Source organism: Stegostoma tigrinum, chromosome 11 (genome assembly GCF_030684315.1).
Source record: "Stegostoma tigrinum isolate sSteTig4 chromosome 11, sSteTig4.hap1, whole genome shotgun sequence".
Classification (NCBI taxonomy): domain Eukaryota; kingdom Metazoa; phylum Chordata; class Chondrichthyes; order Orectolobiformes; family Stegostomatidae; genus Stegostoma; species Stegostoma tigrinum.
In genome coordinates, this window is record NC_081364.1 from 15,758,956 (window position 1) to 15,809,449 (window position 50,494).

Sequence of the window (50,494 nt, forward strand, 5' to 3'; positions counted from 1 at the left end):
TGCAGCAGACAGCGCCATCGACTGGGGAGTAGAAATAGGAGTGGATCCGCCACAGACAGCGCCATCGACTGGCGGGGGAGACCAGGAGTAGGCCGCCGCACATGGCTCCACCGACTGGAGGGAAGAGCGGGTGCGGACATTCCCGCAGACGCATCCAGTGGATCGTAGCTAAACGGAATGGATAAAGATCCAAAAGGAAGGGTCGCTGAACCCGAAACCTTAACTGTGATTACTCTCCACTGACGCTGCCAGACTGCTGAGATTTTCCGGAATCTTCTGTTTTTGTTTCTGATTGTCACGTCCCGCAGTTCCTTCGTTTTTTGTTTGAACGCAAAAAGATTTGGCTGAAAATGGATAAAAGGCACAAAGAGTGCCTGAAAATGGATAAAGATACAAAAAGAGGTGTCTGGATGAGGGGAGAGTGGTAGTTGAGCCCTGTAGAGATTAAAGAAACCGAACCTTCAGAAAAGAACCAAAATACAGGCAGCCCAAAACTTTTGAATTAGTTTAGCAATAAGTTTGGTTTAGTGGTAAAATTGGCCACCAGTATATCATGCTGTACATGGCAGGAGATGTGAAGAATAATCCAGAATCTCATAGCCTTTCCCTCCAGTGACCTTCCCTCAGAAGAGTTAACTGTGATTTCTCTCTACAGACGCTGCCAGGCCTGCTGAGCTTCTCCAGCAATTTCTGTCTTTGTTTTCGGTTTTAACATGTGCTGCCCAACAATGATGTAAGTAGATCAACCACAAATTTATTGAGTAGCAGAACAGGCTCGAGGGCCCACCAGCCTGTTTCTGCTCCCAATTTGTATATTTCTGTATAAAGCTACATGCCCCTCTCAGTTTGACGTGGCACGGCTAACTTGCCACTGCGCAGTACTATACCACACACACTAGAAATCACCAGTACATGCCTAATGTACAATCAATGGCTGTCATCTCATTATGTACACTCATGTTGTACAATGTGCTATAGTGCAGCTACATCCTGTCCATCTGCCAGGGTTCACAGTTCAAACACAAAAGGAGTTTAACAGAGATAATAGGAACTGCCGATGCTGGAGAATCTGAGATAACACGGTGTGAAGCTGGATGAACACAGCAGGCCAAGCAGCATCAGAGGAGAAGGAAGGCTTGACGTTTCGGGTCGGGACCCTTCTTCAGAAATGGAGTAGGGGAAGGGGATTCTGAAATAAATAGGGAGACAGGGGGAGGTGGATAGAAGATGGATAAAGGAGAAGATAGGGTGAGAGGAGACAGACAGGTCAAAGAGATGGGGTTAGAGCCAGTGAAGGTGAATGTAGTTGGGGAGTTGGGGGGGATAGGTCAGTCCAGGGAGGACGGACAGGTCGGTGGTGGGGGGAGCGGAGAATGAGGTTAGTGGGTAGGAGATGGGGGTGGTGCTTGAGGTGGGAGCAATAGTTAGGGAGGCGGGGACTAGCTGGGCTGGTTTTGGCACGTGGTCGAGGAAGGGGAGATTTTGAAGTTTGTGAAATCCACATTGATACCACTGGGCTGCAGGGTTCCCAAGCGGAATATTTCACAAGCTTCAAATTCTCCCCACTGCATCCCAAAACCAGCCCAGCTTGTCCCCGCCTCCCTAACCTGTTCTTCCTCTCACTTATCCCCTCCTCATCCTGCCCCCTTGACCTGTCTGTCCTACCTGGACTGACCCATCCACTACTAACCTCATCCTGCCCCCTTGACCTGTCTGTTCTACCTGGACTGACCCATCCCCTACCTAACTCCCCACCCATACTCTCCTCTCCACCTACCTTCTCCTCTATCCATCCTCGGTCTGCCTCCCCCTCTGTCCCCGTTTATTTCAGAACCCTCTCCCCATCCCCCTTTTCTGATGAAGGGCCCAGGCCTGAAACGTCAGCTTTTGTGCTCCTAAGATGCTGCTTGGCCTGCTGCGTTCATCCGGCTCCACACTTTGTTATCTCGGATTCTCCAGCATCTGTAGTTCCCATTATCTCTGATTTATAAGCACAATGTCCCTCCTAAATAACTGTGGTTATCATACACACACCATTATTCTCATTGATTTAGGATGTTTATTGAATTCGTACTCAAACACCATGTATTATAATTCAAATCTATAATTACATGGGAAGCAATGATTACTGGTTTCATATTACATTATCAATTGCTCCTCACCAAGTCTGCTTTAATTTGCTGCTGGTCAGTATACTAGAGTGCACAAACAGCAAAATCATTTGAGTTCTCTGGATTTTTGACTTCTTCTCGGACTCTGTTCAACCATTCAGTGCTGCTGTCATTTTGATAATAGCTAAGATTTTATTTGGCCTGAGCAAGATTTGGGAGATTATTTCAGCAGCTGCCTGTAAAGCGTGCCTGTAAGTATATTACCCTGTTGCCCTTCATGTGGACTCTGTGATTCCATTCTGTTGGGTCTATGTTCACCCATTTGCATCACCTGTTTAATGCTCTACCCTGACTAATACGGTGATGTCATTGGGCTAGCAATCCAGAACTCTCAGGCTAATATTCTGAGGAAAATAGATTTAAAATCCCACCATGGCAGATGTTTGAAAGTCCAGAATTAAAATTCTAGCCTAACTGATCACCGATCCACTGTCAAAGTTAGGTGCCTGGATCTGTTGGATGGTGCGCCCATCTTTGATGACATTACCTTCCAGAAAGGAGGTGGATCTAGAGGGATGTGAAGCCACTGTAGTCGATAGCACATCAACAGGAGGTGCTGTAAGTAAGACAGGAGGATTACCAGGAGGTGAGAGAGATGATGCTGAACTGTAAATGCACTCTGATGCTCAACATTCTGGCTCCCTGTATCACCCTCTGAGAAGAGGACCTCATTCCTCTCCTTTATGGTCTCTGGCGTTAGATGCAGGAGAGGATCAATGTAAGAAGGGGCAGCTCCAGCTCTCCTGGGTGCCACACCACTGGTTGCCTTGTGATGTCTCACTTCCTTCTACTAACGCAGAAGGGCTTTGGATAACCAGCAGACTTGTCCTTGAAGACAACCAATGGCATTACCCCCGTTGCCACCTACGCTGGCTTGGAAGAAACCTGTCTAATTTTTGCAGCTGTACAGAGCTTTGGTTCGGCCATATTTGGAACATTATGTACAATTCTGGTTGCCACACTATAAAAAGGATGTGAAAGCTTCAGAGAAGGTGCAGAAATGGTTTACCAGGATCTTGCTCAGTTTGGAGGATATCAGCAATGAGGAGAGATTGGACAAACTTGGTTTGCCTTAAATTGAACGTTGAAGGATGAGGAGCAACCTGATAGAAGTTCACAAAATTATGAGAGGCATGAATAGATAGAATCTTCCTCCCTGTGTAGAAATGACAATTACTAGGTGACATAAATATGACCTAAAAGGGAATAAGTTTAAAGGAGATGTGAGAGGCAAGTGTCTGGGTGCTAAGTGCCTGGAATATGCTGCCAGCGGAAGTGGTGGAGGCAGACACAATAGCAATGTTTAAGAGTGATAATGGGAACTGCAGTTGCTGTAGAATCCAAGATAACAAAGTGTGGAGCTGGATGAACACAGCAGGCCAAGCAGCATCTCAGGAGCACAAAAACTGACGTTTCGGGCCTAGACCCTTCATCAGATCACCCTCTCTGATGAAGGGTCTAGGCCCGAAACGTCAGCTTTTGTGCTCCTGAGATGCTGCTTGGCCTGCTGTTTTCATCCAGCTCCACACTTTGTTAACTTAGCAATGTTTAAGAGGCATCTTGACAGGTACAAGAATAGGCAGGAAATAGAGAGATATGGACAGCAAGGAAGCAAAAGGCTTTTAGTTTAGAAAGGCTTCATACATCTGTGTAGTCTTGGTGGGCTGTAGGGCCTGTACCTGTGCTGCGCTGTCTTTGTTCATTCCGGCATCGCAGTGATGGAAACTCACCACATTGTAGTGAGTTGAAACATGGCCATTTTTTTCCAAATGTGAATACGGGTGCAAACTCAAATCCACCAATTTCAGGTCTATAGTGTGTCCTGCAGCGCAAATAGCAGAAGTTCTTTGAGGTACAATTTTCAAGCGCTTTGTTGCCAAGGCAGAAACTGTCTTAAAAATTCAGAAATTTTACTGTAAGCCTTGCCATGAAGAGTAACATTTATACCTTAGAGATAATGGGAACTGCAGATGCTGGAGAATTCCAAGATAATACAATGTGAGGCTGGATGAACACAGCAGGCCAAGCAGCATCTCAGGAGCACAAAAGCTGACGTTTTGGGCCTAGACCCTTCATCAGAGAGGAATGAAGGGTCTGATGAAGGGTCTAGGCCCGAAACGTCAGCTTTTGTGCTCCTGAGATGCTGCTTGGCCTGCTGTGTTCATCCAGCCTCACATTGTATTAACATTTATACCTTAGCTGGTTTTCTTAAAACTGGATACTTTCTATTCGGCTGATATATATTTCTTTAAGTTTCCTTAGTAATACTTACTATTCCTACTCTGTAAGCTACTGACTCCTTCCCAAGGAACAGCCCTGTGAGCTGCCTTGCCCAAATGAATGTTATTCGGGTGTAGGTGTCCATATATAATGCTGACAGACACAAGGAACAAAGAGAATCCTGACCTTTGTGTTCAATGCTTTAAAAATGAGCAGTTCCTTTGATGTTGAGTCTGTTCAGGTAATGACAGGAATTCTTTGTTGGTGTATAGAGTAAAATAAAGCTATCTTATAAATAATAGCACCTTTCGTGGTACACAGTGAATTTGATGGTTAGCTTGACAGCTGGTTTGTGATGCAAGAATACACCAATAGCGCAGTTTCAGTTGGAGAACTGGCTGAGCTTATTATAAAAGACTCTTCTTGCCTGAGGCTTGGTGACCCTGAGGTTAAACCACCCTCCAATCCTTGCTCTCTAATGGGAGAGCGCCATCATGGCTCAGTAGGACTGTGGCGACTCTACCTTTCACCAGTAAATATCTGACTGATAGAATGGCAGTAATCCTGTAACAGGTTTCAACCCTGAAGCTGCCATTGTTGATTTGTTTAGGCTGGTACAGTTGGGATTACAACTGGAGATGGCGACAAACATCATCTATGTGTGCTGCTTTTCACTTGGGAGGCAGCTTGGATTTAACAGGATGGTTGAATGCTTGAGATAAGATTCCAATTTTAACCGTCAGGTCTCCGCATCTGGAGCTGGCCCCTGTGCCCAAAGGCAGAGATGTGATGTGTAAATTGAGGTATGAGGTGGTTCTGTAGGGGCCAGACCAATATCACACTGATACCGTTATCACTGTGCTGGAGAATCTGGTTGACTGCGTCAAGTTCTTTTTCCACACAAACTGGGGCTTGAATGGCATGGTCATAATGTTGGTTGCAGTGTTGCCGAACATATTGGCAGAATGTTCAATGAAAACTCTCCATCCATGACTTCTGGCGGCCAGGATTTGAATATATCGACTTTACTTGTGGGGTCTGACAGGAGTGCTCCTCTTGAGATCATGGAAATATTGCACAGCACTACTGACCTGTACTTGCCTATCATGGCATTGACCTCCTTTCCCCTACGAGCCCTTACCCAATGGTACCCCCATTTCCGAAGCCAAACAAGCAGCGAGATGCAACAGGATCCTATTTGACCTCTGCACTTGACCTGATAAAAACATATATGGCCAGGTCGTTTCATTCATGGAAGCCTAGAGACAGTCTTTCACTACCCAACTACCTGGTTCCTGTTCCGAACTCCTAATTCCTACTTCGTGGTTGCCTGTTGGGGACGTTATGTGTGAATTACAACCATTGATTCTGCCAATTGAAAATAGTATTTTCACTGCCTGCACGCAGCATTACCATTTAGCCGAGGACAGAAAATGTGACTCATCGCCTTCCTTGAAAGGTACAAAAATGGGGTGAAGAGCAGAAATATGAATCCCTAAGCTAAGAATCTGCTTCAGCCTTACAACTGGGCCCCAGCCCTGCCTTTAGCACTAGCATTTGAACTTATGTTGCATGTTTTTCACAGCTTTGGAAAGGATTCCTTTTCTGGATTCTTCAAGGTTATTGGAAATAACATTAAACATAATTTCCATTAAGTTATAATCAAGAAATAGGTAAGCTCTAAATTCAGGGTCCTTAAGCAAATATTGTCCATTGCTACAGCACAACAGCTTGAAGCACGGTATGGTAGCTGTTGTAGTGTTTCAAACAAATTTTCCAAGGTATTCATCAATGTGCTTCTTCAGGTTTCCTATTAGAAAAGCACAAGCACAAACTCTTGTAATGCAATTTTCTAAGGATCAATTCAGCATTTTCAATATTGAGAATGGTACATTTTTTTGAAAGATTTCGTCTTGCATTCGTCATCTAATTGGTTATGGGGACAGTCTACCAATCAAAATTTTCTTGCCAACCAGCACCCTCTTCTCATTCAGTATAAATGTTGTTTTCCATTTATTTTGTAAGGTATTGTGAATTGACCCGAAGATGCAAGACAAAAAGCTGCAATGAAGTATCTCTTTCTTTCGAAATACTCAGATTCTGTTCTACGAAACAACTACTTGCAATGTTTTTGAAAATTTAATGACTTTAACAACGGATATAGATGCACTAATAGGTTCTTGCAATGGAGCCATCAAAAGATTGGTTTCACTGATTGCAACTGCTAATGAGTTACATGCCAACCAATGATGCCTACCCATCATAATCTGCTTTTACATTCTCCATGTCAACCCACCTAGAATCTACTGTAGACAGACCTCAGGATATTAACTACAATCATGATCTGTGTATCTATTACTGCATATTACATCACCATATAAACAAAACAACTCAGCTGCTTGGGTCTGAACAACCACTGGTCACAATGTGGTATTACCCTGATTGCCACAACTAGTATGATGGATCATAGAATCCTTTCAGTGTGGAAACAGACCCTTTGGCCCAACAAATCCACACCAACCCCCAGAGTATCCTACCCAGACCCATCCCATCTACACATCCCTGAAAATTACAAGCAATTTAGCATGGCTAATCCACCGAGCCTACACATCTTTGGACTGTGGGAGGAAACTGGAGCACCCGGAGTAAACCCACGCAGACAGGGGGAGAACATACAAGCTCCACACAGATGGTCACCCGAGGCTGGAATTGAACCTGGGTCCCCAGCTCTGTAAGGCAGCAGTGCTAACCACTGAGCTACTGTGCCACCCTGGTCGCTGGATGTGGTAGCTTGTTTTCTGCCAGTCTGCAACTCAGAGTAAGAGTTGTTTGAGAGAGATCACTGCCACCAACCCTTCGTCTTTAAATTCTGAAGAACAGTCATATCAGACTTTCAAAATTAACACCAATTCTTATTGCACAGAAGCTGCCAGACCTATTGAGTCTCTCCAGCATTCTCTGCACTTGCTCTTTTGTCTGCTTTGCCTTGGACCTTTCTAATGAGTAGTGGCATAGGATACATGATGGTAGGTCATCAAGAGGAAAGATATTCTTCAGTGACAAAATGGCTTATTACACCGTAACAATTACCACAAATGCATTCTAGTCAGGCATAATAACTCGGATCTAAGGGAGCTGGTATAGATACTTATGCTGTTGTTGACAGCTGGAATAGAACTCCTTGCCTCCACCTACAGGCTGTATGACACCAATAGAATGGGTGAATCAGCAGAACACATCCAATGTAAAAAGAGCATTAACTTCTTTTGAAACATAACCTTATCCAACAGGAATATGTGATGTTTACCTCAGACAGGAATCAAGGTTTTGTCTGTATGAATATTTCGCTTAAACCAAAACAGGGTGGGCTTCACTTGATTGGCCACAGGCTGCAACATGGAATGTTTCCTTCACCCTACAGTGGGTAAACGTTGGAATGTCATTTGAGTTTGCAACGCTCTGACGAATGAAGACACTGGGATTTAGGCATTGTGATTCCAGAATCATACCAACTTATTACTTTGAATGCTGTCAGCTTTTAGGCATTGACCTGTGTAATAAGTCAATTTTTTAAAAGTAATTAAAGCAGTCTGGATATTTTAGAGGCCCCAGCAACCTCTTTGTCTCTTTGTATGCCCTAGTTTTAGTGTATCTCTCATAAAACACTTTGCAGCAGTTTCATAATTATTTATGACATTGTGGAGAATATCATGTTCAGTTAAATCAGACTGTTTGCTTCTTTCCACCTCTATTAACTTTTTCCTGTAGATAAAACCCCAGTTGCGGACCCAAGAGAGCACTGAAGCCTTGATCCATTAATCTGTTAATGTTCTCAGCTGCTACATTGAGGTGTCTGTCTAGACTGGCATTCTGGACAAGTTCACCATTCATTGGGATCCCCTTTTTTTGTATAGTGTGGATAAAGCCCCAGTTGCCTCTTGTAGAATACGATGATCTTCTTCCTAATATGGAACCCATTTTCATTTGCAACAATACAATATTTATCCAGATTCAATTTAATCCCAAAATTAGCTTTGCAATTTGCAAGTTTCAAATCACAGCAAATGGCTTATTGCAAATCTTTGGGGAGGGCAGTGTTGGTTCAGCTTCTATCCCTGGTATGGTCATTATATAGGTAGAGAGATAAACTAAGATGCATATGAGTTATGTGAGAGCTGATAATATGATTGTGGTTCTTTCCTCAGCAACTGGTCAAGTTCTCGCAGTCTTGTAAGACAAGAAAAAAAAACGCAAAAAAGTTCAATGGGAAACCAAAGACATTCCACATTAACCAACCTAGCACTTGAGATTCATTGTATAATTGTTAGTCACGCAACATTGAAGGACTAAGTGTTAGAGATAATGGGAACTGCAGATGCTGGAGATTCCAAGATAATAAAATGTGAGGCTGGATGAACACAGCAGGCCAAGCAGCATCTCAGGAGCACAAAAGCTGACGTTTCGGGCCTAGGCCCGAAACGTCAGCTTTTGTGCTCCTGAGATGCTGCTTGGCCTGCTGTGTTCATCCAGCCTCACATTTTATTATCTTGGAATCTCCAGCATCTGCAGTTCCCATTATCTCTGATAGGATGAAGGGTCTAGGCCCGAAACGTCAGCTTTTGTGCTCCTGAGATGCTGCTTGGCCTGCTGTGTTCATCCAGGACTAAGTGTTGATCTCTGCAGTGTGATAGCGGTAAAAATATGTTAAAAATATTCAATTTCCATCATCTTTTTAAACATTCATTCAAGGCATGTGGACATCGCTGAATGAGCCAGCATTTATTGCCCATCCCTAGCTTCCCTTGAGAAGATAACAATGAGCTACCCACCTTGAACCACTACAGTCCATTACATTAAGGGCAAAACAATAACTAGAGAGAAAATAGGGTTCCTCAAAGATCAACAAAGCTGTCTATGTGTGGAACCACAGGAAGTTGATGAAATACTAAACAAATATTTTGTGTCAGTATTTACTGTGGAGAGGGATATGGAAGCAAGGGGACCTGAGGAAATAAATTGTCTTGAAAAGAGTCCCTATGACAGAAGAGGAGGTGCTAGAGGTCTTAGAATGCAAAAAGGTAGATGAATACTTGGACATGATCACGTGTTTAGAAGAACTTTATAGGAAGCTAGGGGAAAGATTGCCAGGCCCCTTGCTGAGATATTTGTGTCATTAACAGCCACCAGTGAGGGTGCTGGCAAACTAATGGTTGGCTAATATTGTGTTATTATTTAAGAAAGGTTGTAAGGAGAAGCCAGGGAACTATAGACTAGTGAGCCCGATGTCAGCAGTGGGTAAATTGTTCTGAGAGACAGGATATGCATGCATTTGGAAAGGCAAGAACTGACTAGGGATAGTCAGCATGGCTTTATTTGTGGGAAATTGTGTTTCACTAAGTTGATTGAGATTTTTTGAGGAGATTACTAAGAACATTCATGAAGGCAGAGTGGTAGATGTCTCTATGGACTTTAGCAAGACATTTGACAAAGTTCTGCATGGTAAACTGTTTACTAAGGTTAGATCACATGGGATCCATCATTACAAAATTGGCTTGATGGTAGGAGACAGTGTGTGGTGTTACAGGGTTATTTTCTGGGCTGGAGGCCTGTGACCAATGGTGTGCCGTAAGGATTGGTACTAGGTTCACTGCTTTTCATCATTTATGGTAATGACTTGAATGAGGATGTAAGAGGCATGGCTGGTAAGTTTGCAGATGACATGAAAACTGGTGGGATGGCGGATAGCAAAGAAGTTTATTTCATAGTACAACAAGGTCTTGATCAGATTGGCTATTGGGCTGAGGATTGACAAATTGAGTTTAATTTAGATAAATGAAAGATGTTGCATTTTGGTGAGGCAAACGAGGGCAGGATGTACGCAGTTAATGGTAGCCCTGGGCGGTGTTGCTGGACACGGGACCTAGGATTGGAGGTGCTTAGATCCTTGAAAATTGTGTCAGAGGTAGATAGGGTAGTGAAGAAGGCATTTGAAACCCTTGCCTTCATTGGTCAGCGCACTAAATGTAGGAGTTGGGACATCATGTTGAGGTGATACAGGGCAATTGTGAGGCCATTTTTAGGATAAAATTCTGGTCGCCCTTCTATCAGAAGGATGTTGTCAAACTTGAGAGGGTGCAGAAAATAGTTACTGGGATTGGAGGGTTTAAGCAATTGGGGGGAAGCTGAATAGGCCTTGTCTTTTTTCCCTGGAATATTGGAGGCAAAGGGGTGATCTTATAGAGGTTTATAAAATCAAGAGGGGCATGGATAAGATGAATAGCCAAGGTCTTTTCCCCAGGGTAGAGTAGTAGAATCATAGAATCCCTACATTTCAGAAGCAGGCCATTTAGCCCATTGAGTCCACAGTGTCCCTCCAAAGAGCATCACATGCAGACCCACCCCCTACCCTGCCCCTGTAACACCACATTTCCCATGGCTAATCCACTTAACCTGCACACCTTTGGACTGTGGAAGTACCCAAAAGAATTCCATGCAGACACAGGGAAAACGTGCAAACTCCACACAGACAGTGAACCTGGGTCCCTAGCAGAATGAGGCAGCAGTGCCAACCACTGAGGCACAGTGGTGTCCTGCAGAGATGTCCTGGACCTGAGATGACTGACCTCCTGCAGCCACAATCATCTTTTTATGTGCTAGGTATGACTTAAGCCAGTGGAACATTTTCTTCCTGACTTCCATTGAGTCCAATTTTGCTTGGGGTCCTCGATGCCACATTTGATCAATTATAGCCTTGATGTCAAGGACTATCACTCTCCCTTCACCTCTGGATTTAGGATTTTTGTCCATGTTGGGATGTGGCCTCAAAGGAGGACTTAGAGACATCAATGTAATGCCAGTCGCCTGTAACATTGTGGCTGATTAACATTTCCTGTCATGATTCAAAACAGTGCCCACTTAATCACTATATGAATGACCTATCAAGTATATATGATTAATTCTACAACAGTATATGGAATTCTATAGCCATGGATACTGGTTTGAAGTTGGAATCCAACAATCATTCTATAGAGAGAAAGAAAATCACAACATATGCAATGAAGATTACAGGCAAAACAAACAACAATCATCATCTGTGATTTTAATTTGAGTGAGTGAGTTATTTATTGTCACGTATATCTAGAACGATACAGTAAAATGTGTTTTGTCACCACAATCCAGCATCATTTTGAGTTACCAAAAGAAATTCCATAAATAGAGGCAGGTTCTTTACGCAGAGAGTTGTGAGAGCATGGAATGCGTTGCCAGCAGCAGTTGTGGAAGCAAGGTCATTGGGGTCATTTAAGAGACTGCTGGACATGTATATGGTCACAGAAATTTGAGGGTGCATACATGAGGATCAATGGTCAGCACAACATTGTGGGCTGAAGGGCCTGTTCTGTGCTGTACTGTTCTATGTTCTATGTTCTATGTTCTATAAATAGAGTTCATCTTCTGTACAAGGAATCTTCAAACACAGCTTCAGGATTTCTGTGAAGTCTCTGCAAGGTGTCCTTGGCCTCAAGGAGTCTCTGCTCTGGGGACAGCAATGATGACCCTGCCACAAACCCATGCTTTAGGGCTGCTGCAGTCCAGACAGCTTCAGGACAGCAGCCAAAGACCCACCGAGTCCCCTAGTCTATGGCCTGGGCCTACCACAGCCAGGAGTCTCCACTCCAGGCACCATCACCACTGCAGCCAAAGATGCACTGAGACCCCGAGTCCATTCTCTGGGCCTACCGCAGCAAAGAATCCTTGCTCCAGGCACCACTGTCGCTGCAGACAACACCCTGCTGACACCGCTCTGGCTTCCCTGTGATGTCAGATGAAGAAAAGAGAAAAAAAGAAAGAAAAAGACGAAAAAAGGAGATAGAAAGGTCCAACTAGAGCAGACAGGCTCAGGAGCCTGAACACTATCTACTGTGCTGGCGCCACCATCTTAAATTCTAATAAATCGGACAAATGGAAAATGAGATTATAGAATGTTTGCAGGACAGCTTCTTGCAGCCACATACTACATAGCCAACTGGAGAGCAAATTATATTCGTTCTGGCAGGAGTGCAATGAGACAAAATTAATTAATTATTGACCTCATAGCAAAGGAGCCGATAGGTAGTAGTGATGATAATATGATTGAAGTTTGCATTCAACTTGATAGAAAGTAGTGGGGACCTGGGAACAATGTTTTAAAGTTAAGTAATCAATTGTGAGGCCATGAAGACAGAATTGAACTGTGAAATTAGGTTAAAAGGACATGTTAGCACAGATGTTGTTGCATTTATTTAAGGAGTAATTGCAAAATCATAAAAGGATACAACACAAAGAGGAGGAGACTCTCAGTGAAAGACACACCATCCATGTTTAACTCAGGAATTTAAAGCTGCCAGGAGGAACAAAGTCATTGTCCTTCTCCAATTTACTCACGTTAATACCGTTTTCTTCTCTCTGATACCAGACAACCTCTGCCATTGTACCCACTTCCCACCGAGACTCTTGCTCTACCACTGTCACTATTGTCTACAACGTCTATGACAAACTTCTTGGTCGTGTACCTGTGCTAAACAGCACAGAAATACAGCAGTAATCTGAGCATGGCATATCGGGCTCAGGGGCCACAGCTCTAAAGGTTAAGGTAAGGCAATGTGAGGCAGCGATTCTGTAACTACGCAGTTAGTCTCACAGTTAGGTAGAGGCTAGGATAGACTCAGAGTGAAGAGGTTGGACTTGCAGCCTGGTCCAGTCCATGATCTGGCTGTGTGTCCTTGAGTGCACAGTATTCTTGCTGGGGCATTACAGTCAGCTGCTGTTGGAACTGAAGTGAAGAAGCACCCTATAACTGGATCAGAGATGTGTGATAAGTGTTCTTATAGGCTATGGCCATGGGTGTATGTGGCTGGTTTCTACAGAATGTGTCTGAGATGTCTTTACCTGGTTTCCAACCTGGGTTTCATTCCAAGATAACAGTGAGGTGAGTCGACCAAGTGTTCACTCTGGTTTCCTTTCTGAGTTTTCCCAACTTTGGGCTTGTTTGACGAGTTTGCTAAGTTGAGAGGCTGGATTTGATGAGGTGAGTTTGGCTGTTAACAAGATATTTAAGAATCAATAATGGCTGTCAATTGGCAACTACAAGATGGTGTGAGTTGCTTCAGATGTCAAGGTGGCCCTCAACATATTTGTTGCCTGCTTCTGCCACAAATCTTGCAAATGCCCATGCCTCTTAGACCCCTGTAAGATTCTGCCAAATATCTATATGTATCATGTACTTTAACAGAAAAGGGCTCCCATTCTCTAAAAGAAAAAAGGATAGATGTTGTAATATTATATAGATTCCAAACCAGAGAGGCAGTGTATGTTTAAGGCAGATGACAGTATGACATGTGATGTTCCACCATAAAGGTAATCTCTTTGTCTGTAGCAACTATTGCTATAGCAGCAGCACCAGTAATCACTGTGTAGTAAACACAGAATGCTGAGTATGTATAGGTCTGAGATATTGTGATAATGTAAATAGTGTTGTTAGCAAACTTCAAGATGTCTGTCTCAACAAGAGCCCTGTCTTTGTGATATATGTCACATGGGTTAACATATTGGAAAATGCTCAGGAGAGGTGTTTTAACCAAGAAACCATATCAGGTAGAATGATTTAACATTTTAATTAATCTTGTCCCTATTGACCCCTGACTGGTAAGAGTTAGACCAGTTGAAGTCAGTCACCACCGGTGAGGCTGACAGTTTACTTCAGTGGGACAGCAGTCCACTCATTGCTTTGAATAACAATGCCCCTCAATTCATGAGTGAATAATTCAGTTGTTTCACAAAAAACTGAGAAACCTAGCACCACACATCACCGCCATACAAATGTAAATGGTTAGGTAGTAGTGAAAATCCCCACAGTTATCATATAAAAATATGAAGCAAATCCAGCAGAGACTTGTGTAATGCAATCCTAGAGTAGCAAAATATCTGTACTTAAGGCATGGAAAGTTGCCCAGTCTAACAACTAATGTCATTACTATACCCAACAAAGACTTCCAGTAACAACAAAACTACTGATGCTGGAAGTAATAGTAGGAGTGAATGACAAAATCAAAGTGAAATGACATAAAGCTAAAATTTGCAGGTAAGACAGCTAAATCATTGCCAAAGGTGAGCATTTGAGAGCCAGAGTACAAACATTCAACACTCTCAACAAGAGTCAGCCAATATAGTACCTTGCAATGTGTGGAGAGTAGTTTCCACCTCACCATTACATGGTGAACTTGAAAGACTAAGTTTTGTCTGCTCCTTCACTGCAGGCAGTTGACAAGGAAGATATGATTTCATCAACTACACAGAGTTATGAATAACCATTCAGACTGAGACATCCAGCATTCACCAATAAGGGCAATGGAAAAATAGTAACAGTTACCACAGTAACAGCATTACCGCAGGAATTTCACTCCCCAGTGATAGAATATTACTCCAGGAATGGCCAGATACCAGATGAACAGCCAAATGACACGTGCATGTCTACCCTTGGAAGAGCTGCACTATTTAAACATGATGTATGCAATGCAAATAATTTAAGTCACTGACTAGAATTAACAAACTGGCATGTACTGAAATTATAATTTAAATTATTTTCCACATACATTGAGTAAATTTTAATTGCAAATGAAAGTGCACCCAAATTCTTATTATAAAAAAGACGTTTAGAGAAATGTATTTGTATAATTGTGGAGTGTCATAGTCAAGTGATCTCTGCTCTACCTTGCTTCCACTTGATGAGTTACTGCAACACATCTTGCACAGATTGGTGTTTATGCCCTTATACACTTTGTACGGTATCATCTACCTGTGTTGCACACGGAGCAAATCTTTTCACTGTACCTAGGTCCATGTGACAATAATAAATCAAATCATTCACTGTGTCCCCACCCTGTTTTTCCCTTCTCTGGATGGGGCTCCAGCTCAGGCCCAGTGTTATATTGCTTTTCCAGAATGCTCACCCTGTGGATTGGTAATTAAATAAAATGGGAGTAAAAGGTTACTGAGGGTGGCTGGGAATGAGGAATTGAGGCCACATGAGATCAGCTGTGATCTAATTGAATGATCATGCAATCTAGGAGAGACTGGTGACAAACTCCTGCCACTAATTAATATAGTTGTATATTCATTTGGTGAAGGGGTTGAACGTCAGAAATGGTGAATAGGGTGCAAATCAGGCAGGTTATTTTGTTCTAGATGCTGTTGAGCTTCCTGAGCATTGATGGAACAGCACTCATCCAGGCAAATGGAGAGTGTTCCATCATAGTCCTGACTAGCATCGTGTATATGGTGGACAGGTTTTGGGAAGACAGGCAATGTATGACCTGCCATAGAATTCCTAGCCTATAATCTGCTCTTATAACCATTGAATTTATGGCCAGTCTTGTTCAGCTTCTGGTCAGTGATAAACTCCAGAAAGTTGTTAGTGGGGGTTTCAACAAAGGTCATGCAATTTTGCCCACTTGTTTAACCTGTCGATATCCCTCTGCAGACTCTTTGTCACCACTTACCTTCCAAAAAATTCCCTCCAGTCCACCTTGTATGCAGTCTGACCAGCCAATTAGAGCATTCTGGTGAAATGGCTGATGTGGGACACAGACACCTGTCCCATTGACCATCGTTCTGGAAAAGCAATTTATCACTGGGCCTGAGCTACAGCCCCATCCACAGCAGGGAAAAAGAGGGTGGGGACACTGAGTCAATGATTTGATTTATTATTGTCACATGGACCTAGGTAGGGCAAAAAGTTTTGTTTTGCATGCAGCACAAATATGATACCATACAAAGTGTATAAGGGTAATAGAACAGAGCAATGAATACAATGTTGAGGCTACAGAGAAGGTGCATAAGGAGCGAGGTCAATATTAAATTTGAAATTTGAGAAGTCATTTAGAAATCTAATAAGTGTGTGGAAGAAGTTGTTTTTGAATTTGTTGGCATGTGTGTTTAAGATTTTGTATTTTCTGCCTGGTGGAAGAAATTGGAAGAGATTATAACCTGGTTGGGAGGGGGTCTTTGATAATGTTGACTGCCTTTCTGAGGCAGCAAGAAGTATGGAGGGAGTGAATGGATGGAAGGCTAACTTGCATGATGGACTTTGCTGTGTTCACAACTCTATAGTTACCTGGGCAAAGCAGTTGTCATACAAAGCTGTAATGCATCCAGATAGAATGCTGTCTATGGCACATATATAAAAATTGGTAAGAGTCTTTATGGACATGCTGAATTTCCTTAGCCTCCTGAGGAAGTAGAGATGTTGTTGTGCTTTATTGCCTGTTGCATCATAGTGGGTGGACCAGGAGGGGACAGCAGAGCAATGGGAGAGAAGGGCAGCGTTTGACTACCCCAGAAAGCACTAATGGCTGTACGGAAGAAAGGAATGCAGAGGCTTCTGATTATGGACAGTATTTTAATGTTCTGACACAGCTCTGAAACAAATGGAATTTACACCTGGCCTTTGATGGTACGGGGTAAGTACATTATCACTGTACCATGAGACCTGCTTTGATCATGACTATGCTCTTTTACCAAAGGCATAATCAACACACAATTTACTCAAATTGAGCAAGCAAGACTGGAAAATGTAGATGAGGAAACAAAGGGATGTACAGAGAGATCTTGGGGTTCAATAGCTCCCTGAAAGTGGCCAAGCAAGTAGATAGGGTGGTAAAGAAGCTGTTTGGCATACGTGCCTTTATTGGTCAGAGAACTGAGTATAAGAGTTAGGATATCATGTGTACCATAGGCTGAATTAATACCTGAGGGTAATTTACCAAAGTGGCCATCTTTAATGTAGGCCTGGAGCACAACTGTTTATCAGACTATTGAGCAGAGGACCTCATTCTGTTTGCAGCTATTAAGCTTCTCAATACATTTACCATGTGGTCAGTTATAGCCCTCAGGCATTCCAGCTGATTCATCTTCAGGCTCAATTACTGAAGAAAGCTACAGATGTGGTTGAGATCCGGTAACAAGAAATAGGAACTGAATCTAGAGGTGAATTAACTTACTCTTTCGTTTAAAAAAATGCATGATACAGGGAGGATGAGGTAACAATGGCTGACTAAGGAAGTCAGGGATAGCGTAAAAGCAAAAGAAAAAGCATATAATGTGGCAAAGGGCCATGGGAAAGCAGAGGACTGGGAAGCTCTCAAAGACCAACAGAGGGCAGCATAAAAAGAAATAAGGAGGGAGAAGTTTAAATATGAGAGTAAGCTATCCAGTCATATAACTGAAGACTGTAAGAGTTTCTTAAGGTATATAAAGGGCAAAAGAGAGGCAAAAGTGGACGTTGGACCACTGAAAAATGACAGTGGAGAGATAGTAGTGGGGAGCAAGGAAATGACTGAGGAACTGAATAATTACTTTGTGTCAGTCTTCACTGTGGAAGACATGAGTAATATCTGAACAATTCAAGAGTGTCGGGGCGGAGATGAGTATGGTGGCCATCACCAAGGAAAAAATGCTATAAAACTGATTGGCCTGAAGGTGGACAAATCACCTGGACCAGATTGCCTACCCCTAGAGTTCTAAAAGAGATAGCTGAAGAGATAGTGGAAGTGTTAGTGGTGATCTTTCAGGAATCGCTACAGTCAGGCACGGGCCCAGAGGACTGGAAAATCACTAACATGACACCCCTGTTTAAAAAGGGAGTAAGGCAAAAGATGGAAAATTACAGACCGATTAGCCTAAACTCGGTCGTGGGTAAGATTTTGGACTTCATTGTAAAGGATGAGATTTCCAAATACTTGGAGATGTATAGTAAAATAGGGCAAAGTCAGCATGGTTTCATCAAAGGGAGGTCATGGCTAACAAATCTGCTAGGATTATTTGTGGAAGTAACGAGCAGGGTAGACCAAGGAGAGCCAATGGATGTTATCTACCTGGACTTCAAGAAAGCCTTATGATAAGGTGCCATAAAGGAGGCTGCTGAGTAGGATAAAGATCCACGGTGTTAGAGGCAAGGTGCTATCATGGATAGAAGATTGGCTGTCTGGATGAAAACAGAATGTGGGGATAAAGGGGTCTTTCTCAGGATGGCAGCCGGTGAAATGTCATGTTCTGCAAGGGTCAGTGCTGGGACCACAACTTTTCATTTTGTACATTAATAATCTAGATGAAGGAACTATTGGCATTATGGCTAAGTTTGCTGATGATATATAGATAGGTGGAAGGACAGGTAGTATTGAGGATGTGGCGACGCTGCAGAAGGACTTGGACAGGTTAGGAAAGTGGGCAAAGAAGTGGCAGATGGAGTACAATGTGGGAAAGTGTGAAGTCATGCACTTTGGTAAGAAGAATAAAAGCATGGACTATTTTCTAAATGGGGAGAAAATTCAGAAATCTGAAGTGCAAAGAGACTTGGGAGTTCTGGTCCAGGATTCTTTCAAGGTAAACTTGCAGGTTGGGTCAGTAATCCAGAAGGCAAATGCAATGTTGGCATTTACTTTGAGAGGACTTGAATATAAAAGCAGGATCTACTACTGATGCTTTATAAGGCTCTGGCCAGGCCACATTTGGAGTATTAAATGCAGTTTTGGGCCCCATGTCTCGGGAAGGATGTACTGGCCCTGGAGCCAGGTCAGAGGAGATTCACGAGAATGGTTTCCAGAATGGAAATCTTAACATATGAGGAATGTTTGAGGACTATGGGACTGTATTCATTCGAGTTCAGAAGGATGGGGTATCTAATCGAAACTTTCAGAATACAGAATGGCCAGGACAGAGTGGACGTTGGGAAGATGCTTTCATCTTCATAATTGTCGTAAATCCAAGAGAATAGGATCATCTATTTTTTCAATCTGGAAAAATATTGAAAACAACATCAGTGGTCACCATGTATAATACTATTTAGTGTGCTAATGTAAAGTGAGCATTAACAAACTTTACATAAGTACATACAAGGGATGGTAAGGTCCTGAAGCAGGGCAGTACACAAAATGTTGACTGCTGCTTTCCTCCAGATGTTGCCTGGCCTGCTGCAGTCTTCCAGCCTCCTGCTTGTCTACCTTGGATTCCAGCATCTACAGTTTTTTTTTTGTCTGAAGCAATGCACTTGTCTGCTGCTATAGTCATTGAACTATAGTCATTCCTGTCTTAATGTACCAGTTAAAAAACAAAATTGAAAATCAAAATTAAAGATTAAATCTTTTGTGACTCTTCCCTTTGTTGGCAAATGTTCAGTCTACAATTATCAAACATTGATGCATAAGTATATTAAAATTCCTCCTTTAAATGTTAATTGATTTTCAATAAGCCGTCTGTACTGTACAGAACACAATGTCTTTCCTCTATCAGTTATGATACATGTCATGCTAACAGAGAATGTCAATAAAACCTCTGCTGATTATCCAAAGACAATTGACTGATTTCTACTGACGCCAACTTATCTTTTCCACAGACTCCTACAAAATAAACAATACCACTGACAGCATGTTCACCTTGTCCTTGATTCTGAACCATATTACCCTTGGAATTTGAGGTCACCCGTCTCCACATTAGTGATGCTGCCCTAGAGATAGTACTTGAAGCACAAGGGCAATATTTGATTTCTTCACCTTCAAGAGCCTTTTAATTATGGCTTATCCAGCACAAATGTAGCCCCACAACCATGGCCACTTCCATTAATTGTGTTGTTTTCCAGGCAAGGAATTTAATTTGATTGTCACTTCATACACCAACTTAAAGCAGCCATTTCAAACTCCTCAGTAAAATGGTTCACTTCAATGAGACAAACCATTCCATAGCACGGGTGAAGTGATGTTTTGTCTGAAAACATCTTTTTAGCAAACTTGGTACCATTGCAGAATTTGTCAACTTCACCCTGCAGATGAGACATTCAATTAGCATGCAAGTGGCACCTCCTTCCCATAAAAGTCCAAAGACCATAAAGCTCTCATTATACTGTTTCTGAACAGTTCTTTAGTAGAGAAATCTCCTTCTTTGACAACAAAATTACCCATTTCTTCTTTGAACAGGGAAATAACACAGAACTTGCAAATAAGTATGTATGTAATCAGTTTCGCTACATATGCTAACAGATTGTTTTGTCTCATTTTGCAATCAACAAAAAAGCATGTAACACTCTGCTTGGTTTTTCCAGTCACTGGTTAAAAACGATCGCTTCACCTCAATTTTGCCCTTTGGTCACCTAGAGTCATAGAAGTCATACAGCGTGGAAATAGACCCTTCAGTCCAACCAGTCCACGCCAACCATAATCGCAAACTGAAATAGTCCCACCTGCCTGCACTGGACTCATATCCCTCCAAACATTTCTTATTCATGTACTTATTGAAATGTCTATCAAACATTGTAACCGTATCCTTATCCACCAATTCCTTTGGAACTTTATTCCATCCACGTTCCTCCTTCTGTGTAAAAATAAATTGCCCCCATGTCTTCTTAAAATCTTTCTCTTCTCACCTTAAAAATAGGACCCCTACTCATGAAATACCCATCCTAGGGAAAGTTATCTGCCATTCGCCTTGTCTTTATCCCTCATGATTTTATAAACCACTACATGGTCAGCCTTCAACCTCCTACTCTCCAGTGTCCCAACCTATGCAGCCTGGCCCCATAACTCAAACCTTCCATTCCCAGCAACATCCTAATAAATCTCTTCTGAACTCTCTCCAACTTGATAGTATTCTTCTTATAACAGGCCAACCAGACTGGACACAGTACTCCAGAAGAGGCCTCAGCAACACACTGTACAACCTCAACAAATCATCCCAATTCTTATACTCAAAGATGTGAGCAATGAAGGAAAACATGCTAAATGCCTTCTTACCCATCCTATCTGTATGTGATGGAAATTTCAAAGAATTATGTACTTGACCCCCAGGGCTCTCTGTTCTATAACACTGCCCTAAGCTCTACTTTTAATTGTATAAGTCCTGCCCCTTGCTTGTTTTACCAAAATGCAATACCTCACATTTATCTAAATGAAACTCCATCTACCATTCAGCCCATTAACCCAACTGATCAAGATCTTTTTGTAATCTTAGATAACCTTCTTCACTGCTCACTATGCCATAAATTTTGGTGTCATCTGCAAACTTACTAATCATGCCTTCTATATACTCATCTAAATCATTTATATAAATGACAAACAAAAGTGGTCCCTGTATAGATCGTCTGGAACACCAATGGTCATAGGCCTCCAGTCCGAAAAACAACACTCCACCAACACTCTGTCTCTTACCATCAAGCCAATTTTGTATCCAATTGCCAAACTCACCCTGAATCCCATGTTACCTAACGTTACTAATTATTCTATCATGTGGAACTTTGTCAAAGGCTTTACTAAAGCCCATGTAAACAATGTCTACTGCTCTTCCATCATCAATCCTTTCGGTTAGTTTGCGGGACACAATTTACCACGGTCAAAATCATGCAGAATATCCCTAATCTGTCCTTGCCTCTCCAAATGCATATAAATCCTATCTTTCAGATTCACTTCCAATAATTTACCCAACTTTTCCAACTCACAGGTCTATAGTTCCTAGGCTTCTCCATCTAGCCTTTCTTAGACAAATGCACAACATTGGCTACCCTCCAGTTCTCCAGGATGGAGGGAGACTACAAAATGCAGTACACAGGGCAATTTGGCTATCCTCATACACGAACCATTAAGTGTTAGCATGGACATACAGCAAGTCATCTGGAACAAATGTAATATTAACTTTGACTAAAAAAGGCATGGAGTATAAAAGTAAGGGTGTGCTCCTACAACTTAAACTTAGTCCTAAAAAATTTGAAGTGATTAGTTTTGGGAGGACTAACAAGGCAAGGTAATCATGTTGAATGCAAAGACCCAAGAAAGTATAGAAGATCAGAAGGACCTTAGTGTGCATGTCAATAGATCCTTGAAGGTCAGGAGATAAGGTGTCTAAGAAAGTGTATGGAACACTTGCCTTTACTAGAAAAGGCATCGAATAAAAGAGCATGAGGTTATGATCTAGCTGTATATAATGTCAGTTAGGCCACAGCTTGAGTACTGTGTGTATTTCTCATTGTCACACTAGAGAAGGGATGTGATTGCACTAGACAGGGTGCAGAGGAGATTCATCATTATGAAAAGAGACTGGAGAGGCTGGGATAGTTTTCTTTAGAGCAGAGAAGGCAGAGGGGGAAATTGGATTGAGGTTTACACACTTGCGAAGTACACATATAGGTAGATAGTGAGAAATATTTCCTTTTGGTAGATAGGTCAATGATCAAGTAATGTCTTAAGGTAAGGAGCAGGCTGTTCAGAGGGGATTTGAAGACACACAATGGGCCAAAGTGACCTTTTGCAAGCTGTAAAAACTCTATGACTACAGTATTACCACTTCTAAGTCTTTCAAATATATACCATGTATAAAAACCTTTGCATTGCAGCAAGGTTGCTGTAAGCTTCTTAAATAATATTATCAATTATGATTTGAAATAAACATAAGGCATTGTGCAATGAAGCCTCCAGCAACAGATGGCAATTGTGAGGAAGGGCACCAAGTAGGGAAGCTGGGTCAGTCGAATGGAGGATAAGGGAATCTTGGGGAATGAGGCCTCAAAGGGAGAAGGATCAGAAAAAGGGTGTCCTCAAGCAAATGTAAGCCACAGACTTGATCCCACATAAACACAGTGTCTTCATTGTTTGACATTAATTTCCCTTCATGTTTGTAATGACCTGGTATCAGCAGAATAAAGAATCTTTGCTTTGTGATTTTTGAGAAGTCCATGTATTTAAATCTCCTGTTAGATTTTGTTTCGAATAAATGGTTCAAAGAATCTTCTGTACTTCCTGTAACTAGTTCTGTGACTCCAACTTAATTTTCACAAAGCAAAAACAAAACAAACCACGAGTAGCTTTATCAAAACCAGTCTGAGACCGGTCTTAGAGGTTCAAAGTTTACCCCAAATGCTTACAATTCCAAATCAAGCAGCAGCAATCTCATCACTGTATAACTCTTGTTTGATGGACACCAGGCTTTAATGCCTCAAAAAATGATAAAAACCATCACAAGAACTTAAAAGTTTACTTTTTGGGAAATCTAATGCAGGAGGGAAATATGAACAAATGGAAGAACTCCTAGTTGCATCAACTTACAGAAGGATCTAGGTATACAGGTCCACAATTTCTTGAAAGTGACAATACAAATGGGTAAGGTGGTCAAGAAAGCATCGATGGGGGAATACAGTATAAATATTGGCAAGTCATTTTGCAGCTGTATAGAACTTTATTTAGGCCACACTTGGAATATTGTGTACAGTTCTGGTTGACACACTTCCAGAAGGATATGGAACCTTTGGAGATGGTACAGAAACAATTCACCAGGATGTAGTCTCATTTTGAGGGTATTAGCTAAGTGGAGAGATTGGACAAACTTGGTCTTTTTTCACTTGAATATTGAAGGATGAGGAGCGACCTGATGAAAGTTTACGAAATTGTGAAAGGCATGAATAGAAAGGGTAGCCAATCTTTTTCACAAAGTAGAAGTGTCAGTCAATAGGGGTCACATGCTTAACATAAAAGGGGTAAGATTAAGGGAGATATGGGAGGCATGATGGTTGCACAGAGCATTGTAGGTACCTGGAATGTGTTGCCAGTGGAGGTGGTGGAGAGAGATACAATAGTAACATTTAAGAGGCATCTTGACAGATATATGAATATGTGGAGAACAGACAGATGCAGAAACCAGAGAGACAAAAGGATTTTAGTTTAGAAAGGCATCATATGTCAGTGTTGGTAGGCCAAAGACCCTGTTCCTCTGTTATACTGTTCTATTTTCTTTGTACTCTGCAATAACGCTCTTTGCAATAAATACATTAAACACTAATACTCCCCCACCCCCTATCCCAACACTTTATTTCTGAAAACTCATGAGTCTCGTCCTGCTGGCAGGTTTGCCTTTATATATGCATTACATTTCCAACAGACATGCATAACTTTGATTATTCATGTAAAATTTTTATTCGCAAATACAGAAACATGATAGATTACAAATTCGTTGTCATAATTTTATAGGGAAACATGCTTCACTTAAGTTATACATTCCATCAAGTTTTCTTACACTGGTAATAATGATTTTCAATATTGTTGAATATATAAAGACCACAATCATTTAAGCTCTTTGGAATTTGGATTTCCTCTTGTAAGCTCTTGGGGTCTCCGTTCAATTGCTGCCACCACATTGATAATAGTCATGATTTTATTTAACACAAGCAAGAAGTGGGAGATGAGACTACTTAAGCAGCAGTCTCCAAAGCACAACTGTGAATTATATTATCCCTTTGGGTAGAATCTGTGGACTTTTGTGTTTGGAAGCTCTATTATATTGTCCACAATCATCCATCTGGGATCACTATTCAATGACTTAATTTCGAGTTGTCTACTTATTCACAAAACATTCCTGTCCAACCTTCATCATATATCTCCTGCATTTATAACCTCTCAGTAAATTCCATTTCCCTTGAGCATGGGAGAATGAAACAGCTTGTGATGAGAAGCGCTACACTTGTACATAACATCCAAGAGAGCATGACTGTCTAAAGTGCATTTGATAATAGTGTTATAAATGCCGTTTTCATGTTGTGATGCAACAAACAGCAATATTTTGCTTTTGGACAGCACACTCTGTAACTTTCCATATCTGGATTATTTTTAGCACCAGTGAGACCAGAAGCTCAGTTCCAGGGAATGCAGCTTTAATGCATCAAAGAATAGCATTCGCACAGGTGTAATTATAGTACATAGCCAATAAGTATTTTTTTTTACCAACTACACAGAAATTGCTTGAAAAACTCAGCAGGTCTGGCAACAGCTGTGGAGATAAAGCAAAGTTAATGCTTTGGTTTGAGTGACCCTTCCTCATAGCTAGGCTTGTTGAGCTTTTTCAGCAATTTCTATTTTGTTTCTGATTTACAGCATCTGCAATTCTTTTGGTTTTTATTGACTGTTTTTATATTACCTACAATCAAAAGTGATTTTTTCCCTCTGTTTTTGGTAAACTTTTGCTGGGTTTAAAACTTTCCGAATCCTCTGTCCTACGAATAATTTTTACTATATTGTATGTCTTCTAATTTGATACCATCCTTAACCTCCTTAAATCAAAGACCAAGCAAAAGCTACACAATCTATAGAAAAAATATACATCAGGTAATCGATTAAAAAATTATCTTTGAAGAGTAGTATAAGTTGCACAATAACTTGTACCAAATATTTCCACCTGGTGACTGTCATGATTAAATTTACACCTATGTATATGCGGAGATTTTTGGAGGATAAGGTAGGGGCCCAGACAAAGTTTCAATAAGGCTGCACTCTAAAGGATGCTTACTGAATTTTTGTGGCTATTGTAGCAAGAGCTATCTGTGTTGCCATGAATTTCTTTCAGGTATGGCATCAAGCACTTTGATATAGCTTGGAGTATGGAGTGATCAAAAGGTGTGACTTCCTCCACACTTACTGGACTTAGATTCATGCTCAAACACAGAGTGGAACACACCCTGTTGTTTCTGCTGTATGGTCCGCCAGCTAACACTGAACTATACACTCTGGCTCTGTAGAGAGGATTGAGATGAAATCAAATTTATTCGTTTAGAAATGGTGAAAGGTAGTTTACACCCTATCTGTTTAAGTCAAGATTTGCAAGAAACTCTTACATGTTAAAAGCCATAAGTACAAGTTTTTAATCATTGTTTTACAATGGGTACTAATATTGCCACTTACAGAGAATGATAATAAACTCTTTTTAAATAATTTCTTTTTATTAGCTCTTGCTGAGCCATGAGCTGTTTTCCCCAATCAATGGCTATTGAAAATATTAGAAATCCCTGAAGTAACATTGTTATATTAGATGTTATGCAGTAGTTATGAGCACGGTAGTATAGTGTTTATTCTACTGGCTTAGTAACTCAAAGGCCTGGTCTAACATTCCAGAGGTATGAGTTCAAATTCCACCACCACAGTTGGGAAATGTAAATTAGATTAATGAAATATCAGTTATAGTGAAAACTCTAGATAGTTGTAGAAACCAATCTGCTTCATTATTACACTTTAGGGAAAATAATCTACATTTCTTGCCTAGCCTGATCTATATGTGACTCCAGACATAGAGCAATGTGGTTGATACTGAACTCTGAAATGGCTTGACAATCCATTCTGTTGTATTCAATATTAGTGGCTCAACAGCATCTTCTCATAAGGAAAGGAGAGGTCGGAAATGAATCCTGGTCTTACCATCAATGCCCACATGCTGGGATTTAAAAGACATGCTTCACAATGCATTGTGTGTTTTTGGCATTTTAGTGAAACATTTAGCAACTTTTATACTGTACTGATAGACATGTTTAACTATTTTTCTTGTCTTTGCTGCCTCTCTTCTATGTGTCCCTATTAGTAATGTGGGTGGAAACTTGTACAAGAGGAAGAGGGTAATGAATATTGAAGTTCTTCCTCTCAAACCTTGACCCATGTGGTTACATGTTGTACAGTGGAATAATTGGAGCAGGTATCCATAATTCTGTTGCTTCTTCGCAAACTCTTTCTGTGCATTTGAGTGGGTTTAGATCTCAGTGCCCTTTTTTCAGGCACTAGGAGCTCATTGCTATCAGCTTAGCTGTCCAGTTATCAGCATGACCAATCCTCCCTGCTCTTAGAGTGGGTGCAACTGTGCCTCAGAGGCAATAAACTGAAAGTTACCAATTCTACAGTGTGTGGTTGGGCACAGTTTTGGAGCACACAGTTGGTAAGGATGGGACTATCTAAAAATTCTGCAACAGCTTTCTTAGTTAATGAATTTCAGTGGAAGAGTTATTATGAAAACTAAAATGTACACATTAGCTGATTTTGTTGACATGGATACTTTCTATCAAGCTACCATTTAGATTCTTTCCTTCTCCCTTGAGGTTGGCTGACCAATTCACTCTTTGGTCAATGCCCATAGATTAACATCAACACCACATTTCCTATTATTGTTTTATGGTTGCCCACTGGAAGGTGCACAGGCAAGGACATAATATACAGGTTTCACGAGTTGAGTTTGCTGACTGACACTGTTACTTTAGCTACATGTAAGAAGGATTTCCACTTAGCTGCAATATCTAAGGATTGTGAGTGTGAAATATAAAAATAAAAAGAAGGAAAGGAAGGATGGTGATATGTAGGTCTAAGACTTTGATTTTTTCTTACAATCAGGCTCCATCCTTCCCTTGTAGCAATGGCATTTGAACTGCTGTTTCATGCTTTTCACTGCTTCAGAATGGAATTCTCCTCGGGTTTTGAGTGCAGATTTGGTGGAAGTCACAGCGGGGATAATGTCAAAGCTTTTGGGATCAAGATGTAGGTAAACTTTGGATTCAGGGTTTTTCCGTACACATCGTCCATTATTATTGCACAGAATCCTGCTGCACAATATGGCAGCTGTGGTCGTGTTTATAATGTATATTCCAAGTTTCTTGTCAATGTAGTTCTTTAATGCCTCACAGCGACTCTAATAAAAAAGTACAAATATTTGCAAAGAGAGTTTAAGATTTGAGTCAAAACATTTTCAAGAAAACATAGTAAACTTTATAATGGATCAAGGTATGCAAATGACTTTGCATCAGGAATGAGCAGTTCCTAATTGATTGTCTTACGCAGATGTCAAATGTCAGGTTGATTCGATATAGCTGATAATATATGATAGTATAATCATCAAATATTATTTCCAGCACACAGCCACATTTTACATGTCCTCATTTGAATATGTTCTCATGTATTCCACACTGTAGGGATTCTATGATCTATTCTATTTGCATTAAATACTCACTTTGTTACGTGAAAGGTCATTATTCCCCCACAAAACCACTCCAGAGGCTCCCATAGCTGCACTCTCTCCAATGGTGTGTACCAAATCAATCTGGGAAAAATATGGAAAAAGCTGTTAATGACAGATTGGAAACAGTAGGTATCCTGGATTGGTTTCAACTTATTAGAATATCAAAATATTTCTTTTGTTATTTTATTGATGAATTTATGTTCTGTACCATACCAAAACTCCCTCAAAACAGATAAAGGAGATAGCCCAGATCCTAACTTTACCTTATTTGAAGACAAGGGTAAGGTGTGAAAGGAGGTCTCTGATCAAGGAGGTGCAGAGAATGTGAGCAACTGTAGGATCATTGGTGCAGACAAGGGATGAATGACCTGTTTCAATTTTCCAAATGTTGCTTTACAGCTCAACAAAGTTTCTTCTGAGATCACCATTAAAGGTATCTCCCAATGAGCATTTTTGAAAGGCAGGTGAATACTCTGAGCACATGGGTTTGAATCCAACCATGTTAGATGGTTATTTTTGAATTCAATAAATCTGGAATTTGAAAAAAAAAGTTAGTCTAACGGTGACCATGTAACCATTTATGATTTTTGCAAAACCCCATCTGGTTCACTAATGTCTTTTAAGGAAGGAAATCTAGTATCCGTTCTGGTCAATAAATGACTCCAAGCCCTCATAATATGATTGACTCATAAATGCCTTAAGAAATGATCAGGGGAACCAATCATTTCAAGGCCAAGTGGAACCAGGCACCAAATTCCAGCCTTGCCATAATGTACACATTCCTTGTAAGAACAAAAAACCATTGAGGCCAAAATGTGTGGAAGTTTGACTATTGCGTGCAGTAGGAAGCAATTCTTATTGACAGGCCTGTACGTGCGATGGAGATGCATACTGACAACTGTCTTGGGTGTTTCTTGACATTTCAGTCACTCTGCTCCTTGGTCTTTCTGAGCAAATAGATGTATAACACCAATGGTCAAGCAAAGACTGTGAGTGGAGTGGCGAACAAAAGGATACAAGTCCCAACATGGGAAGAGATTATCCAGCTCTCAAGAGTGGAGGGAGGGTGAGTCATTGCAGATAGTGAGGCTAGAAGGTGAAGTAATCATCCTGGTAGTGGAAAATGGGCATACAGTGGATATGAAAACTAAGACTGTTGAACATTGAAAGCCCTCTCCTGTTCCCAAAGTTATAAGAATTTTAGATCTATGAGACACTTGTTATTGTAGCAAATATAACTGTGTGAAAAAGACATGTGGTGATATGAGAACACGTTTGTCCATGGTTTCCATCTTTAGAACTAATGAGCAGTGGGTTGTCAATCTTCCCATTGTTCACACACATATCTTCATTGACTCAGCAGTGCTGTCCTCCCATTTCAATCTGCAGTTCCAGGTTCTGCACATACAGTGAATTTGAACAAATGGATTATGTAACCTTCCAAACTTGATCTGCCACCTTCCTCCTGTCATCTTCATCCAAGCCCCCATCAGCTTTGACCTAGCCAACATGTAGTTCATATGCCTGCTGATGACACTGCTCAGAACTTGGTCATGGCATGAGACTCTCAGGAGAACAGCAGAAGCACTTTACTATGCCATCAAAGTATCCATAATTAGGTTAGACTATCTACTGACTCACAGAAGTCCCAGGAGTAGTGGCTAACCAAAATGAAGAAGGATCTTCTAGTAAGTCACTGAACACATTGACAGACTTCATCAGGAACCTGCAGAGGTGAAGTCAAGGCATTGGATGGAGTGTGCAAACCTCCAAAAACCCATCTACCTGATCCTTCAAACACCAACTGCTGCATACGGCACAGTCTACAGATAACAGGTTATGCTTATCAGGTATCTCAGAAGGTGTTGAGCAGACATAGAAGAAAACCCAAGGCCTAGAAACAACTGCATAATAATAACACATAGCTAGCTGATCTATAGTACAAAAGTATTGAAGATAGACATTTGATTACCTTTATCGTCAGTGAGATGATATATCTCTGATAACAAATTGTGGAGCTGGACGAACACAGCAGGCCAAGCTGCATCTCAGGAGCACAAAAGCTGACATTTCAGGCCGAGAGGTCTCGGCCTGAAACGTCAGCTTTTGTGCTCCTGAGATGCTGCTTGCCCTGCTGTGTTCATCCAGCTCCACACTTTATTATCTTGGATTCTCCAGCATCTGCAGTTCCCATTGTCACAGATGATATATCTCTGTTTGGTCAAGAATGTGAAGAAAGCACAAACAGAAACAAAAACAGCTGAAATTGGGTCTAAAATTTGAGTCATGCAATCCATGGTACTAACATTGTAAATTATTTTGTTGAATGCTGTTTCCACTTATTTTTTGAACAATGTCTTGCTTACCTCACTCAGGAAGTCAAGTGTTTTTATATATGCATATCTGGAGTAAGCCAAAACAGGGAGAGCACCTCTGACTGGATCAAAGGCAGCAACACGGAGAGCCTCCTTAATCCGGTAGTGAACTAACTTTTGGACATAACTTGAGGATTTTAGCTTCGCAGGGATGTAGATACTGGGATATAGGCATCGTGATGCCTTCCAGAGCCATGCTAACTGGTTATTTCTAGGAACATCTTCTTCCTTGCAGTGACCTGAGTAATTGGGCTGTGCCTTCTTCTTAACATAATTATAGCAGTCTGGATATTTATAAAAGCCCCAGCAAGCCTGTGGTCTCAGAATCTGTCCGAGTTTTAGTGTTTTCATCATAAAATTCTTTGCAGCGCCTTCATATTCCTTTTTGGCAATTTGGAGAAGCTCACTTTCAGTTAAATGGGGGTATTTTCTTCTTGCTAATTCTTTAGAATTTTTCCTGTAGATATCCATTTTACCCCAGTTACGGACCCAAAGTGGTCGCCACTCTTCCCAATCTATTACTGCAAGACCATGGAAGTTTGGATCCATCAAATTGGTCATGTTCTCTCCTACTACCTGGAGGTGGTTGCACAAGCTGGCATTCTGGACAAGGCCACCATTCACTGGAGTGCCCTTAGTGGTATAGAATGGATAAAGCCCCAACTTGATTTTGTAAAATATGGTCATCTTCTTCCCCATAAAGATCTCATTTTCATTTGCAACAATATCAAAAGCATTCAACTTCAGATCAACATTAAATTTAGATTTGCAGCGTGCAGTTGGCGTGTTCCAAATCACAGTAAATGGCTTATTGTAGATCATTGGTGAGCCCGATATTGGCTTAACTCCTTTTGCCCAGGTGGGAAGATGGAAATGGAGATAAAATAAGGTGCATGTAAGTAGTGAAAGACCTGGTAACATGATTGTGCCTCTCTCTTCAGCAGCTAGTCAAGCTTTCTCAATTAGATTGTTCTGTAAGATTCAAACCAAAAAGATTAATTTGGAAACAAAAGAAATTCCATACCAAATAATTAACCACTTTAGATCCATTCTATGATAGTCAGATCTACAACAGTCTGAGGATTGATCCCTATTCTATGCCTCATTATCTCAGCTAGAATAGCATTCGTGGTGCTATACATGACCTAACCTAGGATTTTTAAAAAGTGCACGCACAGGATGTGGTCATCGCTGTTGCCTGACCCTAGTTGCCCTTGAGAAAGTGGTGGCAAGCAATCTTCTTAAACCACGGCACTCCATTTAATGTGAGTAGGCCAACAATCGTGTTCATGGGGGAATCCCAGGATTTTGACCTGATGACACTGAGGAATGGCGATATAGTTCCAGTATGGGTTCTGAGTGCTTTGGGGAGGCAATTGCTGTGGGTGGTGTACCCACGTATCTGGCCCTTCTGCATGGTAGTGGTTGTGGATTTGGATGGTGTTGTGGAAAAAACGTTGGTGAATTTCTGTAATGCACCTTGTATATAGTACTACTACTGATCCTGATTGATGTGGTGGAGGGACTGAATGTTTGCGGATGTGATGAAATCAAGTGGGCTGCTCCGGAGCTGCACTCATCCAGGCAAGTGGGGGGAATCTATCAGACTCCTGACTTGCGACTTGCAGATAATGGACAGGCTTTGGGGAGTTGGGAGGTGAGTCATTTGCTGCAAGATTCTTAGCCTATACCTGCTTTTTTACCCAGAGTACTTAATGACGAGGCATGTTTAGTTTTTAAATGGTGATAACCCCCAGAATGTTGATAGTGGAGGAATTCAGTGACGATGATGGCATTGAATGTCAAGGAGTAAGGCTTTCTTATTGGAGATAGCCATTGTTTGGCACTTATATGGTGTGAAAGTTACTTGTCAATTGTCAGTCCAAGCTGGTTATTGTCAAGTCTTGCTGCACTTAGACATGGGCTGTTTCAATATCTGACGAGTTGTAAATGCTGCTGAACACCATGCAGTCATCAGCAAGCATCATCACTTCTGATCTTATGACGGATGGAAGATCATTGATGAAACAGCTGAAGCTGTTTGGGCCTAGGACACTATCCTGAGGGAACTCCTGCAGAGCTTGAGATGACTGATCTCCAGCAACCGCAACCTTCTTCCTTCCAAGTGTGACTCCAACCACTAGAGAGCTTTCCTTTGATTCCATTAACTCCAGCTTTGCTAGAGGTCCGTGATCCCACATTTCACCTAATGCGACCTCGCCTTTGGAATTTAGATCTTTGTCCATATTTGGACCAGGATGTAATGAGGTCAGGTGCAACCCAAACTGGGCATCATTGAGCAGGTTACTGCAAAGCAAACACTGCTTGGTACCACTGTTGATGACACCTTCTGCTAGTCACTTTACTGATGATTGAGTGCGCACTGCTGGGGCAGTAATTGATTGGGTTGGATTTCTTCCGCCTTTTGTGTGCAGGGCACACCTGTGCAATTTTCCAAATAGTTGTTAGATGCTAGTGTTGTAGCTGTACTAGAACTGAATTGTCAGCCCTGTGATTGAAGTAAATATCCTCCCCATAGTAGGTTTGGTGGTTGATCAACATTTAAACAGGTGTGGACCCAGCTACCTTCTGGCCCCACCTTGATTACCATTGGCTAGAAGGCTTAGAAACAATGAAATTAGGAGCAGGAGCAGACCCTTCAGTCCTTCAGTCTTGCTTTGCCATTCAATATGATCATGGTTGGTCTTCTATCCAAATGCCATATTCCTACTTTCTCTCCATCTAACGTGATGCCTTTGATATCTAAAAATTCAGCAATCTCTTTCTTGAATGTACATTAGTGATCTGGACCCCACAGCCTTCCGTTCTAGCAAATTCTACATGTTGGCCATCCTCTGAGTGAAGCAATCTTTCCTTACCTCTGTCCTAAATGGCCTACCCATATTCTGAGGCTGTGACCCCCAGCTCTAGATTTCTCCTCCTTGCATCTAGTTGTCTGCCCTATTTTAATTTTATACATTTCAATCAGATCCGCTCTCATCCTTCTAAAGCTAGTGAAGGTAGGCCTAGCAAACCAATCACTCTTCATAGGACACTTCTATCATCTATCAGCCCAGGTAACTGGTAATAGCCTAACAAACTTCTGACAGGCTCCTTCTAATGGGATGTATATCCTTTATTTAGGTAGGGAGACCAAAAGTACCACACAATACTCCACTGCAATAAGATATTTTGACTTCTGAACTCAAATCCTCTTACAATGAAGGCCAACTATTTTTCTTCCTAATGTTTGCTGCACCCCACTTACTTTCATTGACTTGTGTGCAAGAACTCCAGGTTCCCTTGCACATCCACATTTCCCAATATATTACCATTCAAATATTAGTCCACCTTTCTGTCTTCACACCAAAGTGTATAACTTCACATTTATCCACATTATAGTATGGGCAATTGCCTCATCCTACCACTAATTGAGACCCGGAGGTTGAAAAATGAATGCCTGCTTGAGGGCCTTATCCACAACCACTCGTTCACTCAGTGATGGGTCAGGAACTCACCACATGGGAAACCCATAAAGCAAACCCTGTTGTGGCTTAAAGTGGAGGCCTCTCATTCAAAAAACACTTAGTCCCTGATCGAGCGACTGCATCGATTGTTAGATGTTCAAAATATTATACAGCAATTGCACCAAAAACACTACAGCTCATGTCACACAGCAATATTATTTACTCCATCTATTTATTTAATAGAGGATAGATCATTTTGTTTCCCTGAATGAGGATACACATTTGACAGGAATGTCACTTTCAGGGCTGGAAATCAGCTGTTTTCTGTTGTTAGTAGTGACAGAGTAACATTAATTTGCATTATTTATCCTTCCGACACTGGACCTTAGTAAGTCCTGTATAAATAAAATGAACAGCTTTGTTAGGACTGATGGAGCTCAATTTCGGAAGTCAAATAACTCACAATATGATGTATAACTGATGGTGATGTGAATAACACATTCTCCCTTCCATCAATAAGTTTTGCTGAGATATGTTTTCCTGGCAGCTGGTCTCTTTAAAAGGTCATAAAGACACCATAACAAAGCAACAATGATTTTCTGCCCTTTCTCTTTGAATGCTTTGTTTGATTTTTTGCTGAGAACAAGATATTGATGGCACTCAGCTTACTTCCACACAGTGAAAGCATTTTTCTGCATCAACTCATTCAGAATCTTCTACAATTTTAAAAACTTCTTTAAATTTACCTCTCAGCTTTCATCTTCCAATGAGAAAGAAACTTATTCTACACATGTTTTCCTGTTTGGTATAATATTGTGTTTCTGTAATCTTTGTTATCTTGTTTTTTTTTAATGTTCTCATTCCCAAAACAATTGCTTTATAATGTGGTGACCAGAACTGTACATAGTTCAGTGCAGGTGTGCACTAAAGAATGTTCGATACATATTAATATAACAATTACTTTTCAATTCAATCCCTCTGGAAGTAAACTTTGGTGTTTGACTTTCATGTTTATGAAATTATTTTAGTGCCTTGTGCAGTTGTATGCCCATATCCCTTTTTGCTCCTCTACCCCATTTAGATTCTTATTTTCCAAATAATATTTGACATTCGTATCTGTGTAGGACCACACACCCCTCCTTCTGCCACTCTCTGTATTTACTCTTTACACCTGCTTTCAGTCTTGAAACCAGGTAGTTATTAATTCTAGACTTCTCCCCATTTAAAATTTCATTCCCTTTACCACTGATGCACAGTGAGAGCTGGGTGAACTGTACACTACATGCTTTGTAGAACCCATCAAATCTCCTTCGATGCAACTTTCAAACCTACAGTCTGACCATTGGGAAGGACATGGACAACTAAGCACAATGTAGACATGTCCTTGCAAGTCACATACCATCTTAACACATTCTCCCTTCCATCAATAAGTTGAAGGCTCATTCAGAAGGTCAGGAGGAATGGGATACAGGGGAACTTAGCTGCTTGGATACAGAATTGGCTGGCCAACAGAAGACAGCGAGTGGTAGTAGAAGGAAAATATTCTGCCTGGAAGTCAGTGGTGAGTGGGGTTCCACAGGGCTCTGTCCTTGGGCCTCTACTGTTTGTAATTTTTATTAATGACTTGGACGAGGGAATTGAAGGATGGGTCAGCAAGTTTGCAGACGACACAAAGGTCGGAGGTGTCGTTGACAGTGTAGAGGGCTGTTGTAGGCTGCAGCGGGACATTGACAGGATGCAGAGATGGGCTGAGAGGTGGCAGATGGAGTTCAACCTGGATAAATGCGAGGTGATGCATTTTGGAAGGTCGAATTTGAAAGCTGAGTACAGGATTAAGGATAGGATTCTTGGCAGCGTGGAGGAACAGAGGGATCTTGGTGTGCAGATACATAGATCCCTTAAAATGGCCACCCAAGTGGACAGGGTTGTTAAGAAAGCATATGGTGTTTTGGCTTTCATTAACAGGGGGATTGAGTTTAAGAGTCGTGAGATCTTGTTGCAGCTCTATAAAACTTTGGTTAGACCGCACTTGGAATACTGCGTCCAGTTCTGGTCGCCCTATTATAGGAAAGATGTGGATGCTTTGGAGAGGGTTCAGAGGAGGTTTACCAGGATGCTGCCTGGACTGGAGGGCTTATCTTATGAAGAGAGGTTGACTGAGCTCGGTCTCTTTTCATTGGAGAAAAGGAGGAGGAGAGGGGACCTAATTGAGGTATACAAGATAATGAGAGGCATAGATAGAGTCGATAGCCAGAGACTATTTCCCAGGGCAGAAATGGCTAGCACGAGGGGTCATAGTTTTAAGCTGGTTGGTGGAAAGTATAGAGGGGATGTCAGAGGCAGGTTCTTTACGCAGAGAGTTGTGAGAGCATGGAATGCGTTGCCAGCAGCAGTTGTGGAAGCAAGGTCATTGGGGTCATTTAAGAGACTGCTGGACATGCATATGGTCACAGAAATTTGAGGGTGCATCCATGAGGATCAATGGTCGGCACAACATTGTGGGCTGAAGGGCCTGTTCTGTGCTGTACTGTTCTATGTTCTATGTTCTATGTTAACAAAATTGCCATTCTCTCATTACTGGTGGATCAAAATCTTGGAACTCACTTCCCAACTTCCTAAACCTCTCGTCCTATACCCCTACTGTGGGTATACTTACACACATGGACTGCAGTGATTCAAGAATGTTGCTCAACACCACCTTCTCAAGGGCAATTAGATTTGCACAATAAATACTGGCCTTCCCAGTGAGGCTTGTTTCATGGAACAGCGAAGAAAACTTGTCCCCAGACTCAGCACGCCTTAATTGTAAACATATTGAACAGTTCTGGGCGCCCTATTATAGGAAAGATGTGGATGCTTTGGAGAGGGTTCAGAGGAGGTTTACCAGGATGCTGCCTGGACTGGAGGGTTTATCTTATGAAGAGAGGTTGACTGAGCTCGGTCTCTTTTCATTGGAGAAAAGGAGGAGGAGAGGGGACCTAATTGAGGTATACAAGATAATGAGAGGCATAGATAGAGTTGATAGCCAGAGACTATTTCCCAGGGCAGAAATGGCTAGCACGAGGGGTCATAGTTTTAAGCTGGTTGGAGGAAAGTATAGAGGGGATGTCAGAGGCAGGTTCTTTACGCAGAGAGTTGTGGGAGCATGGAATGCGTTGCCAGCAGCAGTTGTGGAAGCAAGGTCATTGGGGTCATTTAAGAGACTGCTGGACATGTATATGGTCACAGAAATTTGAGGGTGCATACATGAGGATCAATGGTCAGCACAACATTGTGGGCTGAAGGGCCTGTTCTGTGCTGTACTGTTCTATGTTCTATGTTCTATGTTCTAAAACTTTATTGAAGGTTTTCTGGACGTCAGCTTCCAAGCCATCAACCATCAATAAGGATAAGGGCAGTCGATGCATAGGAACACTGAATACTTGCCCTCCAAACCACGAAACATTCTGACTTGGAGCAATAATCACTGCTCTTTCATTGTTGCTGGATCAAAATCCCTAATGGCTCACCAATTAGGGATGGAAAAAAATGCTGACATTCTCACCAAAGCCCAAGTCCCAGGAAAGAACAAAACACATTGGTTAATTTTCTGACCCACATCTGTAAGTATCACTTTTCTGCAGCCCGTTAGTACACTTTCTTTCATGGTACCCTGAGGAAAAACAAGTGCTGATTCTTTTTACAGATGAGCCAAATGACGTTTTTTTCATTTACTGTTAATAAGTAATCTGATTGTATTAAGAACCCAAAAATAACTGATTCAATAAATCTAATGTTTTACACAGACCTAACAAAATGTCATTAAATTTTGTAAAAAGACTGAGCTTTGAAAGTGTTTCACATGCAGCTAACATGCACCTACTTACTCATTGCTGCCAATTTTGGTGCTTCTGTGCTTCCCTGGTAGAAAGACTGGAAGAAGGATCAAGTTTACATTTATATATTGTCTCATATCATCCCTAGGATGTCCCAAGGCACTTTGTAGCCAATGTCTGTTTTATTTTGGGAAACCTGTTGATCCTTGCAGGACAGTTGACGTCAGAGTGGCTTTGTTGTTCTACACCATTGAACACCAATAGGTTCACACTTACATTTTGATATAATTGCTTTCACGAGCTGATGGATCTCCTCCTTTATGTTGAATCTTTAAACCCACTTCTTGACAAAACCTTTAGTCATTTGCCTTTATAGTTCTTTCTTTACCACTATGTAGATTAATTTGTCTGTTCTGTGATGTTGCCTTGTGATGTTTTACCATATGAAGAGAAGAAGAGTATTGATAGCATTTGTAATCAACAGCTGTGCAATGCGGTAGAGATGATGAAAATCACTTAAAAAGTAAAAATACTGATGCATAAAAGGCAGGCTAAGTAAACTGAGGCTCATGAAATAGTCTTGGGTGTCAAGTTGATTAAAAGTTGTTAAGGACAGAAAATAGAAATTCGTGATGAACAGCTGTTTAACAAACAGAAAATGGTAGACAGAGCCATTCTTCATGGTTTAGTAGTAGGACTATTATTCAGATCTATAAAATATTTATACAAAATATCTATACATATGGTGACAGCCTCCAATCTCTTTTAAGGTGGTCAGATGGTTTGCATTGATAGTGCCTAATTCTTCAGTAAGTACCAACTGGTGTGGCTCAAGTCAGGGCAGTTTTTGCTGTATTTGTTGCAGAGGAAGACTGTGGGCCGAGAAGCTGCATGGCTCAATGGCCTCTCTTTCCTCTGTGTTCCCTTCTCACGCAGCTGGGCTTTTAATGTTTTCTTGCCTTTTCCAAAGCCCTTCTGAACAGTCAGCCACCGAAGCCATAACCATCAGTGACTGCCAAGGTCCATCTATTGCTACAAAGTCTTTAAAACTGCCTATAAGTCCATATTACCTCTTCCCATTCCTTCCCCCAAAATGCAACACCTCAAACTTCCCTTTGATAAATTTCATGTAACAGAAGTGTGAGATGTTGCAGATCGGGAGAAGGGATGGAAAGAAACAATATGGACTTCGTAACAGTTTTAAAGGTTGCATAGAAACAGAGGGACCTTGGGATACGTATCCACAAGTCATTAAAAGAGGAAGGACATATTGAGTGGTTAGCAAAAACAATTGGGGTGTCAGGCTTAATAAATAAAAGCAGGAAGTTAGAATGAAACTTAACAAGGCTTTGCTTTGGTTACCTGAGAATTGTGTCCAGTTATGATCAGTACATCAGGAAAGATCTGATGGGTTTTTGTCAGAGGAGATTTACCAGAATGCTTCCAGTGATGAGGAAATTTAGCTACAAGATGATGTTCGAGAAGCTGATGATTTTTCTATAGCACAAAAGGAATTGAAGGGGAATTTGATGGAAGTGTTTTAGATTATGAAAGTTTACAGCAGGCAACGCAAAGCTGTTACCCTTAACTGATAGTACATGTATAAAGGGGTAGAGAGTCAAAGTTTAAAGCTGAAGTGGAGACCATCATCAATTTTGATAGGAAATTGGGCACTTTGGGAAAATTAATGCGAGACCAGGAGAATAGGGAGGAATGGGACTGTTTGAATTGTTCTACAGAGTGTCAGTATGAACCCAATGGGCTGAATGGCTTCTTCCTGTGCTGCAATGACGTTATAACAGTATGAATTTTAACATATATATTATATGTATATATATATATATGGTAGGCGTGACTGTGATAGAGCCATAATGTCAGACGGCATGGAAACAGACTGTTCAGTCCAAATAAAAAATGAAAGAACTGTGGGTGCTGTAAATCAGGATCAAAAACAAAGTTACTGGAAAAGATCAGCAGGTCTGGCAGCATCTGTGAAGGAAAAAACAGTTAACGTTTTGGGTCCGGTGACTTAGGTAGTCCTGAGGAAGGGTCACCGGACCTGAAATGTTAACTCTGTTTTTATCTTCACAGATGCTGCCAGGCCTGCTGATCTTTTTCAGCAATGTTGTTTCTGTTCAGTCTAACTCCTCCATGCTTATCAGGTTTCTCAAACTTAAACTAGCCCAACTTACCAGTGTTTAGCCCATTTCCCTCTAAACCTTTATTATTCATGTACCTATTCAAATGTCTTTCAAATGTTGTAATTGTGCCTGCATCTGTCACTTCCTCTGGCAGTTCATTCCACATACAAACTGCCCTCTGTGTAAAAATGTTGCTCTCCAGGTTCCTTTTAAATCTATTCCCCCTTATATTGAATCTATGCCCTCTAGTTTTGAACTCCCCTACCCTGGGGAGAAGTCATTTGCCATTCACCTTATTTATGCACCTCATGATTTTATAAATCTCTATAAAGTCATCCCGCAACCTGCTACGCTCCAGGAAACAAGTCCCATCCTATCCAACCTCTCCTTATAACTGAAACTTTCTAGTCCCAGTAACATCATTGTTAATCTTTTCTGTATATTTTCTAATTTAGTAATGTAAGCATATGGACGTACATGGAATAGTGTAGGTTAGATGGACGTGAGATCGGTATGACAGGTCGGCACAACATCGAGGGCCGAAGGGCCTGTACTGTGCTGTAATGTTCTATGTTCTATGTTCTATATCTGCCATAGCAGGGTGACCAGAACTGTACACAGTACTCCAAAAGTGGCTCACAGTGTCCTGTGCAGCTGCAATATGATGTCCCTAATTCTATCCTCAGTGCTCTGACCAATGCAGGCAAACATGCCAAATGCCTTCTTCACCATTTTGCCTACCTGTGATGCCACTTTCATGGATCTATGTACCTGCATCTCTATGTCTCTTTATTCAACAGCACTTCCCAGGCTCTACCATCAATTGTCCAAGCCCTGTCCTGGTTTTTCTTATCAAAATACAACACCTCACATTTATCTAAGTTAAACTCCATCTGCCATTCCTCAGCCCATTGGCCCAGCTAATCAAGATCCCATTATACACTTAGATAACTTTTCTCACTGTCCAATATATCACCAACTATGGTGTTAACTTACTAATCATGCTTCCCATATTCTCATCCAAATTTTTAATATAAATGACAAACGTCAGTGGACCCATCACTGATCCCTGCAGAACACGTCTGGTCACGGACCTCAACTCCACCATCAGCCTCTGTCTTCTACCGTCAAGCCAATTTTGTATCCAATTGGCTAGCTCTACTTGGAACCCATGTGATCTAAACTTAGTAACCAGTTTACCATGCGGGACCTTGTCAAAGGCTTTGCTAAATTTCAATTTCAAACAAAGTCTACTGCTCTGTCCTCATCTGTCTTTTGGTCATGTCCTCAAAGAACTCAATCAAGTTTGCGAGATACAATTTCCCAAGCATGAAGCCATGCTAACAATCCCTAATCAGTCCTTGTCTTTCCAAATGCATACAAATTCTGTATCTCAGAATCCTCTCCAACAACTTACCCAACATTTACTTTAGACTCACTGGTCAATAGTTTCTTGGCACTTCTTTGCCTCCTTTCTTAAATAAAGGAACAACATTAGCTGCCCTCTAGTCTTCCGGAACCTCACCTATAGCTGCAGATGATATAAATATCTCTGCTAAGAGCTCCATAATTTCTTCCCTAGTGTGCCACAATGTCCGAGGATACACATAATTAAGCCCTGGAGATTTATCCACTTTTATGCATTTTAAGATCTCCAGCACCTTCTCTGCTGTAATGTGGACCATTTTCAAGACATCACTATTCATTTCCCCAAGCTTTCGTTTCTTCTTCCACTGCAAATACTGATACAAAATATTCATTTAGTATCTCACCCATCCTGTGGTTCTGCACGTATCTTTCAAGGGCTCTATTCTGTCCCTAATTGCTCTTTTCCCCTTCATATACTTGTAGAATCTCTTTGGATTCTCTTTAATCTTATCTACCAAAGCGATCTCATATCCCCATCTGCCCTCCTGATTTCCTTCTCAAGAATAGTCCTACTCCTCAAGGGATTCACTTGACTCCAGCTGTCTGTACCTGACATATGCCTCCTTCTTTTTCTTGGTCACACCTTCAATTTCTTTAGCCATCCAGTGTTTTCTACTCCTAGCAGCCTGGATACCTGGAAATTAATGTAACCGAGATAGTTCACCTAATTCAATATATAAACTGGTTACAGATTGAGGTTCTTTTAAATTCATTCATGAAATGTGGGTGTCACTGGTTAGGCCAACAATTATTGTCCATTCCTGGTTGTTCTTGAGAAAGTGGTACTAAACTGCCTTATTGAACTGTTGCAGTCTATTTGGTGAGGTGTTTGAAGAGATGTGACCCAGAGTCTGATTTACAGGATTATGTTGACCTATGTAAGTATTTCCTGAACTTTTAGATTAAAAGCACTTTTTAAAGGAAAAGGCACTTGATACAATAGCAGCAAAATTGCACTTGCTAGAGGCAGGGAATTTGGATGGAGTCATAGAGTCAGGACGACTTTCAAAGAGACCACGTGGCCCAGGTTGTAAGAGGGATAGGACTTCTGAATTTGTTAAACGCAGTGAAAGAAAATTTGACCTTTCTGAAGAGCAGCAGCCTACTGTTCCCTTTCTCTTTTTTTGTATTTCCTCTAAGCAAACTGTGTGAGCTGAACTCCCACAAAAATCAACTCTGTAACATGGGAGGACTTCCTGCAGAAGATTCTTTTGGAATCAACTGAAGCAAAGGAATTGGGCCAAATGTAACTGTCTCAGGAAGACAGCCCAGTGCCAGGAGATTGTGTAAAATGTCAGAGATCAAAAATGTTAAAGAGCAGAATTCTCCCTAGCTTGCGAGCAATTTTCTTTCTCAATTTTGCCAGCATCACACAAATGAAATGGTACTTGAAGCGTAAACACACGGCCTGGAAGATAATTTCTACAAGCATAGTAGAGTGCGTTGAACTTTATTGTACTTAATTTTCTTTAAAAGATCTGTTTATAGTGCATGTAAAACTAAAACATAATTTAAAGACTCAGTCTCAATCGGTATTATTACAAATTACAGTATTACAAAACAAACAGTTACTCAGAGATAAGATTAATTTTGTTCTCCAAATAGCCAATGGATGTTTGAACAGCAAGTGCCAGTCGCAATGGAAAGATTACTGGATTAAATCATTACAAAGAGAAATGATTTTTTGTACATGTGGCTATTTTTTATTTAAACAATGCACCCTAGTGATATTGAAAGGATTACATGACTTGAAAATTAAATGGATCTTCCATTAGATGGATTGTATTTGATTTCAAGTTTAATTTCTAAGGGTGCTCAGCATCAAGTTCTGAGCCAAAAATTTGCACATTTCAACAATTACATAACTGATGAAATTTAGTTGGCTCCATCAAATATTTTGGCTGTTTGCTCTTGCTGACCCATTGATATCCTCAAACCTCTGCTGAAACCAGACCTGTGTGTTAAATCCCTCAGAGTTTCTGTTGACATTGTCTCCAACTTTGAGTTTAATCAGCTGAATTAGTGCAGAGGCTCAAAGGTTTTCAAAGCAGAAGTAAGAATATGTTACATCCAAAAACACTTATGGGTCTGCTTTCTGTGGTCTTTTACATTAGGTCAAGATTCACTTTACCTGAATCGGGTCCATAATCTGTGCATGGTCCTTGGTCACAACTACAATTGCACATCAAACCTGCAATCTAACTGGGACATTTATGGTAGGGGAAAGGAATTGATAACATGCAAGCAGCAGAAAGTGACTATTGTTATGACCAGCCCCTAGACAAGATTCCCAACTGGTTCAATTCCGATGGGATATGCAAGTCATTAATCTCCTAGGCTAGAAGGAAAGAACTGGAGGGAAGAACTGTGTTCGCTTCTTTATTGGTTCCCTCTTGGTTGGTCACAATAAGGTTAATTTTTTAAAACTGTAGGGTTGAAAATCTTTCTCCCAGATTGTATTTTGTGTTTTAAAAAAAGCCAGTTTACCTAGGCTTTCTTGAGTTAAAAATGAGTTAATTTATTAATTATTAATTGTGAGAAGCTGTCTACCACCCTGCCCTCATTAATGCCCCTAGTCACTTCATCAAAGGACTCAAACAAATTTGTGAGCATGATCTTCCATGCATAAAGCCATGCTGACTGCTTCTAATCTTAAACTCTATCTTGCTAAATGCATGTATATCTTATCCCTCAAAATCTTCTCAAGTAATTTACCTACCACAGATGTTAAGCTTACCAGTCTATGATTCCCAGGTTTTTCTTTGCAGCTTTTCTTGAATAAGGGCACAATATTTGCTACCCTCCGGTCTTCCGATACCTCACTCATGGCTTATGATGATGCGAGTATGTCAGCCAGGGCCCTGCAATTTCTTCTGTAGCTTTTTGTGAGTTCATTGATATATCTGACCAGGACCTGGAGATTTATCTGCCTTTACACTTTCTAATACTTCCAACACCTCCTCTAATGTGATATGGACTGTCCCTACGATATTAGTGGTGATAGTCTTCATGTCTTTCTCCAAGGTAAACACAGAGGAGAAATATTCATTGAGGACCTTGCCCATCTCTTGCAGTTCCACAAGTACATGTCCACTTTGATCCTATTCTCTCCTTGGAGATTGTTTTTCCTTTAATATACTTAAAGAGCCTCTTTGGATTCACCCTAATCTTCCCAGCCAAAGCTATCTTGTGCCCCCTTTTTGCTCACCTGATTTCCTTCTTCAGCAAACTCCTGTATCCCCTGTATACTACCAGGGATTCCCTTGATCCCAGCTGCCTGTTCCTGAGCCACACCTCCTTCTTTTTTCTGGTCAAAGCCTCAACATCTCTTGTCATCCAGGATTGCCCACTCTTGCCAAACATGCCCTTCACCCTCACAAGAACCTTAAGACCTTGAACACTAGCTTTCACAGTTTTAAAGGCCTCCCAGTTGCCAGAGGTCCCCTTGCCTGCAAACAAACTACACCAATCCACCCCTGCAAGTTCCTGTCTAATTCCATCAAAATTCACCTTGCCCCAATTTATATATTGCTGTAGGTGTTGACAAGGACAATGTCCAAAGTGAAATGGCAGCCATTTCATTGATGAATTCCCATTATTGATTAAATCAGAAGTAGAAGAGGTTGATAATTATTATAGTTCCATTCTAAACTGCTGAGATTGCTGCCTGAAATAAGGCCTGGTTTGGATTAGTAAGAGACAAGTAACATTAGTACACACGAGTGCCAGGCAGCAACCATCTCAAACAAGGGACAGTTAACCAACACCCCTTAATATTCCACAGCATGACCATACCTGATCCAGGCTCTTGTGGCAAAGTGATAGTGTCCCCACTGCTGGACTGGTGGAGACCTGGGTTCTAGTCCCACCCGTTCCAGAGATGTGTAATGACATTTTTGAATAGAATGATTTTAAATAAAATATTACCATAGCAGAAGCCCCTGCCATCATCATGCTGAAGGTAACCTTTGGTCAGAAGCTTCATTAGTCACCTCACTTTTCCAAAAAAGGAAGTATTAACACAGGTGGTATCAGTTTTTGGACTACATTAAGTTGCTGTCAAGAATTTATCAGGCATGGTGAATAGGAAGTTTTGTTTTGTGTAGTATTTTCAATCACAATAAACAAATCAACTGTTATAGAATGACACTTATGACATGCTCCAATTAACAGACTAGTCCAGAGTTTGGTATGACTTACATGGGAAGATCAAGAATAGACAGAACGTTACGATATTAACAACAGAATGTGAAAATAACTGAAGCATTTGATACAGATTCCTGTCCTAGGGCCTGTCTGCTATCCTGGCTCAGGCCTCCCTCTAGTAACCTGACAGCTAACTTCTCTGCTATACAGCAGTACCAACTGTGGTGCATACTGCTGAAAGTTTCAGAGATATAAAGGAAACTGGATTATTTATTTACCTCTGTATACCAGCCAAGATTTGAAACAACTCCCAGGAAACTAATGGTCATTATTTTTGAGTTCTTTGAAACTGGAGGACATAGATTTAAGGTGAGAGGGAAAAAAGTTAAAAGGGACCTAAAGGACAACTTTTTCATGCAGAGAGTTATGTGTGTGTATAATAAGCTGCCAGAGGAAGTGGTGAAGGCTGGTACAATTCCAACATTTAAAAGGCATCTTGATGGGTATATGAATAGAAAGAGTTCAGAGGGATACGAGCCAAATGCTGGTAAATGGGACTAGATGTATCTAGGATATCTGGTCTGCATGGATGAGTTGGACTAAAGGGTCTGTTTCCATGCTGTACATCTCTAAGATTCTGTGATAGTTCAGTTAGTAATTCATCAGCCATATATTCAGCTGAGACTTAGAGACCAGGAAAGTCACAGGCGAAAGACCTGATTTATGCAGGGTTAGGTCTGTTTCGGGGTGTTTTCGTTCAGTTAAGTGTAGAATAGGCCAATAAAATCAGTCAGGTTGCCCACTGCTGGTCATCAGTAATGTTTACTGGAATATGTGCTGACATTAGAGATGTAACACATTAGGCTTCATTAACAGAGTCAGTCAGATTCTTTTGATGGCAATCCTGTTGCTGGTAATGTCTTGATTCTCACATTAAGAATGAGATGAGATCCTACCTATGATTGCACATTTGGTTTCCTGATCGCCATTGTTCAGGACTAGAAGATTGTCAAAGGCTCAAAATATAGAAATTTTAAAGACCTCTTCAAATTCCATGAACATCTCAGGAGGATTAGCCAAAAAATAGAAGATAAAGGAAAATCAATATAAATAGTCTCAATAGTCTCATCAACAAGCCAGACAATGAAAAAACTTGAACTGGAAGTAAGAGTGGGTCCCTGGCAGATTCAGCTCACTGCTTGCTCTGAAAAATCTTCAACTTAGCATTTTATTAACCTGCAGCTCAGGGCGTGATGCACACAACTCTTGTTCAAGGACACTGGCACCCTTCATTAAGTTAACCCCTCATGGCCATCACGGCACGTCTCCGATACAATGGCAGGGCACTCTGAAAGCATGGATATGCATGGCAGGGCATACTGGCATCTAGAATTCGAAGGCTGCAGAAGGAACAATATGCGCCGCTGGACCGGGACCCAGCTCAGATTGGACAGGCTATATCTGAGGGCCTGCTTCCTTGCTTTCTTTGCACTTGCTCACCTATAGGAAACAGCTCACTTCATACCTACCCAATTGTTCATACAATTTATGCCTTGCAGTGCCAAATAGCACAGGCACACAACCAGGCAGTTTGCCTTGCTGGTCAGCAATAGTTTGTCAGGGCGTGTATATCATGATGCACAACCACAGTCAAAAAACCAGGCACTTCTCGTCCAGGACTATCTGGTTAGGTCATTTGAGGGATATGGTTAGTCCACTATCTGTGTCCACAATTAGGAACATCTTGGCTTCCAGGGGGGGTAATTGAATGGGCACACCTGGTATGATCACCTCATATGTTGGTGTCAAGTGGAAAAGGTAGAGAGTGCAAGCTCATGCTTGGGAGGGGACCTGGGGAAGAGTGAAGTATGGGGCTTACAGGAAGGTCTTCCAGGAAGGAAATGTAGGCCTTTGATTCAGGTCACTGAAACGTTCAGGAGAAGGCAGGAAATCACTGGCCGAGGAGCTTGAAATCAAAAGTGCAAAATAAAGAAGAAAATAACGGTTTCCACACTTGGATTGAGCAGAGTAAGTGACTCCACCTCTGAGGAAGGGTGTTGCAGAACCCAACAATGTTAGGGCTTCTAAAGGGAAAGAACATTGTGCACAGATCAATGTACTGTACATGGCATGGACCTAACGTGTTCCTATTCCCTGGCCACCTTCATGTGTTGCCCCTGTATGCGTGACACAGTCTCCCTGCCTCAGATGTTGCTGAATAGCTCATTGACAGCTCGACGTTTGAATAAAGTGTCCATGAATGAAGAGATATTGTATGAGGAGGGCCAGGGTTCATCATGACCCAATGCCATGTATGCACATAACTCCTCTTGCTTCCAGATGAAGCAGCAGGCTCTCAGCACAGACCTCCATCCATGGAATTTTGTCTATGGCCATGCAGTGATGCCCAATGCTGTCACCAAGCCATTCAAATTTACACAGGGAGACTAACAACCAGATGTAAGATTAAAGCAGTGACAAGGCGCAAAATGAATTACAATCTAGTGTTACCAGTACCACCAAAGTGCCCTCCCCTCACTTCCACAACACATCGTAGTGAACTCCCTGGTCCAGCAGATGGGTTGGAGGGAACCTGCTTGGCAGTGGAGACACTGGCCCTGGAAATTTGATTAAACCACTGACACTCGTGTTAGCCACATAACTGTCCATGGAGGCAGATGATACTCACTTGACTCACGGCACTGCTGCAGCTTCTGGGCAATAAGAACCATTGAGTCTCATAACATTATTAGCCATTGCTGTTCCTCCCTGTTTGCCAACACCACAGGATTCTCCCCAGTCTAGTCTTTGCCAGTCCTCTGAGTGCCAGCGACTTTGACATTTCTTCCTTGGCCAAAAGCAGAGAGCTGTCGCTGTGAGATGCTCACTAGATTGAGGTCCCACACTTTCTGAGCCTCACATTTCCACTGTGGTGTAAAGAACTGGATTGGTAGGAGTTGCATGGGGCAACATTGCCAATGCTACTCAGTGGCTTCGGTGCCCTCGCTCTCAGATGTTGAGGGAGTAGGGTCATGGGCAGCTGGGCATTTCACTGTGAAGTTGTTGAAGGTGCCTGTCACACTTGTAAGGAAAAAGAGAGAGATGGTGTTGCAGCTGGTGGTAAGAAATGAATGAGGGTGACAGTGGGGTTAACATGAGTATTTCAGCATCACAAAGTGTGGTACTTATTTGATTACAAACTGGATGAACACAGCAGGCCAAGCAGCATCTTAGGAGCATAAAAGCTGACGTTTTGGGTTGATTGGACATGGATGTCTCTGCACTCCAGCAGGAATGGTCACATTCTTCTCCTGTGAAGGTCAGGATCCCATTCTTGTAGGGGGTGAGGGGCCTAATATCAGGCATCTCAACCTGTATAGGTTTACTTCATCCTGTAATGGACTAACTTCTCCTGCAACGAGAGAAAAGAAGGAACTGACTGAAGTGAAATGGGTGGCATGGCTATTGCTCCTGCTGATTGAAAGATAGTGAAGTGATCCACGGGAGAGGGGAGACTGAGCTTAGACCTAGCAGGGCTCATGGTGTGAGAGTTTGGGATGGATGAGAATGGATGAAGGAAGATGTTACAGGTAATAGTGAAAGCAACAGAGCATGAGCTTTGATGGGAAATGTGGAGTAGCAGAGATCATGAGCAGGTGGCAGGGTGCCCTGGCACAGCAGAGGAAGTTATTGACCTTGAACAGCCAAGGTCTTTTTTCTAGGGTGAGGACATAACTAAAGGGCCCAGGTTTTAAGGTGAGAGGGGCAAGATTTAAAAGGGCTTGCAGGGTAACTTTTTCGCGCAGAGGATGTCGCATGTATGAAACAAGCTGTCAGATGAAGCAGTGAAGGCGGATACAATAACAGCATTTAAAAGGCGTCTAGATGGCTAATGAATAGGAAGAGTTTGGAGGGATATGGACCAAATGCTGGCAAATGGGACGAGGTCAGATTGGAATGTGTGATTGATGCAGATGAGTTGAACCGAAGGATCTGTTTCCGTTTCATGTGAAGTGGCTTGGTAACTCCAAATAACCACAATACCAATGTTGCGAGTAAACCCCCATCTCCCAAAGGATAACCAACACATAATTTACCAAAGTTAAGCAAACAAGGTGGAGCAAGAAACAAAACAAAAATTTAGTCTGAGTTTATTAAGAAAATAGGAGAGGGCAACTAACTAACCTTTAAAGGCTTTTGGTTGCTTACTTACAACCAGCCGAATCAGTAGCAGTACTGGACCTAAGGCTCAATCCATCTCGTGGTACTTAATCCAAGTGGCCAAACTTTAGGAAAGCCTGAAGTGTAAATGTTAGCAGACTATTACACAGAGAGTGTCAACCCTGTTTGCAATCATTTTGTATACAGATACATTGAAGTGGATGATAATTGCTCTCAGGAACACAGGCCGATTTTACCCTTTTCCAGCCCCAAGGGCAATTATTGAACTCAAGAACATGTTGGGTTGAGATCAGGCTCAAGAAGATTGATGAAGGCAGAGTGCTAGACGTTAGCTATGTGAACTTCAGCAAAGTGTACAACAAGGTTCCGCATGATAGGCTGGTTAGTAAGGTTAGATCACATGCGACCCGGGGGAGCTAGCTAACTAGATAAAAAGAATTGGTTTGAAGGTAGGAGACAGAGGGTGGTAGTAGAAGGCTACTTTTCAAACTGGAGGCCTGTGACCAGCGGTGTGTCACATGGATCGGTACTGGGTGCAATGCTTTTTGTCATTTATATAAATGATTTGGATGTGAACGTAGGAGGTATGGTTAGTAAGTTTGCAGTTGACACCAATATAGGTGGTGTCGCCGGCAGTGAAGAAGGTTATCTCAGAACACAATGGGGCCTTGATCAGATGGGCCAATGGGCGATGAGTAGCAGTAGGAGTTTAATTTAGATACA

The 50,494-nt window shown here is 41.5% G+C and overlaps 1 protein-coding gene and 1 pseudogene across 1 annotated transcript; both read right to left on the reverse strand.

Annotated features, from left to right (window-relative positions):
• Window positions 1–7,694: 7,694 nt before the first annotated feature.
• LOC132210193 (hyaluronidase-2-like) lies at window positions 7,695–16,033 on the reverse strand (annotated as a pseudogene).
• An 11,533-nt stretch (window positions 16,034–27,566) lies between these two features.
• LOC125460484 (hyaluronidase-1-like) lies at window positions 27,567–48,321 on the reverse strand. The gene is made up of 8 exons (XM_048548020.2): window positions 48,279–48,321; window positions 41,998–42,077; window positions 39,237–39,371; window positions 38,315–38,514; window positions 36,793–36,857; window positions 30,584–31,536; window positions 28,209–28,298; window positions 27,567–27,890 (listed from the first exon to the last, which is right to left on the reverse strand). The coding sequence occupies exons 1-8, from the start codon at window positions 48,319–48,321 to the stop codon at window positions 27,567–27,569; spliced, it is 1,890 nt and encodes a 629-aa protein (XP_048403977.2).
• Between the last annotated feature and the right edge of the window lie 2,173 nt (window positions 48,322–50,494).

Coding starts and splice junctions, on each gene's coding strand:
- LOC125460484 (XM_048548020.2), bottom strand. CDS start 48,321: ATGGTTCTTATTGCCCAGAAGCTGCAGCAGTGCCGTGAGTCAA. Junction 39,372..41,997: donor AGAAAAAGAAGGAGGCATAT/GTCAGGTACAGA, acceptor TTTGTGCTATAG/AAAAATCATCAGCTTCTCGA. Junction 31,537..36,792: donor AAGCCTCACTGGGAAGGCCA/GTATTTATTGTG, acceptor AAGCTTGACTAG/CTGCTGAAGAGAGAGGCACA.